The following is a 70,842-nucleotide window of genomic DNA, read 5'->3' as shown; positions in this document are numbered from 1 at the left end:
CTATTGATTTGGCTATATGGCTCGGTAAATGCCATCCTCTTGGAGCCCTTGTTCAACAATTAAAGAAAAGGGGGAGAATAGGGGAGAGGAGAAAGACATTCGGGTATTAGAATGGTTACAGCCACCCCTACGACAATGTAAAACTGTTTTTCAAAAATCAGAAATGTTGGCAGTCCTTATCCATAAAGGTAGACAGCGTGCACAACAGATCACGGGGAATGAACCAGGCACTATTCTGTTGCCAATAGCTCGAGAGATACTGCAATGGTACATTGAAAATCATGAGGAGGTGGGCCTTGCTCTGCTGGGAGGAGGGGCCACAGTTGTGAGAGAAACTGAGATCATGTTGCCAAATTCAGGGTCAAGTCAGCCACATATTCACCCGTAATTTATGAGATCATGAGAAGAGGGGAACTAAATATCACAAGGCGATACAACTGTTGCAATATGCTGATATAACATGAAGTAAGCTATTGTATGGTCACTACCAATCAGGAGCTTGGCTTTTGCAATATGTATGAACTAATTACTTAGAATATAAATGTAAGCGAGAAAACAAATAAATCGAGCCTGATTGATCAACATCGGTTGAGTCAGTCTCCCTCTTTCCAACAGGACAGGACACTCTTCTCCTCGCGGAGCAAAGGCAGTGCCCGCCTGGGCACGGCCGCCGGGCCCGCCCTGGTTATCCCGCCTCAGCTCGGGCGTTGGCAGCGACGTGCCCAGGGCGGGCGTGCGGTCACCGTCCCTGCAGGCCTTCAAGGAAAGGCCCCGCGCGGCACTCGGCGTCATGGCCGGGCCGGCACGGTGGTGTCGGGTCGCAGGGTGGACTGGATGATCTCAGAGGAGTTTTCCAAGCCAAGGGATTCAGTAAATCCGAGATGAGGGCGGCACCACCCCGGCCCGCGCGCTCCCTCAGCGCGGCCGGCTCGGGGGGCGGGTCGAGAAGCTCGCGCGGGCGCGTCCCGCAACGATTGGCTGAAGCGAGCTGCCGCGATTGTCACTCTCCGAGCGGGCTCCGCCGACCGCGTATGCGTGGCGAGTTTGGTGGGGGGTGGCGGCCGTGGGCACGGGCCGGGATGGCGCAGGAGGCGAAGCGGGAGGCCGTGTGCCCCGATCTGGACTGGGAGCGCATCGTGCCCAGGCTGCCCGAGAAGCCCGACACCACCGCGCGCTTCTTCGAGCGCGGCGGCTGCTACACGGTGCTCGGCGAGGATGCGCGGCTGGCCGCCTGAGAGCTCTGCCACAACCCCGACCTCATCCCGGGTGTGTGCGGGGGAGCGAGGGGACACCGGGGGCGGGCGGGGGAGCGAGGGGACACCGGGGGCGGGCGGGGGAGCGAGGGGACACCGGGGACGGGCGGGGGAGCGAGGGGACAGCGGGGACGGGCGGGGGAGCGAGGGGACAGCGGGGACGGGCGGGGGAGCGAGGGGACACCGGGGACGGGCCTGAGGGACGGCGGCGGGCGGGGGGCAGCTGCGTGAGGCGAGTGCGGCCGGGCTCGGGCGCCCAGGGAGGAGCGGAGGAAGGAGGGGGCGGTGGTGACACCGCAGGGAGGTCCCCGGAAAACGCCTGGAGGCCCCGGGAGGCCTCCGGACAACCTCGAGAGGCCGCCGGAAAACCATGGCAGCCCCCGGAGGCCCCGGTACCCCCGGGAGGCCCCGGCAGGCGCGGCCCCGGTGCCCAGGCCGAGGCCTGCGGGTGTCACAGGGAGCGGCCCCGGCGGCATCTCGGGGATGCCTCGGGCTCCGGGCGGGGCCGGTCCGGGCGGCGCTGCGGGAGCCGCTGCCGGGGCCGGTGGATGCGCCCAGGGGGATGCGGGGCCGTGGCCGTGTTGTTCAGTGTTCGCTCTGGGGCACTGGGGCCGGCAGTCACTGACGGAAGTTCTTTACTTCCGCACGTTTCCGTGTGTTTCCTGAGGTTTTCTTTGCCATCCACCCCGCGCCGCTCTTGGTTTCTCACTTGGTATAAGGCGGTGGAGCTCGCAGATGTCGGGTGTAAGAGCAGCGGGATAAATTATCTTGTCGGAATACAAACCTTAGGATTAGCCTTAATCGCTGAGTTATTGGCTCAGACTTTGCAAAATAAATGTTCTCTAATGAATCAGATGTTTTGTGTGTGCGAACATCAGCATAAAAAAGAGTACGAGCTCCTCATGCGGTTTTTCCTTTCTATTGTGAGTGATGAGCTCATAGATAAAACAAAAATTAAAAAACACTAAGCTCGGTGTGTCTTCCAGGCTAGAAACATTAATCAGGATTGTTGTTGTATTCAATTTAGAAGTTGTTTTGCCGGTGTAATCACGGGTCTACCAGCTCCAATTTTACACCCTCTAAAAGCTTATCCAGCTAAAAGCACAAAACTGCACTTGTTGCTCTGAGGATGATTTCAGAGTACACGTGAACTTCAGGTGCTCCCCAGCCCCTGCCATTGTATTGTGTTGTCTCCACTGAAAGAATAAGAACAATTGTGTTGGACAGTCCTGCCCTGGGGAAGAGAACATAATTAGGTAGAATTAGATTTTTTACCTGTTTCAGAAAGTCCTGTTCTAAATAAACCCATAAGTTCCTGTGGGTGTGGGAGTTTGCTGTTTAACATCTTTCATGTGGAAGGAGGGAAGAGCCTCAGGTGTGGTTAAAGCATGCTGCTGGAAGAGGGATGTGATAGTCCCTGGTGCTTGTTGTGTCATCCAACTGCAATGTGTCCGACACCAGTCTGAGTTAGTTCCACTTGCCAGGCTGGCAGAAAGCTCAGTGTGCTCAGCTGAACCCCCAGTTTGCTCAGCAGTGGAATTTCCTGGTTCTGTGAGCAGGCTGCTGCTGGAGATGGGGAGGTAGAGGTGCTGTTGCTCCCCTGGGCAGCTGCGTGGAATTGAATTTGTTCAGCTGCACCATCTGCTTGGATGTACAGGAGCAGAAGTCCAGAAATCTGTCAATTAGGCACTTTCTAAGTTAGGTTTTAATGTAAACTGTTAATTTTTTTGATGATCTGTTGTTTTTACTGGATAAATGATGATAAAAGGGAAAAGTCTTGGCACAAGTGCTGTGTGAGTGTGAATAGAGGGGCAGTCTTGTCTGTCAACAGAAGCTGCTTGTGCAGGGAAGAAAAGATGTTGTCCAGAAGGGAACCTGTAGCAGACTTCTGATGGTCATTAGAGCAAAATGTGTGAAATATTAATTAGTAACCGAAATCAAGGAGATTGTGAGAGGAACACATCCCTTTGTGTATATTAACATACCCATAAAGTGAAATCAGGAATTGAATGTTGTTTTTATTTGGAGAGGTTGTGTGCTTTCTTCATTAGTATTAACCAGTTGAATGTTGTGGGTTTGTGTTGTGTCATGGATTCTACGTTTGCTTTTGTGATATTAAGACAGTGTTTTCTGATGGTTGTTCTTGGGGATTTTGATTACAGAAAATAAGGAAATAAGCTTTTTGAACCAATGCGGGTATCTCATAATTTCCTTTTTTTTTCCTTAGGATTTCAGAAGCTTGAGATTGTTGTGCTTAATAAAGTGGACTTTGAATCTTTTGTGAGGGACCTGCTTATGGTTCATCATTACAGAGTTGAAGTTCGCAAGAATAAAGCAGGAAGTGAATCTGTGAATGAAGATTCCTGGTCTTTAGCTCACCAGGTACAATTTTCAGCCTTTCTTTATAGTTGTGGGACGACAGGAAATAAAACCCCATAGATTTTTCCTTTTTGGAGTTTTAGTATTTTAAGGGACTGATGATGAAGAATCACATTTGATTGTTATATATTGGTTCTATAGCTGTTATACATATCACTGTAATTTCTAGTGCTCTAAGCTGAAAGGGCTTGCTGTGTGTCCTTGCCATAGGTTAGAAATAAAAGAAACCTGAAGTGCTTTCCTCTGTGTAGATGATATGTAAAATTCAAGTGGTTAAAAAAATAGAATTGCTGTGCATTTTATATGAATGGACTGTTCAGCACTGAGTTTTGTCAGTTGTTATTTTGAAAGAAAGAAAGAAAGAAAGAATGTGTGTAACACACCTTTAAAGAAGTATTTTTCTTTTTCTAAATAGTGTTTTCCAGGAAATCCTGCGCAGTGTGACGAATTTCTCTTTGCCATTGCCACCGCCCAGAACGGTGAGTGCCCGCGCCCCTCTCCTGGCCGAGCCGCCCAGCCCCGGGACCCCCTCCCGGCCCCCGCTCTCTGTGGGGCCGCCCCGCCCCGCTGGGTGCCCCGTGCCCCAAATGGCGACACCGTTCCCCCGTCCCGTTCTCCGGGGGCAGGAGAGCCCGGCCCCGACGGCGCCCCTTTGTCCTCGCCCCCAGGGGAGAGCCGGGGCTGCGCGGAGAGCCCTGGCCGGGGAAGGGAGGGAGGGAGAGCAGGGGCTGCGGGCACGCCCCGCCCGGCCCGAGAGGGGCGGCTTTGTCCGGGGGCAGAGCGCGGGTGGCGGTGCCCCGCGGTGCCCGGCTCACGGCCCCGCTTCCCTTGCAGCCTGTGTCGGCAAGGAGAATAACTACTGTATCACCAAATGGAACTTCAACAACGAGTTCTGCACCTGCTCCAACATGATTTTCAACTACACCTTTTGTGAGTAAAAGGGCACGGCCAGGAGGGTGGCGCGGAAACACACTGGGGGATATGTGAGAATCACCGCTGAGTTCCCAGCAAACAATGGAGGCACGGAAGGAGTCCTTCTTCCTGGTCTTCCAGGTCAACTGGTGTTGGAAGATAAGAGTTCACTGCTCGTGCTGATGTAGGCTCACGCCTCCTCCTCAATTTTTGTCCTTTAGTGGCCAGAATTTCTTGGAAGACGAGTGTTTAGCTTCCTTGCAAGCACATATCCTCACTTTTCCTACAAATCTAGAGGGAAAGAGCCTTGTGACAAGGCCTCACTCTGGGTTCAAGCTCAGCTAAGTTGTGAGCAGCCCTCTGGCTGTGAGAAATGGGAGCTGAGAGTCCTTAGGCTGGATTTGTTAGGCTTTTGCCTTGAGAGGCTGACATACCCCAGTTGTATTGATTTTATGCACCACCTACACATTAGACATCTGCTCTTCCATGAATCTGGTTGCTGCTGATGTCACCTCGTGTTTGTACAGACTCAGAGCTCTCTTTTGGACGTGTGTGGTCTGATGCTGCGTAACGCGATTTTCTGGTTATTTCTAGTGACTTCAAAATGCCTGCTGGTGGAAGCAGAAGCAATGGGCTCAAAACCGGGCAATCGCAAGAAACCAAAAGGTGCATTTGGTTGCTTCTATGATCCTGAGTGTGATTATGCTGATGCTTTCAAGACAAAGGGGTACAGTGAAACCACCTGTTGTTATGTGAAGGCAGCTGGAGTTAGAAGAACTGATGAACATGATGCAGACTCAGAGGGCCGTCAAGTAGTCAGAAGGATGTAAGTCTTTCAGCAGGGTGTGCTGTGACATGAAAACATTCCTGTATGAGGCTCTGCCTCGTGTGAATGATGCATTGGGGATGAATGAAGATGGAGCAATCAACACTTGGTTACTGCTGGGTTTTTTCTTCAGAAGCAAGGGGACATTGAATGCTTGCCTTGGTTTGTCTCATTGTTCTGTTGTTTTAGCCTGGGGTTAGATTTTTTGGGTATGTTTTATATGCATGCACTTCAAGAATATTCATTGTACTTCAGGTCCATCGAAATGAAGCTGAAACATGCTGAGAGAAATGCTCCTTTGAATGCTGAATCTATAGAGAAGTAAGTGATGATAGTGATACGTCATGCTGGTGTCTGCATGTCCTACTGCATATTTATTGTATTTCTAAACAGTTGCTAAAAGCATTGTCAGACTTGTGAACTCGTTTGTAAGACATTTTGCAGCAAGTTGCAGGTTCCTCATAGAGTTGTTTTAATTTGTATTGGAAACAAATTAACTGCTAAAGAGATTCCCATTGCATTTAAAATGGATTGCTAGTTTTTTTCCCCCCTCAAATCAATGTACCAAAATAATGTCAAGGCCTTCTCAAACTCTGACTCTGCTGCCCCAGGGAGTAGGTTGGGGATGGGCAGGAGGTTGGGAAGGGGGGAGAGGGCTGACCTGAATTGACTGAACAGGTAGCCTGTATTGTATAATGCCACGTTCAACCATAAATCTGGGGGAAAGTCTTTTCCCAAGTAGCCATTGCTCAGAGGTTGGCTAGACATTGATCTGTCAGTGATGACTGATTGCTTTGACACCACTTGAGGTTTTATATTTCCCCCACCCAGCCCTTTCACTTACCAGACTGTCTTTATTTGAAATGATGAGGGTTTTTTTTTTTTTTTTTTTTTTTGTTTTGTTTTGTTTTGTTTTGTTTTGTTTTGTTTTTTTTCCCCTTGCTTTTGCCCTTCTGATTCTTTTCCCAGTCCTGCTAGGGGGAAGTGAGTGAGAGACTAGGTGAGGGTTTAGCTGCTGGCTGAGGTCCACCCAGCACAGAGACTGCAGAAGGAAACAATTACACTGGTCTTCTCTACTCCTCAAATGATATGTGTGAAATAATACTGGTTTTAACAGCCATGGCTTTCTGTCTTTGCAGGATTTTCACAAACAGCATTACCAGTCGTTATAAGCTGCCTCGCCGCAACATAAATATTAAGGTAAGAGGCACATAATGTTTAGTAAAGTATTAGAACTTCGTTTTGTTATAACTTTAAAAACTCGTATTTGACTAATGCAACACTGCATGGGTTCCAGTAGAAGCTCTTAAAATAGTGAGCAGTTAGCACATAGCATATCTGAACAGAAATGCTGAGAAACTACACTGCTCTCCTCAGTCTGTAGATAACTTCTTTGCTTTGCTGAAAAAGTGGAATTTAAATCCTACTGTAAACAGTTGGCTTGAGTTCAAAAACCATAAACTTGTTCCAGGATGCAAGTTCATGAACTGGATCATAATGTTTGGTGAATATTTGATAGCTGGATTTAAAGGACCTCCTTCTTAATACCGCACTATGTTTTTATTGCAGTATGAAAACCCTTACATTACTATTGATTTGAAGCAAAATTCCTTAGACAAATCAGTTGGAGATGTGGATATAGCTGATGTGGCCTACTACTTTGAGAAAGATGTAAGTGTGTCATCGGTAAAGTCTGCCAGAGGCCGGGCGTGTGTCTTGCACTGCTCTTGGGAGTGTGGCCGTGTACTGGCTAAGGCAAGGTGAATTATTCCTGTGATGAGATAAATGCCTTCCTACAATGTCAACTAGCAAGTCTCTCTTTTCCTGTCTGTTTTAGGTGAAAAGTCAGTCCATCTTTCATAATAATGCTGGGATAAACTTCAGCATTGACAATGAACCAGTGAAGATAGCTAAAATTTCACGGGCGTACTGTGTTGATGAAATAGCACCGGAGTCTTCCACAAGTTCTCTCACTCTCGGCCTTATTGCTGTCCCTGTACTGGCACTAATAGCAGTTGTAATTGTTGTTCTGGTAAGTTCTAATAAAGCTGCCAAGCAGAGCGGTACTGGCACAATTTGGGAAGCCACAACATTCGTGTTTGGACTCTGATGGAAAGTCTCCCTTTGTGAATTGGTTGCTTCTTCAGACTTGGGAGATGGGAAATTGGTGATGGGCACACTGCTGCTGTTCCAGGTTACAGCTGAAGGGTGTCACCCGGAGAACAAGTGCTGGGGGCAATTCACAGAGGTGAACAAAGTGCCTCCTGGTTTAAGTCAGTTCAGAGTGACAGACAAGCTCGTTTGTACCCACCTCACTTCTGAAGGACGGGGAACAGACAGCTTCAAGTCTTGTGTTTTTAAAGTCAAAACCAGATGAAGTTACTTGTATATCGAGACTTAGAATAGATTGCATCCTTCTCTTACAGCTTTGGAGATGGAGGAAGAAAGGGAAAAACGTGGAAGCTGAGGTAATTAATTTCTGTTTGTGGTGCTTGTGTGGGGGAGGAGGTTGACCAGAATCCAGAAACTCCCAAGCTTGCTGTAGGTTAAAAACTCCCTTTGGGTGCTTCAGATGTGTTCAAGGAGACTGAAAGTATTCAAATTCCGTAGCTAGATTCACCTCGGTGTAGTTCTGCACTAGTTTCAAAGGCAGCTGGTGATCTGTTGCTTTTCCCAGGGCTGTGGGGGTGGGGTTCGGTTTTCCTGCCAGTTCTATTTTACATATGTATAGCAGAGGGCCTGCAATCCACAGGAAGTGCTGATAGTCTTGTTCTGTGACTAAGACCTTTACTGAGGTGTTTGCCTGGGTCTTCCAGTTTCCCTTCAAGAGCTGCTTTCCAATGGAATAGCAAATGGTGCTTCAGGGCCAAGTGTGGAGCCTTTTGTGAAGGAATCCAAACAAGGTTGTAGCTAAATAGTGTTGTCTGCTTCCTGCATGTACCCTAAGTCGTGCTTTTTTTTTCTTTTTTAATCTGGTGGCTTTGTCGTGGTTGTTTCTGTTAGTGCTGCATCAAATCCATTTGCTAATGAAAATCTGGGCTGTTAAGTCCCAATGACTTACTGACTCTTGAAGGTTAGAAGTAGCACAGATGTTGATCTCCCTCTACCTTCTCTCCTCCAGATGAAGGAAATGAATGAAATGCATAGAGGACTGAATGCTTAACTATATCAACTGAAGACAAGCCAGAGTCAAGCAAGATGACAACAAAAGCATTGGAGGCATGGATCTTAACTCTTAAAAGTTTCCTCCTGAAAGGGAGGCAATTGTGCTCACTTAACAATTGTTAAAACGCTTAGCAACCAAGAGGGGTAACCATTCAACTACTTTTACTGTTTGTTGAGTTAAATGCCCCATCTTACTGAGGCCTTATTTAACTATTGCTCCCTGGTTTTTTTGTTATCGATGATGAAATGAGTTGATAACTGCTTTTACTGGGGTTTTGTAGCATACATGCATAAATGGTTATTTTAGCCTTAGCAAAGTATCCATAGCAAGGAAGACAAGGCTGTCAGCGTGGAAACCTATTTAAAAAGATACAAAAAGATTATTTGTAGTTAAACACGTGCCTTATTAACTTTTAGCCATACTTGCCTATTATATTGACGCTAATTGCTTTCCACCAAAGAATATTATAAGTTAGTGTGATGTAGTAGTCAAGGACTTAAGGTCATGCTTTGTTAAGAGTATATTAGCTGGAGAACTTCAGTTTTGGATCCTGATCGCGTGTTTGTATGTCACGTCCCGCCCAAAAGGGACAGTGGCAGTTTTACTGAAAGTAATGATTTTGTAACCATGATGTTGCAATGAGACTGTCTCCTGTCTAAGTGAACACAGTGTTTTTATGGCACTTGGTACATATTTAAAGTTGCTGCAACTATCCTGCTCAGGTTGTATTCTGACTCTGTCAGTGATCCTTTGTGTTATTGCATTTATTTTTTTTTTTACCTTTTTACCATTCTTCTTATTAAAATATATCTCTGACTTGGAGCCTCTCATTCGTTTTGCTTTCAATCCACAACACTGTTGCACAGCAAAAAGCCGTTTCTGCTGTTATTCCTGTTGTGTGCCATAGATGCTGAGCAGAGTTCACAGGCTCTCAGCCTCCCACAGCCTTCCCTGGACACGAGAGCTTGCCTTGGCAGTCAGTTACCTGTGCCATGGATGTTGGCTGGCAATCCCTGCAGCGTGTCTGATTTATAAAGGAAATGCTGTAACTCCTGTTGCCAAAGAAATAATGAGATGCAAGATAAGGAACTGAATGACAAACCTTGTTACTAATGTGGTGCATGTTTTGGCCCACCCTGGCTAGAACAGGAAAAGTAGGATAAACTACTAGAGGATATTCAAGGTCCTGTTCGTGAAATTAAATGTGAAGTGTGTCCCATCAGTGTGCCTGCTAGATATCACAGGGGAGTTGCTGAGCTGTGGTGCTGTCAGCTCCACTGTCACAGCTCACCAGTATCCCTTCGGCCCTTCACCAGGGTGGTACCTCGTGCATGCATTGCCGTGTGGGATGTTGCACAAAACTCCTGAAGCAGGGCATTTACTGGAATGTTTTGCAGCCTTTTCAGGCAGCTTTGTCAGTGCTGACTTCTGCAGGGCAGGCTCTCCCTCTGCTGATCTGTGCCATTCCCTCTCTTATCTTCTCCCTGCTTTTCCCACACTACAGGGCGTTGTTAAAAATGGGCGGAGATATTTTTCTCCTTAAAATGCCTTTATTAATCAGCTCTTACAATGGTGGCTCGAGGGATTTTTAAGCCCGGTTCCCCCTTGAGGAGGAGGATCTTGATCAGCTTTGCAGCCGGATGTTCCTGCAAAGCTATAGAACTCTTCCCTCGTCGGGAGTCTCCAAGAAGTTCTGATTTCTATTTGTTTTCCTCAGGGTCTCACCTTTTGTTTGGTATTTTTAGGTTACAGCGAGTTCCAAAGTCGGATTAATTAGCTCTATTGATGCTGTAGGGTATATACAGCTTAGTACTGTTTTTTGTGGGTTTAAATCTTACTTAGATTTATCTTTATAGGGGGTTTTTGGTGTTAAAAAGGGTTCCAGAATGCATTTGGGATTTCTAATCTGCATGTTCTCCGGGATCGCCCCGGGACTGCAGGGGCTGCAGCAGCCTCATGGTCATTTCGCAACTGGTCTCAGCGAGATGGCCGCGCTCGGGGAGCAGCGTCTCACAGGTCCCGCAGGCTCGATGGTGGCGGGGGAAGGAAAGGCGCCTGTGGTCGCGCCTCGGCAGTGATCCGCCGCGGCTCAGGGGAGCGGGTTCTTTTTGGAGCGGGGCGGGGTGGGGGCCGCCCCGTCAGCAAAGCTGTGCTGGCAGCGGCGGCGGCAGCGGGCCGGGAGCCGCGGGTTCTCCGTCCCAGGCTCGGGCCGGCTCGGCAGCCCGCACCACGCGGCGGCTCTATGGGCTCTGGGGAGCCAGGCCAGGGTGAGACGGGCCGCCCTGGCGGTAGAGCTGCGCTGGCGGGGTGGGAGAAGGCGCGGGCGGCAGGCATTCCACGGGGGTTGGGGCTGGGATAGCCCGCTCCGGGGTTTCTGTAGGTTTTCTAAAGGTGGTCTGGGCTCTGGGGGGGCTGCAGGCTCTCTCAAGGCAGGGGGCAGTCCACTCCGGCGTCCGAGGGGGGGGGGCCTGCGGGCGGCTTCCAGCGCCCCGGCAGCCCCCCCTCACTGCCCCCCCCAGGGGGATTACGGAGGTGGCTTTTTACTATCACATTACAATTTAAGATTATTACATTTAAAATATTAATACACTTATTGTATGACAATCAAGGGTTTCAATTCTTCAAATCTTTAACATTTTTAATTTTCATTTTTATCACTAGGATACATATTTGTCTAAAGTTAAGTAAAATAATTTCGACAATAATTGCATATTACCCAGATTTTCCCACTTCCGGGTTGGGAAGTCACGTGTTTTCCCACTTCCGGGTATGGAAGTCACGTGTTTTCCCACTTCCGGGTCGAGGGTGTCACGTGTTTTCCCACTTCCGGGTATGGAAGTCACGTGTTTTCCCACTTCCGGGTATGGAAGTCACGTGTTTTCCCACTTCCGGGTATGGAAGTCACGTGTTTTCCCACTTCCGGGTATGGGGTGTCACGTGTTTTCCCACTTCCGGGTATGGAAGTCACTTGTTTTCCCACTTCCGGGTCAGGAAGTCATGTGTTTTCCCACTTCCGGGTTGAGGTGTCACGTGTTTTCCTACTTCTGAGTATGGAAGTCACGTGTTTTCCCACTTCCGGGTGGGGAAGTCACGTGTTTTCCCACTTCCGGGTTGGGGGTCACGTGTTTTCCCCCTTCCAGGTATGGGGGAAGTCACGTGTTTTCCCACTTCCGGGTATGGAAGTCACGTGTTTTCCCACTTCCGAATATGGGAAGTCACGTGTTTTCCCACTTCCGGGTATGGGAGTCACGTGTTTTCCCACTTCCGGGTATGGAAAGTCACGTGTTTTCCCACTTCCGGGTCGGGAAAGTCACGTGTTTCCCCACTTCCGGGTCGGGAAAGTCACGTGTTTCCCCACTTCCGGGTCGGGAAGTCACGTGTTTTCTCACTTCCGGGTATGGGAGTGTCATGTGTTTTCCTACTTTTGGGTTGGGGGTGTCACGTGTTTTCCCACTTCCGGGTATGGGAAGTCACGTGTTTTCCCACTTCCGGGTCTGGGAGTCACGTGTTTTCCCACTTCCGGGTATGGAAGTCACGTGTTTTCCCACTTCCGGGTATGGAAGTCACGTGTTTTCCCACTTCCGGGTGGGGGTGTCACGTGTTTTCCCACTTCTGGTTCGGGAAGTCACGTGTTTCCCACTTCTGGGTATGGAAGTGTCACGTGTTTTCCCACTTCCGGGTATGGAAGTCACGTGTTTTCCCACTTCCGGGTTGGGGGTGTCACGTGTTTTCCCACTTCCGAGTAGGGAAAGTCACGTGTTTTCCCACTTCCGGGTCGGGAAGTCACGTGTTTTCCCACTTCTGGGTCTGGAAGTCACGTGTTTTCCCACTTCCGGGTATGGGTGTCACGTGTTTTCCCACTTCCGGGTCGGGAAGTCACGTGTTTTCCCACTTCCGGGTGGGGAAGTCACGTGTTTTCCCACTTCCGGGTCGGGGAAGTCACGTGTTTTCCCACTTCCGGGTATGGGAGTCACGTGTTTTCCCACTTCCGGGTTGGGCGTGTCACGTGTTTTCCCACTTCCGGGTATGGGGTGTCACGTGTTTTCCCACTTCCGGGTATGGAAGTCACGTGTTTTCCCACTTCCGGGTCGGGAAGTCACGTGTTTTCCCACTTCCGGGTTGGGGGTGTCACGTGTTTTCCCACTTCCGGGTCAGAAAGTCACGTGTTTTCCCACTTCCGGGTATGGGAGTCACGTGTTTTCCCACTTCCTAATATGGAAGTCACGTGTTTTCCCACTTCCGGGTCGGGAAGTCACGTGTTTTCCCACTTCCGGGTGGGGAAGTCACGTGTTTTCCCACTTCCGGGTCGGGGAAGTCACGTGTTTTCCCACTTCCGGGTATGGGGAGTCACGTGTTTTCCCACTTCCGGGTATGGAAGTCACGTGTTTTCCCACTTCCGGGTCGGGGAAGTCACGTGTTTTCCCACTTCCGGGTCGGGGAAGTCACGTGTTTTCCCACTTCCGGGTCGGGGAAGTCACGTGTTTTCCCACTTCCGGGTTGGGCGTGTCACGTGTTTTCCCACTTCCGGGCCGGGAAGTCACGTGTTTTCCCACTTCCGGGTATGGGAGTCACGTGTTTTCCCACTTCCGGGTCGGGGAAGTCACGTGTTTTCCTACTTCCGGGTATGGGTGTCACGTGTTTTCCTACTTCCGGGTATGGAAGTCACGTGTTTTCCCACTTCCGGGTCGGAAAGTCACGTGTTTTCCCACTTCCTAATATGGAAGTCACGTGTTTTCCCACTTCCTAATATGGGAGTCACGTGTTTTCCCACTTCCGGGTCGGGGAAGTCACGTGTTTTCCCACTTCCGGGTATGGGAGTCACGTGTTTTCCCACTTCCTAATATGGAAGTCACGTGTTTTCCCACTTCCGGGTCGAGGAAGTCACGTGTTTTCCCACTTCCGGGTTGCGGAAGTCACGTGTTTTCCCACTTCCGGGTATGGGAGTCACGTGTTTTCCCACTTCCTAATATGGAAGTCACGTGTTTTCCCACTTCCGGGTATGGGGTGTTACGTGTTTTCCCACTTCCGGGGATGGGATGTCACGTGTTTTCCCCACTTCCGGGTCGGGGGAGTCACGTGTTTTCCCACTTCCGGGTATGGAAGTCACGTGTTTTCCCACTTCCGGGTATGGGAGTCACGTGTTTTCCCACTTCCGGGTCGGGAAGTCACGTGTTTTCCCACTTCCGGGTCCTAAAGTCACGTGTTTTCCCACTTCCTAATATGGGAGTCACGTGTTTTCCCACTTCCGGGTATGGGAGTCACGTGTTTTCCCACTTCCGGGTCGGGGAAGTCACGTGTTTTCCCACTTCCGGGTATGGAAGTCACGTGTTTTCCCACTTCCGGGTCGGGGAAGTCACGTGTTTTCCCACTTCCGGGTATGGGAGTCACGTGTTTTCCACGTGTTTTCCCACTTCCGGGTCGGGGAAGTCACGTGTTTTCCCACTTCCGGGTCGGGGAAGTCACGTGTTTTCCCACTTCCGGGTATGGGAGTCACGTGTTTTCCCACTTCCTAATATGGAAGTCACGTGTTTTCCCACTTCCGGGTATGGGGTGTCACGTGTTTTCCCACTTCCGGGTATGGGAAGTCACGTGTTTTCCTACTTCCGGGTATGGGAGTCACGTGTTTTCCCACTTCCGGGTATGGAAGTCACGTGTTTTCCCACTTCCGGGTATGGGGTGTCACGTGTTTTCCCACTTCCGGGTATGGAAGTCACGTGTTTTCCCACTTCCGGGTATGGGATGTCACGTGTTTTCCCACTTCCGGGTATGGGAAGTCACGTGTTTTCCCACTTCCGGGTTGGGCGTGTCACGTGTTTTCCCACTTCCGGGTATGGAAGTCACGTGTTTCCCACTTCCGGGTTGGGCGTGTCACGTGTTTTCCCACTTCCGGGTATGGAAGTCACGTGTTTTCCCACTTCCGGGTATGGAAGTCTCGTGTTTTCCCACTTCCGGGTCGGGGCTGTCACGTGTTTTCCCACTTCCGGGTTGGGGGTGTCACGTGTTTTCCCACTTCCGGGTATGGGAGTCACGTGTTTTCCCACTTCCTAATATGGGAGCCACGTGTTTTCCCACTTCCGGGTATGGGGTGTCACGTGTTTTCCCACTTCCGGGTATGGGAGTCACGTGTTTTCCCACTTCCTAATATGGAAGTCACGTGTTTTCCCACTTCCGGGTATGGGGTGTTAGGTGTTTTCCCACTTCCGGGGATGGGATGTCACGTGTTTTCCCCACTTCCGGGTCGGGGGAGTCACGTGTTTTCCCACTTCCGGGTATGGGGTGTCACGTGTTTTCCCACTTCCGGGTATGGAAGTCACGTGTTTTCCCACTTCCGGGTCGGGAAGTCACGTGTTTTCCCACTTCCGGGTCCTAAAGTCACGTGTTTTCCCACTTCCTAATATGGGAGTCACGTGTTTTCCCACTTCCGGGTATGGGAGTCACGTGTTTTCCCACTTCCTAATATGGAAGTCACGTGTTTTCCCACTTCCGGGTCGGGGAAGTCACGTGTTTTCCCACTTCCGGGTATGGAAGTCACGTGTTTTCCCACTTCCGGGTCGGGGAAGTCACGTGTTTTCCCACTTCCGGGTATGGGAGTCACGTGTTTTCCACGTGTTTTCCCACTTCCGGGTCGGGGAAGTCACGTGTTTTCCCACTTCCGGGTCGGGGAAGTCACGTGTTTTCCCACTTCCGGGTATGGGAGTCACGTGTTTTCCCACTTTCTAATATGGAAGTCACGTGTTTTCCCACTTCCGGGTATGGGGTGTCACGTGTTTTCCCACTTCCGGGTATGGAAGTCACGTGTTTTCCCACTTCCGGGTCGGGGAAGTCACGTGTTTTCCCACTTCCGGGTATGGGAGTCACGTGTTTTCCACGTGTTTTCCCACTTCCGGGTCGGGGAAGTCACGTGTTTTCCCACTTCCGGGTCGGGGAAGTCACGTGTTTTCCAACTTCCGGGTATGGGAGTCACGTGTTTTCCCACTTTCTAATATGGAAGTCACGTGTTTTCCCACTTCCGGGTATGGGGTGTCACGTGTTTTCCCACTTCCGGGTATGGAAGTCACGTGTTTTCCCACTTCCGGGTATGGAAGTCTCGTGTTTTCCCACTTCCGGGTCGGGGCTGTCACGTGTTTTCCCACTTCCGGGTCGGGGAAGTCACGTGTTTTCCCACTTCCGGGTTGGGGGTGTCACGTGTTTTCCCACTTCCGGGTATGGGAGTCACGTGTTTTCCCACTTCCTAATATGGGAGCCACGTGTTTTCCCACTTCCGGGTATGGGGTGTCACGTGTTTTCCCACTTCCGGGTATGGGATGTCACGTGTTTTCCCACTTCCGGGTTGGGGGAGTCACGTGTTTTCCCACTTCCGGGTATGGGATGTCACGTGTTTTCCCACTTCCGGGTTGGGGGTGTCACGTGTTTTCCCACTTCCGGGTTGGGGAAGTCACGTGTTTTCCCACTTCCGGGTCGGGAAGTCACGTGTTTTCCCACTTCCGGGTATGGGAAGTCACGTGTTTTCCCACTTCCGGGTATGGGATGTCACGTGTTTTCCCACTTCCGGGTATGGGAGTCACGTGTTTTCCCACTTCCGGGTTGGGGAAGTCACGTGTTTTCCCACTTCCGGGTCGGGAAGTCACGTGTTTTCCCACTTCCGGGTATGGGATGTCACGTGTTTTCCCACTTCCGGGTATGGGAGTCACGTGTTTTCCCACTTCCGGGTCGGGCGTGTCACGTGTTTTCCCACTTCCGGGTATGGAAGTCACGTGTTTCCCACTTCCGGGTTGGGCGTGTCACGTGTTTTCCCACTTCCGGGTATGGAAGTCACGTGTTTTCCCACTTCCGGGTATGGAAGTCTCGTGTTTTCCCACTTCCGGGTATGGGGTGTTAGGTGTTTTCCCACTTCCGGGGATGGGATGTCACGTGTTTTCCCCACTTCCGGGTCGGGGGAGTCACGTGTTTTCCCACTTCCGGGTATGGGGTGTCACGTGTTTTCCCACTTCCGGGTATGGAAGTCACGTGTTTTCCCACTTCCGGGTCGGGAAGTCACGTGTTTTCCCACTTCCGGGTCCTAAAGTCACGTGTTTTCCCACTTCCTAATATGGGAGTCACGTGTTTTCCCACTTCCGGGTATGGGAGTCACGTGTTTTCCCACTTCCTAATATGGAAGTCACGTGTTTTCCCACTTCCGGGTCGGGGAAGTCACGTGTTTTCCCACTTCCGGGTATGGAAGTCACGTGTTTTCCCACTTCCGGGTCGGGGAAGTCACGTGTTTTCCCACTTCCGGGTATGGGAGTCACGTGTTTTCCACGTGTTTTCCCACTTCCGGGTCGGGGAAGTCACGTGTTTTCCCACTTCCGGGTCGGGGAAGTCACGTGTTTTCCCACTTCCGGGTATGGGAGTCACGTGTTTTCCCACTTTCTAATATGGAAGTCACGTGTTTTCCCACTTCCGGGTATGGGGTGTCACGTGTTTTCCCACTTCCGGGTATGGAAGTCACGTGTTTTCCCACTTCCGGGTCGGGGAAGTCACGTGTTTTCCCACTTCCGGGTATGGAAGTCACGTGTTTTCCCACTTCCGGGTCGGGGAAGTCACGTGTTTTCCCACTTCCGGGTATGGGAGTCACGTGTTTTCCACGTGTTTTCCCACTTCCGGGTCGGGGAAGTCACGTGTTTTCCCACTTCCGGGTCGGGGAAGTCACGTGTTTTCCCACTTCCGGGTATGGGAGTCACGTGTTTTCCCACTTTCTAATATGGAAGTCACGTGTTTTCCCACTTCCGGGTATGGGGTGTCACGTGTTTTCCCACTTCCGGGTATGGAAGTCACGTGTTTTCCCACTTCCGGGTATGGAAGTCACGTGTTTTCCCACTTCCGGGTATGGGGTGTCACGTGTTTTCCCACTTCCGGGTATGGAAGTCACGTGTTTTCCCACTTCCGGGTATGGGAAGTCACGTGTTTTCCCACTTCCGGGTTGGGCGTGTCACGTGTTTTCCCACTTCCGGGTATGGAAGTCACGTGTTTCCCACTTCCGGGTTGGGCGTGTCACGTGTTTTCCCACTTCCGGGTATGGAAGTCACGTGTTTTCCCACTTCCGGGTATGGAAGTCTCGTGTTTTCCCACTTCCGGGTCGGGGCTGTCACGTGTTTTCCCACTTCCGGGTCGGGGAAGTCACGTGTTTTCCCACTTCCGGGTTGGGGGTGTCACGTGTTTTCCCACTTCCGGGTATGGGAGTCACGTGTTTTCCCACTTCCTAATATGGGAGCCACGTGTTTTCCCACTTCCGGGTATGGGGTGTCACGTGTTTTCCCACTTCCGGGTATGGGATGTCACGTGTTTTCCCCACTTCCGGGTTGGGGGAGTCACGTGTTTTCCCACTTCCGGGTATGGGATGTCACGTGTTTTCCCACTTCCGGGTTGGGGGTGTCACGTGTTTTCCCACTTCCGGGTTGGGGAAGTCACGTGTTTTCCCACTTCCGGGTCGGGAAGTCACGTGTTTTCCCACTTCCGGGTATGGGAAGTCACGTGTTTTCCCACTTCCGGGTCGGGGAAGTCACGTGTTTTCTTACTTCCGGGTTTGGAAGTCACGTGTTTTCCCACTTCCGGGTATGGGAGTCACGTGTTTTCCCACTTCCGGGTATGGGAGTCACGTGTTTTCCCACTTCCGGGTTGGGGAAGTCACGTGTTTTCCCACTTCCGGGTCGGGAAGTCACGTGTTTTCCCACTTCCGGGTTGGGCGTGTCACGTGTTTTCCCACTTCCGGGTATGGAAGTCACGTGTTTTCCCACTTCCGGGTATGGGAGTCACGTGTTTTCCCACTTCCGGGTATGGAAGTCACGTGTTTTCCCACTTCCTAATATGGGAGTCACGTGTTTTCCCACTTCCGGGTCGGGGAAGTCACGTGTTTTCCCACTTCCGGGTATGGGAGTCACGTGTTTTCCCACTTCCGGGTATGGGGTGTCACGTGTTTTCCCACTTCCGGGTATGGAAGTCACGTGTTTTCCCACTTCCTAATATGGGAGTCACGTGTTTTCCCACTTCCGGGTTGGGGGTGTCACGTGTTTTCCCACTTCCGGGTCGGAAAGTCACGTGTTTTCCCACTTCCGGGTATGGGAGTCACGTGTTTTCCCACTTCCGGGTATGGGGTGTCACGTGTTTTCCCACTTCCTAATATGAAAGTCACGTGTTTTCCCACTTCCGGGTCCTAAAGTCACGTGTTTTCCCACTTCCGGGTTGGGGGTGTCACGTGTTTTCCCACTTCCTAATATGGAAGTCACGTGTTTTCCCACTTCCGGGTATGGAAGTCACGTGTTTTCCCACTTCCGAATATGGGAAGTCACGTGTTTTCCCACTTCCGGGTGGGGGTGTCACGTGTTTTCCCACTTCCGGGTGGGGGTGTCACGTGTTTTCCCACTTCCGGGTCCGAAAGTCACGTGTTTTCCCACTTCCGGGTCCGAAAGTCACGTGTTTTCCCACTTCCGGGTATGGAAGTCACGTGTATTCCCACTTCCGGGTTGGGGGTGTCACGTGTTTTCCCACTTCCTAATATGGAAGTCACGTGTTTTCCCACTTCACCTCAGCTCTGTCTTTCTCCCCCTCCTCAGGGTTCCCTTGATTGTTTAGGAACTCCATTTTAATGCTGGGTATTCCTACGAATCTTTTGGTAGGTGAAATCTCTCTTGTACAATCTAAGAGCCAGTTTTGTGCTGTGAGCTTGAAATCAAGAAAAACTCAATCTGGAGAAGGTGGGAACAGTGGATATCAGGTTGCTTCCACACAGCTCTGTGCTTCTGAAGGACTTGAAGAGCTCAGCCTGAAGCAGTGAGCCATTTTCACAGCCACAGCACACACAGGGATGCGCCACAAGTGTCTTCCTGCTTCCTAAACCTCTGCAGGGAATGGCTTTAGCCAGAGTTACTGGACTGAACCCACGGCTCCTAAGCACAGCTTGACTCTGCTGTGGACAGAGCAACTGCTTCTCTCCCTCTCAGCCCAGGAAAATTCAGCCCCACTCTCCCTGTGGGGAACAGGTGGAGCTCTCGGCTCCCTGCCAGCCTGTTCCAGCTGAGGAATTCCTGCTCAGCTGTCCCCTGAGGGCTGACCACGGGCACTGGGAGCACATCTCACCTGCCAAGAGGTTTCCTTTGGTGCTGAGCTGCAGCCCTGCCCTGCTCCCAGCTGGCATTCACCTCGCTGTCACCTCAGGGAGCCACCAAATGCACACTCAACCACACTCACTTAACCATGCTTGCTGCCCGATCCCCAGAGAAAACACAAACCAACAGAGTGTCAGTTTATGCGGTGCTTTATTTAGGGGCCCCGAGGACCTGAGGACTCGCGTCTCAAAGTCAGGGTCCCAAGTTGGTTACAAAAGATACTCATCTTTTATACCTTTGTTACAAGTCTTACTTCATCAGCCTACGTGCAGTCTCCTACGTATTTTACTTTAAACATTCACATTCATCTTACAGGTAACCTTTCTAAAGGCTATAAATTTTGCACGCTTGCTCTAGCTAAAATAAAGGTTAATTCTCTAAGCTTAACTCCCATCATAGAAACATTTTATTGGTAACCATGTAATCATATTTCACAAGTAATTTGTATACCTATGTACTACATGCTCTACTAAGTCCTTTAAACGTTGTTCCTTGCATCAGCAGATTCTCAGGCCTCATTTCTCAGTTTTCATTCTCATGGGCCTACACAGGGACAAACTCCTTAGCCTAACTACTGCTAACAGAGGCCTTATGGCAACATGCTGACCACAGAGAATTTCTAACTTTTGCTTTTCCTCACAGTGGAAAGAGCTTTAGACACCACAGCTTTAAACCACAGAGCTCTGAAAAACAAAAACAGCACGTCTGCCTCTAAAGCTGCTGCTGCTGTGTGTGTTTTTTTCTGAGGCGGGGCTATCTGGGACCAGGTTGGTGTCATCTTTCAGTGCAGTCTCTTGGCCAAATTCTCTCTTTCCTGATGGAAGGTTAACTCTGGGTTGTGTGACAGAAAATGTTCTCATGGCCAAGGGTTCATGTCATCACAATGAAAACAGAACAGGCTGGAGATTCAAAAAAAAATTAAAAGACTGAGTCCTAAAGTTATTGGGTTCTCCTTTACTCTTACAAAACTTCAGTGATGCACTGCTGGAGTCTTTTTCTGACTGTTCATCAGAGAATTTGAAAGACTCGCTGAGTAATTCCATCAGGCAGTGAGGCAGTTCAAACATTGCTAAAAGTAGAACTCCTCATCAACTGATTGAGATTCATATTTAACAGGCAAAAATTGATTAATCTTTAACAACATCATTTTAATTCAACTTTAGACACCTCAGAAGTAGACATTAGAAACCAACAGAGCTCTATTCAGGTCAGCAGCATATGAGATTTTTGGCCCCTGAGGAAATGGACCGGAGACACTCAGCAAGAGCTTCAGGCAGCCACAGAGTTCTAAAGGGAACGTGACGCTTTTTGTCCCCTGGCTCAGGAGTTGTTCACCTTGGTGCAGAGCTCACCAGAAACAAACATCATCCCAGCTGTCTCAGGCATCCAAAGCAGCTGTTCCTACAGAAAGGTCTTTGAGGCTCCATTTCCCAGCTTGATTTTACTGACAGCTTCTCCCAGGGCAGCTAAGCATCTCCAGCCTTGCATGGACCACTCACAGTAGAATTCCACTGGTGGATCCATCCATCCATCCCTCCATCCATCCCTCCATCCATCCATCCATCCATCCATCCATCCATCATCCAGCCATCCATCCATCCATCCATCCATCCATCCATCCATCCATCCCTCCATCCATCATCCATCCATCCCTCCATCCATCCATCCATCCATCATCCATCCATCATCCATCCATCCATCCATCCATCATCCATCCATCTATCCATCCATCCATCATCCATCCATCCATCCATCCATCCATCATCCATCCATCCATCATCCAGCCATCCATCATCCATCCATCCATCCATCCATCCATCATCCATCCATCCATCCTCCATCCATCCATCCATCATCCATCCATCCATCCTCCATCCATCATCCATCCATCCATCCATCCATCCATCCATCATCCATCCATCCATCCATCCATCCATCATCCATCCATCTATCCATCCATCCATCATCCATCTATCCATCCATCATCCATCTATCCATCCATCATCCATCCATCCATCCATCCATCCATCATCCATCCATCCATCCATCCATCATCCATCCATCTATCCATCCATCCATCATCCATCCGTCCATCCATCCATCCATCCATCCATCCATCCATCCATCCATCCATCCATCCATCCATCCATCCACCACTGAGACCTGGGCAGTGCTGCAACCTGTTGAAGTGCTTTGCTTTCAGTCAAGTATCACCTTAAACAAGATCAGCAGTTTTCAAGCAGCCTGGTGCTTGCTTGGCAAAACCCACCAGAGTTCCTGTGAGACACTACACCCCTGTGCACACTGATGCCAGAGGGCTTTGCCTAGTGAGGGCAGCGCGGGGCACCGGGCCCGCGGCACCGGCGTTGCCATGGCGATGAGCGGCGGCGGCGCGCGGGCGGGCGGGGCATGCGCACTCCCTCAGCGCGGGCGGGGCGGGCGGCACGCGCGGAGCGTACCGCGCTGCCATTGGCCGCCGCTGCTGGCGCGCCGGCGCGCGCGCGGGTGGCGCTTGGCGGGAGGCGGCGGCGGCCGCAGGCGCAGCGCAAGATGGCGGTGGAGCCGCCGCGGGAGGCCGTGTGGCCCGAGGGCGCGGGGGCCGAGGCCGGCTTCGTGCGCGCCGTGCTCTCGCTGCCCGAGAAGCCCGACACCACCGTGCGCTTCTTCGAGCGCGGAGACTACTACACGGTGCACGGCGCGGACGCGAGGCTGGCCGCCCGAGAGCTCTTCCGCACCCGCGCCGTCATCCGGCAGCTGGCGGGAGCCTCGGGTACGTGAGGGGGAGCGAGGGGACACCGGGGACTGGCGGGGGGGCCCGCCTGCCCCAGGCCCGGCTGCGGCCGCCTCGCGTGGCCGGGGGGGAGCGCAGGAAGGCGGGGGCGGTGGTGGCACCGGTAGATGCCCCAGGGAGGCCCCGGGGAGGCCCCGGCAGCCCCAGGTCGCTCTCGGAAGCCCCGGGAGGCCCCGGCAGGCGCAGCCCCGGTGCCCAGGCCGAGGCCTGCGGGTGTCACAGGGACGGGCCCCGGCGGCATCTCGGGGGTGCCTCGGGCTCCGGGCGGGGCCGGTCCGGGCGGCGCTGCGGGAGCCGCTGCCGGGGCCGGTGGATGCGCCCAGGGGGATGCGGGGCCGTGGCCGTGTTGTTCAGTGTTCGCTCTGGGGCACCGAGGCCGGCAGTCACTGACGGAAGTTCTTTACTTCCAAACGTTTCCGTGTGTTTCCTGAGGTTTTCTTTGCCATCCACCCCGCGCCGCTCTTAGTTTCTCACTTGGTATAAGGCGGTGGAGCTCGCGAATGTCGGGTGTAAGAGCAGCGGGATAAATTATCTTGTCGGAATACAAACCTTAGTATTTGCCTTAATCGCTGAGTTATTGGCTCAGACTTTGCAAAATAAATGTCCTCTAATGAATCAGATATTTTGTGTGTGTGAGTATCAGCATTAAAAAGAGTACGAGTTCCTCATACGGTTTTTCCTTTCTATTGTGAGTGATGAGCTCACAGGTAAAACAAAAATTAAAAACCCTAAGCTCGATGTGTCTTCCAGACTGGAAACATTGATCAGGATTGTTGTTGTATTCAATTTAGAAGTTGTTTTGCAGATGCAACCACGTGACCACCAGCTCCAATTTTAAACCCTCTAAAAGCTTATCCAGCTAAAAGCACAAAACTGCACTTGTTGCTCTGAGGATGATTTCAGAGTACACATGAACTTCAGGTGCTCCCCAGCCCCTGCAGTTGTATTGTGTTGTCTCAACTGAAAGAATAAGAACAATTGTGTTGGACAGTCCTACCGTGGGGAAGAGAACATAATTAGGTAGAATTAGATTTTTTACCTGTTTCAGAAAGTCCTGTTTTACACAAACCCATAAGTTCCTGTGGGTGTGGGAGTTTGCTGTTTAACATCTTTCATGTGGAAGGAGGGAAGAGCCTCAGGTGTGATTAAAGCATGCTGCTGGAAGAGGGATGTGATAGTCCCTGGTGCTTGTTGTGTCATCCAACTGCAATGTGTCCGACACCAGTCTGAGTTAGTTCCACTTGCCAGGCTGGCAGAAAGCTCAGTGTGCTCAGCTGAACCCCCAGTTTGCTCAGCAGTGGAATTTCCTGGTTCTGTGAGCAGGCTGCTGCTGGAGATGGGGAGGTAGAGGTGCTGTTGCTCCCCTGGGCAGCTGCGTGGAATTGAATTTGTTCAGCTGCACCATCTGCTTGGATGTACAGGAGCAGAAGCAAGGAATTGGTCAATTAGGCACTTTCTAAGTTAGGTTTTAATGTAAACGGTTAATTTTTTTGATGATCTGTTGTTTTTACTGGATAAATGATGATAAAAGGGAAAAGCCTTGGCACAAGTGCTGTGTGAGTGTGAATAGAGGGGCAGTCTTGTCTGTCAACAGAAGCTGCTTGTGCAGGGAAGAAAAGATGTTGTCCAGAAGAGAACCTGTAGCAGACTTCTGATGGTCATTAGAGCAAAATGTGTGAAATATTAATTAGTAACCCAAGTCAAGGATATTGTGAGAGGAACACATCCCTTTGTATATAGTAACATACCAATAAAGTGAAATTAGGAATTGAATGTTGTTTTTATTTGGAGAGGGAGTGTGCTTTCTTCATTAGTATTAACCAGTTGAATGTTGTGGGTTTGTGTTGTGTCATGGATTCTACATTTGTTTCTCTGATATTAAGACAGTGTCTTCTGATGGCTGTTCTTGGGGATTTTGATTAAGAAAATAATCTTTATGAACAAATTCAGGTATCTCATATTTTTTATTTTTTTATTTTAGGAACTCAGAAGCTTGAGAGTGTTGTGCTTAGTAAAATGAACTTTGAATCCTTTGTGAGGGACCTGCTTCTGGTTCGTCGTTACGGAGTTGAAGTTTACAAGAACATAGCAGGGAGCGAATATGTGAATGAAGATTCCTGGTATTTAGCTCACAAGGTACAATTTTCAGCCTTTCTTTATAGTTGTGAGATGAAAGGAAAAAAAAACATAGCTTTTTCCTGCTTGGAGTTTTAGTATTTTAAGGGTCTGATGATGAAGAATCACACCGGATTGTTATATATTGGTTCTATAGCTGTTATACACATCACTGTATTTTCTAGTGCTCTAAGGTTGAAAGCTTGCTGTGTGTCGTTGCCATAGGTTAGAAATAAAGGAAACCTGAAGTGCTTTCCTCTGTGTAGGTGATACATAAAATTCAAATGGTTGAAAAAATAGAATAGCTGTGTATTTTGTATGAATGGACTGTTCAGCACTGAGTTTTATCAGTTGTTATTTTGAAAGAAAGAAAGAAAGAATGTATGTAAAAAATTAAAAAATTATTTCAATCCAGGATGCAAGTTCATGAACTGGATCATAATGTTTTGGTGAATATTTGATAGCTGGATTTAAAGGACCTCCTTCTTAATACCACACTATGTTTTTATTGCAGTATGACAACCCTTACTTTACTATTGATTCAAAGCAAAATTCCTCAGACAAATCACTTGGAGATGTGGATATAGGTGATGCGGTCCGCAACCTTGAGAAAGATGTGAGTGTGTCACGGGTAAAGTCTGCCAGAGGCCGGGCGTGTGTCTTGCACTGCTCTTGGGAGTCTGGCTGTGTACTGGCTAAGGCAAGGTGAATTATTCCTGTGATGAGATAAATGCCTTCCTACAATGTCAACTAGCAAGTCTCTCTTTTCCTGTCTCTTTTAGGCAAAAAGTCAGTCCATCTTTAATAATGTTGCTGGGCTAAACCTCAGCATGGGCAACAACCTGAAGATGCTTGAGAAGACAGTGTTCAACTGTATTGGTGAAATAGCACCGGAGTCTTCCACAAGTTCTCTCACTCCCGGCCTTATTGCTGTCATTGTAGTGGCAGTAATAGCAATAGTGGCTGCAATTGTTGTTCTGGTAAGTTCTAATAAAGCCGCCAAGCAGAGCGGTACTGGCACAATTTGGGAAGCCACAAGGTACATGTTTGGACTCTGATGGAAAGTCTCCCTTTGTGAATTGGTTGCTTCTTCAGACTTGGGAGATGGGAAATTGGTGATGGGCACACTGACACTGTTCCAGGTTACAGCTGAAGGGTGTCACCCGGAGAACAAGTGCTGGGGGCAATTCACAGAGGTGAACAAAGTGCCTCCTGGTTTAAAGCAGTTCAGAGTGACAGACAAGCTCCTTTGTACCCACCTCACTTCTGAAGAACGGGGAACAGACAGCTTCAAGTCTTGTGTTTTTAAAGTCAAAACCAGATGAAGTTACTTGTATATCGAGACTTAAAATAGATTGCATCCTTCTCTTACAGGTTTGGAGATGGAGGAAGAAAAGGAAAAACAAGAAATCTGAGGTAATTAATTTCTGTTTGTGGTGCACGTGTGGGGAGTGGGTTGACCCGAATCCAGAAACTCCCAAGCTTCCTGTAGGTTAAAAACTCCCTTTGGGTGCTTCAGATGTGTTCAAGGAGACTGAAAGTATTCAAATTCCGTAGCTAGATTCACCTCGGTGTAGTTCTGCACTAGTTTCAAAGGCAGCTGATGATCTGCTGCTTTTCCCAGGGCTCAGGGGGTGGGGTTCGCTTTTCCTGCCAGTTCTATTTTACATATGTATAGCAGAGGGCCTGCAATCCACAGGAAGTGCTGATAGTCTTGTTCTGTGACTAAGACCTTTACTGAGGTGTTTGCCTGGGTCTTCCAGTTTCCCTTCAAGAGCTGCTTTCCAGTGGAATAGCAAATGGTGCTTCAGGGCCAAGTGTGGAGCCTTTTGTGAAGGAATCCAAACAATGTTGTAGCTCAATAGTGTTGTCTGCTTCCTGCATGTACCCTAAGTCGTGCTTTTTTTTCTTTTCCTTTTTTAATCTGGTGGCTTTGTCGTGGTTGTTTCTGTTAGTGCTGCATCAAATCCATTTGCTAATGAAAATCTGGGCTGTTAAGTCCCAATGACTTACTGACTCTTGAAGTTTAGAAGTAGCACAGATGTTGATCTCCCTCTACCTTCTCTCCTCCAGATGAAGGAAATGAATGAAATGCATAGAGGACAATGCTTAACTATATCAACTGAAGACAAGCCAGAGTCAAGCAAGATGACAACAGAAGCATTGGATGCATGAATCTTAAGTCTTAAAAGTTTCCTCCTGAAAGGGAGGCAATTGTGCTCACTTAACGATTGTTAAAACGCTTAGCAACCAAGAGGGGTAACCATTCAACTACTTTTACTGTTTGTTGAGTTAAATGCCCCATCTTACTGAGGCCTTTTTTAACTATTGCTCCCTGACTTTTTTGTTATCGATGATGAAATGAGTTGATAACTGCTTTTACTGGGGTTTTGTAGCATACATACATAAATGGTTATTTTAGCCTTAGCAAAATATCCATAAAGTATCCATAGCAAGGAAGATAAGGCTGTCCGCGTGGAAACTGATTTAAAAAAGATACAAAAAGAATTTTTGTAGTTAGACCACGTGCCTTATTAACTTTTTGCAATACTTGCCTATTATATTGACGCTAATTGCTTTCCACCAAAGAATATTATAAGTTAGTGTGATGTAGTAGTCAAGGACTTAAGGTCACGCTTTGTTAAGAGTATATTAGCTGGAGAACTTTAGTTTTGGATCCTGATCGTGTGTGTCTGTGTATGTCACGTCCCGCCCAAAAGTGACAGTGGCAGTTTTACTGAAAGTAATGATTTTGTAGCCATGATGTTGTAATGAGACTTTCTCCTGTCTAAGGGAACACAGCGTTTTTATGGCACTTGGTACATATTTAAAGTTGCTGCAACTATCCTGCTCAGGTTGTATTCTGACTCTGTCAGTGATCCTTTGTGTTATTGCATTTATTTTATTTTATTTTATTTTTACCTTTTTACCATTCTTCTTATTAAAATATATCTCTGACTTGGAGCCTCTCATTCGTTTTGCTTTCAAACCACAACACTGTTGCACAGCAAAAAGCCGTTTCTGCTGTCATTCCTGTTGTGTGCCATAGATGCTGAGCAGAGTTCACAGGCTCTCAGCCTCCCACAGCCTTCCCTGGACACGAGAGCTTGCCTTGGCAGTCAGTTACCTGTGCCATGGATGTTGGCTGGCAATCCCTGCAGCGTGTCTGATTTATAAAGGAAATGCTGTAACTCCTGTTGCCAAAGAAATAATGAGATGCAAGATAAGGAACTGAATGACAAACCTTGTTACTAACGTGGTGCATGTTTTGACCCACCCTGGCTAGAACAGGAAAAGTAGGATAAACTACTAGAGGATATTCAAGGTCCTGTTCATGAAATTAAATGTGAAGTGTGTCCCATCAGTGTGCCTGCTAGATAGCACAGGGGAGTTGCTGAGCTGTGGTGCTGTCAGCTCCACTGTCACAGCTCACCAGTATCCCTTCTGCCCTTCACCAGGGTGGTACCTCTCGTGCATGCATTGCCGTGTGGGATGTTGCACAAAACTCCTGAAGCAGGGCATTTACTGGAATGTTTTGCAGCCTTTTCAGGCAGGTTTGTCAGTGCTGACTTCTGCAGGGCAGGCTCTCCCTCTGCTGATCTGTGCCATTCCCTCTCTCCCCAGGTATGTGGGCGATCTACTGAGGTGTGTGTGAATTTTGTACAATTCTGTTAAGCTGTTAACCAAATAAAGCCAAGTTTTCAGTAAGGTGGTCTTGTGGTGACTTGTGTGCGTTATTGTCTTCCCCAGTACTTCAGTCTCCTCCTCCTCCACTTCCTTAAACGTGTGCACTTTGGTTATCCCTGCCATTTCTTTCTTCTCCCCAATATTCTAATGGCATTGTTTTCTGTCCTCCTTCCCTCCCCCTTTCACACCGGGTTTCTGGCCTGTGGGCTGATGGAAAGAGCTGTTGTGTGCTGTGGCTGGGCTGGGGCTGCACCTGTGCAGGCTTGACTGGACGGGCTGGTGGCTGCTGTGTGGCCTGGACCTTGTCCCAGTCGGTTTGTTTGAACATCATCTTCTCCCTGCTTTTCCCACACTACAGGGCAGCATTCAGACACTCTTCCATTTTTCTTACTGAGTGGACTTTTTGTCTTGGCTATGAAGCTCAGTGCTGTGTTACAGTCTTCTTCCTTGTCAAATTTGCCTGAAACGAGCCAAGGAGTTAGAAAACCAGAAAGTTTACAGACATTAAAAAAACCCAGAGTTTAACTAAATCCACAACTGAAGGGAATGCACTGTTTCTAGATTCAGTTACTGTGGTACTAACATGGTGCTGCTCGGCTCTCAAAATGGTGGTCAGTAATAGTTTTTTCATTAGTTTCCTGTTCTAAATAATTTTATTGGCATATTGGCCTTTGTGGTGTTCTATTTACTAAACACTGCAGTTGTCCAGCTGCATAAAGGTCTGTATTTATAGGGAAATGGAAAAGGATGAGAGAGGAAATACCTGAGAAAGTGGTGTATTGGTATCCTGCAGCTTATTGTGTTTTATAGATTTTTCTACTGAGAGGAGACTAATGTGATGACATTTAAATTAAAACAGGCAATTCTCAGATTGTCAACTATCCACATATGCATGGATAGTTCTTCTCATATATAGAGCAATATGGCAAAAAATGATTGCTACTGAAAAAAAAAGGTATTAAAAAGCAAAATATTAGATGGTTGCTATTTTGATACTTGGATACTACTTTTAATACTATTGGAAAGCATTCAGCAAAGTTAAAAAGAGAGTTTCCTGTAAAACTAACAGAGTAATAGAACGTCATAAAGGACCAGTAGTCTCCACATCAACTTTTAACCAGGTAAATATTTTGATACTTCCATTTGCCTTGTTCATTAACTTCCTTACGTCAAAGAGCATATTTTTAAAATCTAAAGTTGCACACAAATTTGAGATACAATGTTTCTTTTCATGTAATGTCAATTTTGAGAAAGCATATGAAGGGCAGATGGAAAATGTATTAAGACTGGGTAAATGAGATGTTTGTGTTGCAGAGGGATAGACACAAACTGCAAGAAACCCTAGTAATAACACGTATCTTAGTGCCTATGTACAGCATGGGAAAACGGTGTTTGTATAGGCAAGTGCAAATCTATTACTTCCTCATGGATTATTACACTATCAAATATGTGTTATTATCACTGCAGAGTAAAATTAAATATATGTTTATGTAAAGGCAATGACAGACTTTTTAGAAGAGGGTGTGCTAATAATGTATTTGAGAAAGGATGACCAATAAAGTCTATACAACTTTCTTCTAAGAGCTGAGAAATGCCAGAGCACAGTTTCCAGAGCTAGAAAATGAAAGGTCAGTGTCACATCTGTGGGGTCTGTTGACAGTACTGTAGCCATTACCCTCCTGAACTGTCAGGGCAGTTTGGTAAGAGAAAAGCCACTGTTTGTGAACCGTGTTTATTTATATCCTCACCTGCTGGACTTTGACCACCAGAATACAGTGACTCCGGATGACATGAAATTGCCAGAAAAATATTCTAGTAAACTAAAAACGCTAGCAGCTCTGCTGCTCCAACTTGACAAGTGCTACTTAGGGAATTCTAGCAGCTGCCAGGAAAGGCTGCAGTCTGGTAAAGGTCCATCCCAGGGCGTGCAGGCAGCCAGGGATGCTGCAGGGGTGCCTTGTATGTTCAGAATAGTTGATCCCAAACCCAGAGAGTGTTACGAGCTTTGTTCAAACCCTTGTCTTAGCAGGGACATGCAAGGGCAGACACGCACAAAAAGGAGGTGGTGTGTGATGGTAGAGGAAACACTGACCAGTTTATAGGGTGTGAAAACCTCACACATGTAAGAAGTGATTTTTTTTTCCTCTACTATCCTATAAATTATCCTCTAATATCCACTGCAGAATTCTTACACTTGCCTGCCAAGTAGGGCATGGCTGTGCCAAATCTGAGTGAAAAAAGTAAACAGAAGAAAGTTAAAAGGTTCTCTAGAAGGCAACAGCGCTATTTTCTGTTTTCCAACTCGTGTTATCTAAATATTCTTATCCTGATAATGTTAAGTCTCTGCTGCACGACCTGTGTGTGTACACACAGATGCACATCAGTCTGATACCAGATTTTCTGCTGACATCCCCACCAGCTCAAAAGCCTCAGAGCTGCCACTGATCACAGCTGTAAACTAACTAACCACTGCTGAAAAAGTTTATTTTTTCTCTTTTTATTTTTCCCCCTGTAAAGTGGTTAAAGGACATCCCTTTTCCTAACTGAAAACCCATTGTAACTTTGCTCTGTACGCTACTTATGCCTAAGAAAGCAAAGAAATTAATTAAGGTCTCGGTTAGCAGCAGTTTTCCACCCGCCCTGGGCGTGACAATCACAGGCATCTCATTCCTGTCGCTGCTGGGCAAGGGAAAAAGCAGGGAGTGCTCTGATACAGTGAATCGAGCCAGCCCGGCTCCAGGGAAATGGTCCCCGCTCAGGGCCGACCTGTGCGGATCAGCCGGTCCCTGCTGGAGCTGCCCGGGAAGAACAGCAGCACACGGAAAGGGCAGAGGCTCCAAGGGAAGGTGCCCGTGCTGAGCTGTCCTGTGCAGGGGATGCCACAAGACCAATGTTGCTGGCGGGCTCCGGTCACCGCGCCCAGGGCACCAGCGGCCGCTTTGGGTGGAGGCTCGCTGGGAGCCGGAGCCCGCGGAGCTGCCCAGAGCAAAGCGCTGGAGGAGGAGGAGGTGCGACCAGCCCGGGGCAGAGAGAGGGAAACGCTGAAACACGCCGCAATTACGGCCTAGCGGGCATTGTTTTACCGCTTTTGGAGATGACAGTGAGGTCCCTGGAGTCCCCGCTGTCTCCAGATGTTGGTATGGGACACTCCTCCTTTTCTCCCTGTCCTGTCTCCTGCCTTCTCTGTAAACACCAGTGTACAAAGACGAGCTGTCCCAGCTATTCAATGTGTGTCTTCTGGGCTGACCTGGTATTATCGATGCTTGGCAAGGTTGCCCGACACTGTGAGTGCATTCCCATCGCTGAATGATTCAGCCAGTGTTTCAGGCTGAGTTTACTATGTGAGTATTGCTGCCAACAAGCACTTTTGGTGAGGCATCAGACCCGACAGTTCAGCTGCTTCTGAAAAGAAGGTCAGGAAAGGTACATTTATTCACACCAAAATAAATATATTTGGCTCGCCAAAACACTGTCCTTCTTACAACTGTTTTGGAGACCAAAGGAAGATTTTGGGCTACTCCAAAGCTGCCAAAGCTCTAGAGAGAGACCTGCCTCCTTTGCTCCTTCCTTCCTACGTCAAATGAAGGCAGATTGGACTTCTCCTTCAGCAGAACCACCACCTGTGGTCCTTCAGCAAATACATTTACAGAAGGGGTTTGAAGGCCTTTGCTGGAAAAGCTGTGTTACCTCAGGGCTACAGCACAAGGGTTTGGGAGGGGAAGGCTGAAGGGTGGATGGGAAGTCAAGAGTGACACCGGGCAGGAAAGGGGCAGAGGGGAGGACACCAAAGCATTCCCTGGGGTGGAACGGGCACCACACGGCACCACCTTCAGACCAGGGGGCCTGTAAAGAGTTCATTTAGTGTGAAAACTTCAAGCAGTTCTTACGTGGGCACCTGAGGGCCCTTTGGAAAAGCACCTGGTGACACCAAGAAATACCAAAGATGAGCACATCGATTGGAAAGAAGAGAGAAGCCCGGTGAGAAAATCCGGAAAGAGAGGTCCCAAAAGCTTTCCTTAGCTGGAAACCGATGGGAGGGAGGAAGAAAGGAAGGATGGGAGAGGAGTTTCGAGAAGCTGACTAATATAGGGAAGAAAGGAAAGCAATGGTGGGCAAACAAGGGGATATTCTGTACAAGGTACACAAACCACAATATAACATTTATTCAAGGAATACTGAGGCACGTAAAATAAAAGAGGTATTTTGTCTATAGGTGATAGTGTGCAGGCAGCTGGATCGGGATACAAGAATTTGGGAATTGGGATACAGTGGTTTCTGATTGGAAAGATGAAAAGCAATGCAAAGGTAAGAGAGGTTTCCGAGAAGACTTGGCTTAGCTGATGAAACATGGCATTTCTCAATATTCTTAGACAATAACCACCAAAAGAAAGATTGTCACCTATGCTGTTTCTATTCCTTTGTGCCTTTACGGTACAAGATAAAACAGGCACACAAAACAAACAAACAAAAAGAAACATGCTTAGGACAGTGCAAGGAAAAGAGCATGACAAAACCCTAAAGCACTCTGGGCATGAGGAGCACCTCGCTCAGGGCTCAGGACAGCTCTGAGTGCTGCAGGCCAGTCCCTGCCCTTCTGTCCCTGGCCTGGGCCCTCCCTGTGGGCAAATGGGGGTCCAGCCTTGGATGTTCGGGCCCTTTGCCTCGTTCCTTGCGCTGCCCGGGAGGGGCGGCCCCGCTGGAGGGAGGCCCGGAGCTGTTCTCTGTGCCGGAGGGAGCACACGGGGTGTCCGGACACGGTTCCCGCCGCGGGCAGAGGAGGGCCCGTCCCCCACCGCCCCGGCCGTGCGGCTGGCCCGGCCACAGCCCTGCCTGGGGCCGTGCTCCATCCAGCGCCCGCCTTCTGGAGCGCGGACAGGACACTCTTCTCCTCGCGGAGCAAAGGCAGTGCCCGCCTGGGCACGGCCGCCGGGCCCGCCCTGGTTATCCCGCCTCAGCTCGGGCGTTGGCAGCGACGTGCCCAGGGCGGGCGTGCGGTCACCGTCCCTGCAGGCCTTCAAGGAAAGGCCCCGCGCGGCACTCGGCGTCATGGCCGGGCCGGCACGGTGGTGTCGGGTCGCAGGGTGGACTGGATGATCTCAGAGGAGTTTTCCAAGCCAAGGGATTCAGTAAATCCGAGATGAGGGCGGCACCACCCCGGCCCGCGCGCTCCCTCAGCGCGGCCGGCTCGGGGGGCGGGTCGAGAAGCTCGCGCGGGCGCGTCCCGCAACGATTGGCTGAAGCGAGCTGCCGCGATTGTCACTCTCCGAGCGGGCTCCGCCGACCGCGTATGCGTGGCGAGTTTGGTGGGGGGTGGCGGCCGTGGGCACGGGCCGGGATGGCGCAGGAGGCGAAGCGGGAGGCCGTGTGCCCCGATCTGGACTGGGAGCGCATCGTGCCCAGGCTGCCCGAGAAGCCCGACACCACCGCGCGCTTCTTCGAGCGCGGCGGCTGCTACACGGTGCTCGGCGAGGATGCGCGGCTGGCCGCCTGAGAGCTCCGCCACAACCCCGACCTCATCCCGGGTGTGTGCGGGGGAGCGAGGGGACACCGGGGGCGGGCGGGGGAGCGAGGGGACACCGGGGACGGGCCTGAGGGACGGCGGCGGGCGGGGGGCAGCTGCGTGAGGCGAGTGCGGCCGGGCTCGGGCGCCCAGGGAGGAGCGGAGGAAGGAGGGGGCGGTGGTGACACCGCTGGATGTTCCAGGGAGGTCCCCGGAAAACGCCTGGAGGCCCCGGGAGGCCTCCGGACAACCTCGAGAGGCCGCCGGAAAACCCCGGCAGCCCCCGGAGGCCCCGGTACCCCCGGGAGGCCCCGGCAGGCGCGGCCCCGGTGCCCAGGCCGAGGCCTGCGGGTGTCACAGGGAGCGGCCCCGGCGGCATCTCGGGGATGCCTCGGGCTCCGGGCGGGGCCGGTCCGGGCGGCGCTGCGGGAGCCGCTGCCGGGGCCGGTGGATGCGCCCAGGGGGAGGCGGGGCCGTGGCCGTGTTGTTCAGTGTTCGCTCTGGGGCACTGGGGCCGGAGTCACTGACGGAAGTTCTTTACTTCCAAACGTTTCCGTGTGTTTCCTGAGGTTTTCTTTGCCATCCACCCCGCGCCGCTCTTGGTTTCTCAGTTGGTATAAGGCGGTGGAGCTCGCAGATGTCGGGTGTAAGAGCAGCGGGATAAATTATCTTGTCGGAATACAAACCTTAGGATTAGCCTTAATCGCTGAGTTATTGGCTCAGACTTTGCAAAATAAATGTCCTCTAATGAATCAGATATTTTGTGTGTGTGAGTATCAGCATTAAAAAGGGTACGAGCTCCTCGTACGGTTTTTCCTTTCTATTGTGAGTGATGAGCTCACAGGTAAAAAAAAATAAATTAAAAAAACACTAAGCTCGATGTGTCTTCCAGACTGGAAACATTAATCAGGGTTGTTGTTGTATTCAATTTAGAAGTTGTTTTGCAGATGCAACCACCTGGCTACCAGCTCCAATTTTAAACCCTTTAAAAGCTTATCCAGCTAAAAGCACAAAACTGCACTTGTTGCTCTGAGGATGATTTCAGAGTACACATGAACTTCAGGTGCTCCCCAGCCCCTGCCATTGTATTGTGTTGTTTCCACTGAAAGAATAAGAACAATTGTGTTGGACAGTCCTGCCCTGGGGAAGAGAACATAATTAGGAAGAATTAGATTTTTTACCTGTTTCAGAAAGTCCTGTTTTACACAAACCCATAAGTTCCTGTGGGTGTGGGAGTTTGCTGTTTAACATCTTTCATGTGGAAGGAGGGAAGAGCCTCAGGTGTGATTAAAGCCTGCTGCTGGAAGAGGGATGTGATAGTCCCTGGTGCTTGTTGTGTCATCCAACTGCAATGTGTCCGACACCAGTCTGAGTTAGTTCCACTTGCCAGGCTGGCAGAAAGCTCAGTGTGCTCAGCTGAACCCCCAGTTTGCTGAGCAGTGGAATTTCCTGGTTCTGTGAGCAGGCTGCTGCTGGAGATGGGGAGGTAGAGGTGGTGTTGCTCCCCTGGGCAGCTGCGTGGAATTGAATTTGTTCAGCTGCACCATCTGCTTGGATGTGCAGGAGCAAAAGTCCAGAAATCTGTCAATTAGGCACTTTCTAAGTTAGGTTTTAATGTAAACTGTTAATTTTTTTGATGATCTGTTGTTTTTACTGGATAAATGATGATAAAAGGGAAAAGTCTTGGCACAGGTGTTGTGTGAGTGTGAATAGAGGGGCAGTCTTGTCTGTCAACAGAAGCTGCTTGTGCAGAGAAGAAAAGATGTTGTCCAGAAGGGAACCTGTAGCAGACTTCTGATGGTCATTAGAGCAAAATGTGTGAAATATTAATTAGTAACCGAAATCAAGGAGATTGTGAGAGGAACAATATATTGTATATATTGTCATACTGATAAAGTGAAATCAGGAATTGGATGTTGTTTTTATTTGGAGAGGTTGTGTGCTTTCTTCATTAATATTAACCAGTTGAATGTTGTGGGTTTGTGTTGTGTCATGGATTCTACGTTTGCTTTTTGGATATTAAGACAGTGTCTTCTGATGGCTGTTCCCGGGGATTGTATTACATAAAATAAGCTTTGTTGGAAAGAGGGAGACTGACTCAACCGATGTTGATCAATCAGGCTCAATTTTATTTGTTTCTTCGCTTACATTTATATTCTAAATAATTAGCTCATACATATTGCAAAAGCCAAGCTCCTGATTGGTAGTGACTACACAATAGCTTACTTCATGCTATATCAGCATATTGCAACAGTTGTATCGCCTTGTGATATTTAGTTCCTCTTTTCTCATGATCTCAGCTTCTCTCCCTCATCCTGTTCTTTTCTAACAGTTCTGCCGGGAGCATGCTGGCCTTGTCCTAGCTTCTAGCTACAAGATTAATCTGAGAGCTGTTGTGTCCCTTATCTTCTAACCATTCCTCAGCTATCTTCTCCACAGTTCCCCCTTTTTCTTTAATGGTTGCAAGTGCTTGGGACTGACGACGAAAAAACAACTAAGCAAACAGCAGTCTCACACATAGAATGACAATTAAAATCATAAGCAAAAATCGTAGCCCTTCTTTCAAAAGCTGAGTTAGCCAGGGTGTTAGACCAAAAGTCTGGGTTAGCCAGTCATCTAGGGGATTTTGTGAAAGTTTAATCTCTGTCGTGTGCCTTATTAACTAGTTCAGTTGCGCATGTATTGATTGGCTATGATCGGATAAATTAAAGCAACACATCTCTTTGAACTCTGAACACCCGAAAGCAGAAAATTGAGCAGAAAATTTATAGCGGCTCTGTTCTGAAGGACCGCGTGTCTCAGGCTGTTTACGTCCCGAGTGAGTGCTGATATGACAGTAACATTGGCTTGCTTTATAGCTTAACATGCAAGTTTATTAAGTGACACCAATGCATGAGCTGTGTCAGCTCCAGGGGTTATAGATGCAAAAATACAAGCTGCAGGACCCCATAACTCTTCTTTGTCATTACAATTCTTATCAAGGGCCCGTAAAGATCGTCGTCGCCGTACCAGAATGCTATTGATCAAAGAGGGCCGTGCGTGGCGGTCAGGGGCAACTAATGTAAGCTGACCTAGATAACAGGGACCTCCTCTAACTGCTTTAGGTATTCCTTGCCATGCTCTATCCCCACAGATCAGGAAAATTCCTGCTGGCAATGCTTTCGCCGTATTATTGTTCCAAATCCTGTTTCTGTTACTGCTGGCTATTACACCATGTGCCCCAAGCCCTTGGTGATCACTCTTGTTACCACAGTACCCATTTCCTTGGTAGCTGTATCCCTGAACATGAGAGGACACATTGGTCCAGGTTGCCCCATTGATGTTTTTGAAAGGGTTCTGCTTTTGTTGAATATTACCAAATACAAAGCATGTTTGGGTCCAGCCTTCAGTATCATTTCCAATTGCTATCGTCGATCCTAACAAGTCTATTTCCTGTGGGTCCCAAGGCAAACTGGTATTTAAATTGCTAATAATGCAGGCAGCAATTTGACTGCTGTGACCTTGAGTACAACGGGCAAGTTTAGTGTAATTGCTAAACAATCCTCTGTCCTTTGGATTAGTAAGATTAAGGGGTAACCCTGTCAGGCAGGTTTTGAAAGGCTGTGAGACACTGGCTAATGGCAGACAAAAAGCATTAGTCCTGGTTGCATTTGCCCAGGTAACCCACACATTAGCATTTTCCCATATCGGAGGCATTGCGTCTGCTCCGCTTTCTCTTTTTAGATTTATGCCCCATCCTAGCAAAATGAGCACAAAGATCATCCCAGTCGTTTTCTGGAATTGCCCACCTTCTGGGGACACCTACTGTTTTACCACAGCAAGTAGCACAAATCTTTGAGCGTGCAGCAGCCAGCAAGCGTGCAGCGTGATGCTTTATCTCCCAGCGGACTCCGGCTATTATTCTTTGTTCCGGAGACTCAAGCGACTGGCTTGCCAAGTGGGCGGGAAGCCCTGCATCTTTTTCTAGTGCAGTAACCGGTGTCTCCCTGCAGTACCGGTCAAAGCACAAGTAACAAATTCAATCAAACAATACCACTTGGTTACCCCACACCCTTACGACCGCATCCAGCACAGTCCAACAACAACCAAGAGGTACACTTCTAATCTTTACAAATTAAGCAATGTTCTGTAGTAGTTGTTCTATCAAAGGTAGATGAGAGGACCCACTGCAGTTCTCCGATCCCTCCAGGGGATGTAATTTGATCTATAGCTTGGTCTACCCGCTCATTTATTTGCCCTTTGAGGCTATCCAATATCGGTCTCAGTGTGATCAATATCTTCGTTTTAATTCTCTCGTAGTCCTCCGACTGCTCATTCAGAAACTCTGCCATGATATGGCCTGGCATTTCTTGCTGGGATCCACTGTGAGCCTGTGGGGTAGAAACACACAGATAACCACGCCCCAGAACAGCACTTTTGCTGGTTCCAGCCAAATGCCTGTTTTGGGATCTTTGTATTTAACCCATACATTGGTTTGATGTTCCTTATCAGGGCCTTTAGCATGCCTCACGGCTGCTGGCTCCTTTACATCTCCAAACACACACAAATGATTTATTACAAATAACACAGTGGTCAATCTCTGCTGTAAATCTGTCACTGTCTCCTGTTTCTTTAAATATGCTTTAAGCATTCCATGTGTGCGCTCTACCACAGCCTGCCCAGTGGGTGAGTGAGGAATGCCTGTTTTATGTTCCACCCCCCAAGTCTGCAGGAAGGCTGTGACACGGGAGCTAGTATATGAAGGGGCGTTATCAGTTTTTATTGTCTTCGGCAGTCCCATGACTGCAAAGCAGGCAGTAAGATGTCACAGTACGTGACTGGCCCGTTCTCCTGCCTGAGCTGTAGCCCATACATACTTGCTATATGTGTCCACTGTAACATGCACATATTTTAGTCTACCAAATGATGGAATATGAGTAACATCCATCTGCCATATGTCATTTGGTCCCTGTCCCCGGGGGTTGACTCCCACTCCTATACCGACCCCTCCATTGTGGTAACTACAAATAGGACAGGCTCTTACAATATCAGTAGCCTCTGTTGAGGTTATCTTAAATGCTCGCATCAACCCCTTGGCATTCTGATGGAATATAGCGTGTGACTCCCTAGCTTGGTTCTGGGGGGGGCAGGGGTGGTGTTCCTGCTACTGCAACCAGCTTAGCAGCTCTATTATTTCCTTCGCCTAACCCAATGTCCCACTTATGACTGCGAATGTGAATAACTGCATAGGGATGTGTTCTTGTCTGAATTGCCAACCTTAATTGAATGAGAAGGTTCCCTAGTCTCTTGTTATCTATTTGTCTTATTTCTGAACCCTCAATTCTCTGCACTATCCCAGCAACATATAACGAATCTGTAACAATGTTCACCGGTTCTGACAAATTTGTCATGACCCATACAACAGCTGACAATTCCAAAGTTTGTAAAGAATCCCCCTCTCCAGCAGGCAATATTACTTCTTGCCATTCATTTCCCTGCTGCCATGTAATAGCAGCTTTTTGTGACCTTTTCCCAGCATCTGTGAAAACTGTGATTGCTTCTGGGATGGGCTGTTCACTCCGCAGAGGTTTGCTCAGCCACTGTTGTTCCCCCACCCATCGCAAGGGTGGGGCCACTTTACCGTTGTCACAACTGTGGCCCCTCCTCCCAGCAGAGCAAGGCCCACCTCCTCATGATTTTCAATGTACCATTGCAGTATCTCTCGAGCTATTGGCAACAGAATAGTGCCTGGTTCATTCCCCGTGATCTGTTGTGCACGCTGTCTACCTTTATGGATAAGGACTGCCAACATTTCTGATTTTTGAAAAACAGTTTTACATTGTTGTAGGGGTGGCTGTAACCATTCTAATACCCGAATGTCTTTCTCCTCTCCCCTATTCTCCCCCTTTTCTTTAATTGCTGAACAAGGGCTCCAAGAAGATGGCGTTTCCTGAGCCATATAGCCAAATCAATAGGCAGGAGAGGGTCACAGTGAGAAGTACTGCCTTGCTGAATGATTTCAGCAAACCAAGAGCAATATTCTCGTTGTGCTGTTGTCTCATTTTGCCAATGAGAAATGTAACTTTTCCACGCCACCCTAGCACATTCTTGTTTTCAATTAAACAAGTGCGAAATGGATTGGAAGGCGTGGCAGGTGATAAACACAAACTATCCTGACCAGATTGATTAGCCCAAGTGACCCACATGTTTTGCCTTTTGTCTGTTTTTGGTAGCTCTGTGAGCCCAGCGGTGACAACACACATCCCAATCAGCAGGATCCACCTGATGCATATGAGGTATCCCCACCCCATATTTGCAGGTTGTCTGCAATATGCGAGTAGCCTTTTGTGCCAACAGGCGACACACCTCTCTTTCTATTAAAAATACCAATTCCAGCCTATCTCTTTGACTTAAATCTTGAACAAGGTTTACTGCTTCTGGCACAGTACTGCACCCTGTATAATTTTTTATGGCTGTTTGCCAATTATAACGATGCCAATAAAAGGAGCAGCGTGGGCACCATGGCTGTGCAAGCTGCTGTTGAAAAACCCACCACTGTCTGCAACAAGCCCCACAATGTATTTTTACCCAAGCACCACAGTTAGGCTTGTCGCAGTGCAGACAGTTAGAACTCTTAATTAATCGTAGTCGGGTGCTTTGTAGTTCATGCAACAATGTTAGTACATCAGTTCTATTTTCTACTACTAGAGGATTAGGCCACACTGGCTGGAGCCGAGCTATCACAGGTTGAAGGATCAGGAGCAGGCGATGCCGCTCTCGTTCTGCTGGACTGCTGGGTGCTGTCACTCCCCGCTTGCGTCCAGCGGCTGGGAATCCACACAGGACCTGTGGGTGTAAGCACACACACGTGACCTCAACCAATATATTGTACTTCAGCAGGCCCAGTGTTAAGAATGCTGATCCTCCTGCAGAGCCAAAACCATAGTATCCTCTTTGTGTTTCCGAGCAATGTTCCGGAGCCAAGGTCGAAAATAGTAACAATTGAGCTATCCGGGTGCCAGCTGGAGTGAGCACTGGAGGATACAATGTTCGTGTCAAAATACAACTCTCGCCTGTAAAATCAGCATCAATAAGTCTCACAGTAATATGTCCCTTTTAAAAAGCAGAAGATCGTCCCAAAAGTAAAGCAGGAACCGACTGTCCCTGATAGGTTACTGGTCCCTTTACTCCAGTGGGAATTGGCACAGGGCGACTGTCCTTAATAGATATGTCCACTGTGGCTGCCAAGTCCAGGCCGAGGCTTCTGGAGGTGGCCGGGGTGCAGGTCGCTGGCTGCTGTACAGCTGCTATTTGTGTCCCTGTGCGGCGGCTGGCTGGCGCGCTGGTCTTGCCGTTTCCCGATTTCCTCCGACAGGCTCCTGTGTTATGGGTATCAGAGCGACACTTCTGACACCATACTCCACTGGCAGGACACTCTCGGGGAAAGTGACTTATTGCTCCACAGCGGTAGCACCTTGCTCGGTCTCTTCTGCCTCGCTTCGGCTGACTTGCGGTGACAGCAGCTTGGAGTGGGGCAAGAGCAGCAAAAACTTGAGCCTGACTACTCTCTGTGTGTTTCTGAAGTGTTTCACCTAGCCCTTTAATAGCTTCGACAATAAATGCCTGAGGCCCAGAGGGTGCAGATGCTGCTTTCTCTAGAGCCTCTTCTACAGACCAATTAGCTCCCAGGGTGTTAACTAGGTTTTTTGTAGCCTGATTACCATTTTGGAGTATACACTGTTTTAACATAGCTCCTTGCCTATAGAATGGTACTTTAGCTTTTTTTATTCCTTCTACTAGTCGATCTACAAATTCGCCTAATGGTTCTTCTCTACTCTGTTTTATTCCCATATAAATAGGGGTCCCATGTGGATCTTTTACTTTATCCATAGCAGCTCTAGCGAGCCTCATGACCTCTCGACACTTTTCCGGTCCTAACAGAGCCTGTGCCTCTGTCCTTATCCAATTGCCTGTCCCCAGCAATTCATCTAAGGTAACCCCATGTAGAGGATCCCCAGGTTGTCTCTGTGTGGCAACTGACTCCTGCGCTAGGGCTTCCCAGTGGGCTTGAAATAACAAAAGTTGGTGGGGTGTAAACACAAGCTTAGAAATACCCCGACAATCTGCTGGCAACAGCAAATACGTACCCCAGATATAATCCAGCATTTGCCAAGCAGGCTCACTGTTTACCCCATATTGGCTAACAGTGGAGCGCAATTGGGAAAGTAATTTCCAATCAAGGGAAGTCAATTGAGCAGTGACACCTCCTCCCGGTGCAGGATTATATATTACTGGGCATGCCATCGAGCTCCCTGCTTCTATCATCTGTGCATCCCCTCGTTCTACTCCTTCTCTAGCTAGGGCACTCCATGCCTCCCTCCGATTCCTGGCTACTACCTCTGTCAAATCTGATTCAACTTTTGGAATAGTTTCATCGCTCTCCCCAGTCCATGGTAATGGACATGAATCTGTCAGCTGACCCGCAGCGACTGGAGGCATTGGGGGAGCTGATGGTACAGAGTCTGCAGCCACCATGTCCCCTCTGGTGGCACCCGTTTGCCCTGGAGGTAGATGTACTGCTGTACATGCAGGAGGCAAGGGAAAGCCTGACTCTGATGAATACATCAGATTCTTTCCCTGGGCTGCTACTGCCTGCTGAGCTGCTCATTTTTCTATTTGGTGTTGCCGCAGAGCATTGTGTACTGCTCGCCACTGTTTCCCTAACTTCTTAGCTGTTTTATCATCATCTAAACTCGCCTCCCATATTTTATCCCCAAATTTTCGCCATTCAGAAAGCTCATGTACTGTATCGGGGTTCATAAAGCACCCCTTAGCATACCCATATGCTAGCAAGCCTGGCAACTCCTTTTTAATATCCATACCCTGGACTTGCCATTTTTCTAGCATACAGGTAAATAAGTCATATGCTGCTTGCCTCTCCATGTCAGTCAGCGCTGTGCAGCTGCCCAAGGTCTCGGCAGCACGTATCAGCCGGCCCCACCGATGTGAGCACCGGGGCGCGGAAGAGCTTCTTTTGCCGTCTCTCTGCTTGCAGGACCTGAACCCCTACTCCTGCAACCGTGGTGCGGTATCATGTCCTGGGGTCACCATTTGTTGGATGGAGGGAGACTGACTCAACCGATGTTGATCAATCAGGCTCAATTTTATTTGTTTCTTCGCTTACATTTATATTCTAAATAATCAGCTCATACATATTGCAAAAGCCAAGCTCCAGATTGGTGGTGACTAAACAATACCTTACTTCATGCTATATCAGCATATTGCAAAAGTCATATCCCCTTGTAGTGTTCAGTTCTTCTTTTCTCATGATCTCAGTTTGTCTCCTTCATTCTGTTGTTTTCTAAGAGTTCTGCCAGGAACATGCTGGCCTTGTCCTAGCTTCTAGTTACAAGATTAATCTGAGAGCTATTGTGTTCCTTATCCTCTAACCATTCCTCAGCTATCTTCTCCACACGCTACTTATGCCTAAGAAGGCAAAGAAATTAATTAAGGTCTCGGTTAGCAGCAGTTTTCCACCCGCCCTGGGCGTGACAATCACAGACATCTCATTCCTGTCGCTGCTGGGCAAGGGAAAAAGCAGGGAGTGCTCTGATACAGTGAATCGAGCCAGCCCGGCTCCAGGGAAATGGTCCCCGCTCAGGGCCGACCTGTGCGGATCAGCCGCTCCCTGCTGGAGCTGCCCGGGAAGAACAACGGCACACGGAAAGGGCAGAGGCTCCAAGGGAAGGTGCCCGTGCTGAGCTGTCCTGTGCAGGGGGTGCCACAAGACCAATGTTGCTGGCGGGCTCCGGTCACCGCGCCCAGGGCACCAGCGGCCGCTTTGGGTGGAGGCTCGCTGGGAGCCGGAGCCCGCGGAGCTGCCCAGAGCAAAGCGCTGGAGGAGGAGGAGGTGCGACCAGCCCGGGGCAGAGAGAGGGAAACGCTGAAACACGCCGCAACTACGGCCTAGCGGGCATTGTTTTACCGCTTTTGGAGATGACAGTGAGGTCCCTGGAGTCCCCGCTGTCTCCAGATGTTGGTATGGGACACTCCTCCTTTTCTCCCTGTCCTGTCTCCTGCCTTCTCTGTAAACACCAGTGTACAAAGACGAGCTGTCCCAGCTATTCAATGTGTGTCTTCTGGGCTGACCTGGTATTATCGATGCTTGGCAAGGTTGCCCGACACTGTGAGTGCATTCCCATCGCTGAATGATTCAGCCAGTGTTTCAGGCTGAGTTTACTATGTGAGTATTGCTGCCAACAAGCGCTTTTGGTGAGGCATCAGACCCGACAGTTCAGCTGCTTCTGAAAAGAAGGTTAGGAAAGGTACATTTATTCACACCAAAAATAAATATATTTGGCTCGCCAAAACACTGTCCTTCTTACAACTGTTTTGGAGACCAAAGGAAGATTTTGGGCTACTCCAAAGCTGCCAAAGCTCTAGAGAGGGACCTGCTTGCTTTGCTCCTTCCTTCCTACGTCAAATGAAGGCAGATTGGACTTCTCCTTCAGCAGAACCACCACCTGTGGTCCTTCAGCAAATACATTTACAGAAGGGGTTTGAAGGCCTTTGCTGGAAAAGCTGTGTTACCTCAGGGCTACAGCACAAGGGTTTGGGAGGGGAAGGCTGAAGGGTGGATGGGAAGTCCAGAGTGACACCGGGCAGGAAAGGGGCAGAGGGGAGGACACCAAAGCATTCCCTGGGGTGGAACGGGCACCGCACGGCACCACCTTCAGACCAGGGGGCCTGTAAAGAGTTCATTTAGTGTGAAAACTTCAAGCAGTTCTTACGTGGGCACCTGAGGGCCCTTTGGAAAAGCACCTGGTGACACCAAGAAATACCAAAGATAAGCACATTGATTGGAAAGAAGAGAGAAGCCCGGTGAGAAAATCTAGAAAGAGAGGTCCCAAAAGCTTTCCTTAGCTGGAAACCGATGGGAGGGAGGAAGAAAGAAAGGATGGGAGAGGAATTTCGAGAAGCTGACTAATATAGGGAAGAAAAGAGAGAAAGCAATGGTGGGCAAACAAGGGGATATTCTGTACAAGGTACACAAACCACAATATAACATTTATTCAGGGAATACCGAGGAATGTAAAATAGGAGAGGTGTTTTGTCTATAGGTGATAGTGTGCAGGCAGCTGGATCGGGATACAAGAATTTGGGAAGTGGGATACAGTGGTTTCTGATTGGAAAGATGAAAAGCAATGCAAAGGTAAGAGAGGTTTCCGAGAAGACTTGGCTTAGCTGATGAAACATGGCATTTCTCAATATTCTGAGACAATAATCACCAAAAGAAAGATTGTCACCTATGCTGTTTCTATTCCTTTGTGCCTTTACAGTACAAGATAAATCAGGCACGCAAAACAAACAAAAAAAAAGAAACATGCTTAGGACAGTGCAAGGAAAAGAGCATGACAAAACCCTAAAGCACTCTGGGCATGAGGAGCACCTCGCTCAGGGCTCAGGACAGCTCTGAGTGCTGCAGGCCAGTCCCTGCCCTTCTGTCCCTGGCCTGGGCAATCCCTGTGGGCAAATGGGGGTCCAGCCTTGGATGTTCGGGCCCTTTGCCTCGTTCCTTGCGCTGCCCGGGAGGGGCGGCCCCGCTGGAGGGAGGCCCGGAGCTGCTCTCTGTGCCGGAGGGAGCACACGGGGTGTCCGGACACGGTTCCCGCCGCGGGCAGAGGAGGGCCCGTCCCCCACCGCCCCGGCCGTGCGGCTGGCCCGGCCACAGCCCTGCCTGGGGCCGTGCTCCATCCAGCGCCCGCCTTCTGGAGCGCGGACTGGACACTCTTCTCCTCGCGGAGCAAAGGCAGTGCCCGCCTGGGCACGGCCGCCGGGCCCGCCCTGGTTATCCCGCCTCAGCTCGGGCGTTGGCAGCGACGTGCCCAGGGCGGGCGTGCGGTCACCGTCCCTGCAGGCCTTCAAGGAAAGGCCCCGCGCGGCACTCGGCGTCGTGGCCGGGCCGGCACGGTGGTGTCGGGTCGCAGGGTGGACTCGACGATCTCAGAGGAGTTTTCCAAGCCAAGGGATTCAGTAAATCCGAGATGAGGGCGGCACCGCCCCGGTCCGCGCGCTCCCTCAGCGCGGCCGGCTCGGGGGCGCGGGTCGGGAAGCTCGCGCGGGCGGGTCCCGTAGACTGCGCACGCGTGGCGTTGTTGGCGATAATCGGCGGCCGCAGGCACGAGCCGGGATGGCGCAGGACGCGAAGTGGGAGGCGGTGTGCCCCGAGGGCGCGGGGGCCGAGGCCGGCTTCGTGCGCGCCGTGCTCTCGCTGCCCGAGAAGCCCGACACCACCGTGCGCTTCTTCGAGCGCGGAGACTACTACACGGTGCACGGCGCGGACGCGAGGCTGGCCGCCAGAGAGCTGTTCCGCACCCGCGCCGTCATCCGGCAGCTGGCGGGAGCCCCGGGTGCGTGAGGGGGAGCGAGGGGAACACCGGGGACGGGCGCCGAGGGACGGCGGCGGGCGGGCGGGGCTCTCTGCCCCAGGCCCGGCTGCGGCCGCCTCGGGTGGCTGGCGGGGAGCGCAGGAAGGCGAGGGCGGTGGTGGCACCGGTGGCAGCCCCAGGTCGCTCCCGGTACCCCCGGGAGGCCCCGGCAGGCGCGGCCCCGGTGCCCAGGCCGAGGCCTGCGGGTGTCACAGGGAGGGGCCCCGGCGGCATCTCGGGGGTGTGAGTATCAGCATTAAAAAGAGTACGAGCTCCTCATACGGTTTTTCCTTTCTATTGTCAGTGATGAGCTCATAGGGGGAAAAAAATTAAAAACCCCTAAGCTCGATGTGTCTTCCAGACTAGAAACATTAATCAGGATTGTTGTTGTATTCAATTTAGAAGTTGTTTTGCAGATGCAACTGCCTGACTACCAGCTCCAATTTTAAACCCTCTAAAAGCTTATCCAGCTAAAAGCACAAAACTGCACTTGTTGCTCTGAGGATGATTTCAGAGTACACATGAACTTCAGCTGCTCCCCAGCCCCTGCAGTTGTATTGTGTTGTCTCCACTGAAAGAATAGGAACAATTGTGTTGGACAGTCCTGCCCTGGGGAAGAGAACATAATTAGGTAGAATTAGATTTTTTACCTGTTTCAGAAAGTCCTGTTCTAACTAAACCCATAAGTTCCTGTGGGTGTGGGAGTTTGCTGTTTAACATCTTTCATGTGGAAGGAGGGAAGAGCCTCAGGTGTGATTAAAGCCTGCTGCTGGAAGAGGGATGTGATAGTCCCTGGTGCTTGTTGTGTCATCCAACTGCAATGTGTCCGACACCAGTCTGAGTTAGTTCCACTTGCCAGGCTGGCAGAAAGCTCAGTGTGCTCAGCTGAACCCCCAGTTTGCTGAGCAGTGGAATTTCCTGGTTCTGTGAGCAGGCTGCTGCTGGAGATGGGGAGGTAGAGGTGGTGTTGCTCCCCTGGGCAGCTGCGTGGAATTGAATTTGTTCAGCTGCACTATCTGCTTGGATGTGCAGGAGCAAAAGTCCAGAAATCTGTCAATTAGGCACTTTCTAAGTTAGGTTTTAATGTAAACTGTTAATTTTTTTGATGATCTGTTGTTTTTACTGGATAAATGATGATAAAAGGGAAAAGTCTTGGCACAAGTGCTGTGTGAGTGTGGATAGAGGGGCAGTCTTGTCTGTCAACAGAAACTGCTTGTGCAGGGAAGAAAAGATGTCGTCCAGAAGGGAACCTGTAGCAGACTTCTAATGGTCATTAGAGCAAAATGTGTGAAATATTAATTAGTAACCCAAGTCAAGGACATTGTGAGAGGAACAATATATTGTATATATTGACATACTGATAAAGTGAAATCAGGAATTGAGTATTGTTTTTATTTGGAGAGGTTGTGTGCTTTCTTCATTAGTATTAACCAGTTGAATGTTGTGGGTTTGTGTTGTGTCCTGGATTCTACGTTTGCTTTTTGGATATTAAGACAGTGTCTTCTGATGGTTGTTCTTGGGGATTTTGATTACAGAAAATAAGGAAATGAGCTTTATGAACAAATTTAGGTATCTCATAATTATTGTGTGTTTTTTTTTTTTTTTTTTTTTTTTTTTTTTTTTTTTTTTTTTTTTTTTTTTTTTTTTTTGTTTTTTTTTTGTTTTTTTTTTTAGGAACTCGGAAGCTTGCGAGTGTTGTGCTTAACAAAATGGACTTTGAATCTTTTGTGCGGGACCTGCTTCTGGTTCATCATTACAGAGTTGAAGTTTACAAGAACAAAGCAGGGAGCAAATCTGTGAAGGAAAATGACTGGTATTTAGCTCACCAGGTACAATTTTCAGCCTTTCTTTATAATTGTGAGATGAAAGGAAAAAACCCCATAGATTTTTCCTTTTTGGAGTTTTAGTATTTTAAGGGATTGATGATGAAGAATCACACCTGATTGTTATATATTGGTTCTATAGCTGTTATACACATCACTGTAATTTCTAGTGCTCTAAGCTGAAAGGGCTTGCTGTGTGTCTTTGCCGTAGGTTAGAAATAAAGGAAACCTGAAGTGCTTTCCTCTGTGTAGGAGATACGTAAAATTCAAGTGGTTGAAAAAATAGAATAGCTGTGTATTTTATATGAATGGACTGTTCAGCACTGAGTTTTATCAGTTGTTACTTTGAAAGAAAGAAAGAAAGAATGTGTGTAACACACCTTTAAAGAAGTATTTTTCTTTTTCTGAATAGTGTTCTCCAGGAAAGCTTGAGCAGTGTGAAGACTTCCTCTTTGCCAATGCCAGCGCCCAGAACGGTGAGTGCCCGCGCCCCTCTCCTGGCCGAGCCGCCCCGCCCCGCTGGGTGCCCCATGCCCCAGATGGCGACACCGTTCCCCCGTCCCGTTCTCCGGGGGCAGGAGAGCCCGGCCCCGACGGCGCCCCTTTGTCCTCGCCCCCAGGGGAGAGCCGGGGCTGCTCGGAGAGCCCTGGCCGGGGAAGGGAGGGAGGGAGAGCAGGGGCTGCGGGCACGCCCCGCCCGGCCCGAGAGGGGCGGCTTTGTCCGGGGGCAGAGCGCGGGTGGCGGTGCCCCGCGGTGCCCGGCTCACGGCCCCGCTTCCCTTGCAGCCTGTGTCTGTCAGGAGAAGAACAACTGTATCACAAACTGGGAGTTGGACAACAAGTGCTGCAACTACAAAGGCGTCTGCTCCAGCATCTCTTCGGACAACCCCTTCGGTGAGCAATGGGCACGGCCAGTGGGTGGCACGGAAACACACTGGGGGATTTGTGAGAATCACCGTTGAGTTCCCAGCAGACAATGGAGGCAAGGAAGGAGTCCTTCTTCCTGGTCTTCCAGGTCAAGCGGTGTTGGAAGATAAGCATTCTCTGCCTGTACTGATGTAGGCTCACGCCTCCTCCTCAATATTTATCCTTTAGTGGCCAGAATTTCTTGGAAGATGAGTGTTTAGCTTCCTTGCAGGCACATATCCTCACTTTTCCTACAAATCTAGAGGGAAAGAGCCTTGTGACAAGGCCTCACTCTGGGTTCAAGCTCAGCTAAGTTGTGAGCAGCCCTCTGGCTGTGAGAAATGGGAGCTGAGAGTCATAAGGCTGGATTTGTTAGGCCCTTGCCTTGAGAGGCCGACATACCCCAGTTGTATTGATTTTATGCACCACCTACACATTAGACATGTGCTCTTCCATGAATCTGGTTGCTGCTGATGTCACCTCGTGTTTGTACAGACTCAGAGCTCTGTTTTGGACGTGCGTGGTCTGATGCTGCGTAACGCGATTTTCTGGTTATTTCTAGTGACTTCAAAATGCCTGCTGGTGGAAGCAGAAGTGACGGGCTCAAAATCGGGCTGTCGTGAGAAACCCAAAGATGCATTTGAAGATACCGATGGCCTCTATGATCCTGAGTGTGAAAACAGTGGTGCTTTCAAGACCAAGGAGTACAATGAAACCACCTGTTGGTGTGTGAACGCAGCTGGAGTTAGAAGAACTGACAAACAGGATGCAGAGTCGGAGGGCAGTCAATTAGTCAGAACGATGTAAGTCTTTCAGCTGGGTGTGCTGTGACATGAAAACATTCCTTTATGAGGCTCTGCCTCGTGTGAACGATGCATTGGGGATGAATGAAGATGGAGCAATCAACACTTGGTTACTGCTGGGTTTTTTCTTCAGAAGCAAGGGGACATTGAATGGGTTTAGAAGAGACTTTGCTTCCCTTGGTTTGTCTCATTGTTCTGTTGTTTTAGCCTGGGGTTAGATTTTTTGGGTATGTTTTATATGCATGTACTTCAAGAATATTCATTGTACTTCAGGTCCATCGAAATGAAGCTGAAACATGCTGAGAGAAATGCTCCTCTGAAGGCTGAATCTATAGAGAAGTAAGTGATGATAGTAACATGTCATGCTGGTGTCTGCATGTCCTACTGCATATTTATTGTATTTCTAAACAGTTGCTAAAGCCTTGTCAGACTTGTGAACTCGTTTGTAAGACAGTTTGAAGCAAGTTGCAGATTCTTCATAGAGTTGGTTTAATTTGTATTGGAAACAAATCAACTGCTAAAGAGATTCCCTTCCATTTAAAATGGATTGCTAGTTTTTCCCGCCCCCGCTCAAATCAATGTACCAAAAGAAATGGAAGATTACGGATGAAACTGTTCAGAAACTAAGCTGAAAAAAATGCCAGAAGGACTACATAGGAGCAGCAGCAGGGGAAAACTGAGTTTAGCCTTTTTTTTTGTTTTTAAAATTTTGTTAAAACCTTATTTGTAGCTATTAAATCACCTCCTTTCCAGAACAAAAGCTGCTGTCCTCTAGCTCTTCTTCTGAACTCTTCACACTGCTAAAACTCTTGTCTAACACAGGTGTTTATTTTACAGTTAGTGCATTTTCACTGTTAGGGGCAAATTGAACTCTAGTATGAAGAGAGTGCACAGGGTTTGGTTGGGATGGAGTTAATTTTCTCGGTAGCAGTTGGTGTGGTGCTGCATTTTAGACCAGTGATCAAAATGGTGTTGATTAATTCACCGGTGTTTTACCTACGGCTGAACAGCACTGAGATAATGTCAAGGCCTTCTCAAACTCGGACTCTGCTGCCCCAGGGAGTAGGTTGGGGATGGGCAAGAGGCTGGGAAGGGGAGAGGGCTGGCCTGAATTGACTGAACAGGTAGTCTGTATTGTATAATGCCATGTTCAACCATAAATCTGGGGGAAAGTCTTTTCCCAAGTAGCCATTGCTCAGCGGTTGGCTGGACATTGATCTGTCAGTGATGACTGATTGCTTTGACATCACTTGAGGTTTTATATTTCCCCCACCCAGCCCTTTCACTTACCAGACTGTCTTTATTTGAACTGATGAGGGTTGTTTTGGTTTGGTTTGGGTTTTTTTCCCCTTGCTTTTGCCCTTCTGATTCTCTTTCCGATCCTGCTGGGGGAAGTGAGTGAGAGACTATTTGAGGGTTTAGCTTCTGGCTGAGGTCCACCCACCACAGAGACCACAGAAGGAAACAATTACACTGGTTTTCCCTACTCCTCAAATGATATGTGTGAAATAATACTGTTTTTAACAGCCATGGCTTTCTATCTTTGCAGAAATTTAATGGATACCATTACCAGTCGTTATAAGCTGCCTCGCCGCAACATAAATATTAAGGTAAGAGGCACATAATGTTTAGTAGAGAATGAGAACTTCGTTTTGTTATAGCTTTGAAAACTCGTATTGGACTAATGCAATACGGCATGGGTTCCAGTAGAAGCTCTCAAAATAGCGACCAGTTAGCAAATAGCATATCTGAACAGTAATGCTGAGAAACTACACTGCTCTCCTCAGTCTGTAGATAACTTCCTTGCTTCGCTGAAAAAGTGGAATTTAAATCCTACTGTAAACAGTTGGCTTGAGTTCAAAAACCATAAACTTGATCCAGGATGCAAGTTCATGAACTGGATCATAATGTTTGGTGAATATTTGATAGCTGGATTTAAAGGACCTCCTTCTTAATACCACACTATGTTTTTATTGCAGTATGAAAACCCTTACATTACTATTGATTTGAAGCAAAATTCCTCAGACAAATCAGTTGGAGATGTGGATATAGCAGATGTGGCCTACTACTTTGAGAAAGATGTAAGTGTGTCACGGGTAAAGTCTGCCAGAGGCCGGGCGTGTGTCTTGCACTGCTCTTGGGAGTCTGGCTGTGTACTGGCTAAGGCAAGGTGAATTATTCCTGTGATGAGATAAATGCCTTCCTACAATGTCAACTAGCAAGTCTCTCTTTTCCTGTCTGTTTTAGGTGAAAGGTCAGTCTATCTTTGATAATAATGCCGGGATAAATATCAGCATTGACAATGAACCGGTGAAGATAGCTAAAATTACACGGGCGTACTGTGTTGGTGAAATAGCACCGGAGTCTTCCATGAAGTCTCTCACTCTCGGCCTTATTGCTGTCCCTGTACTGGCACTAATAGCAGTTGTAATTGTTGTTCTGGTAAGTTCTAATAAAGCTGCCAAGCAGAGTGGTACTGGCACAATTTGGGAAGCAACAACATTCATGTTTGGACTCTGATGGAAAGTCTCCCTTTGTGAATTGGTTGCTTCTTCAGACTTGGGAGATGGGAAATTGGTGATGGGCACACTGACACTGTTCCAGGTTACAGCTGAAGGGTGTCACCCGGAGAACAAGTGCTGGGGGCAATTCACAGAGGTGAACAAAGTATCTCCTGGTTTAAAGCAGTTCAGAGTGACAGACAAGCTCCTTTGTACCCACCTCACTTCTGAAGGATGGGGAACGGACAGCTTCAAGTCTTGTGTTTTTAAAGTCAAAACCAGATGAAGTTACTTGTATATCGAGACTTAAAATAGATTGCATCCTTCTCTTACAGATTTGGAGATGGATGAAGAAAAGGAAAAACAAGAAATCTGAGGTAATTAATTTCTGTTTGTGGTGCTTGTGTGGGGAGGAGGTTGACCCGAATCCAGAAACTCCCAAGCTTGCTGTAGGTTAAAAACTCCCTTTGCTGCTTCAGATGTGTTCAAGGAGACTGAAAGTATTCAAATTCCGTAGCTAGATTCACCTCGGTGTAGTTCTGCACTAGTTTCAAAGGCAGCTGATGATCTGCTGCTTTTCCCAGGGCTCAGGGGGTGGGGTTCGCTTTTCCTGCCAGTTCTATTTTACATATGTATAGCAGAGGGCCTGCAATCCACAGGAAGTGCTGATAGTCTTGTTCTGTGACTAAGACCTTTACTGAGGTGTTTGCCTGGGTCTTCCAGTTTCCCTTCAAGAGCTGCTTTCCAATGGAATAGCAAATGGTGCTTCAGGGCCAAGTGTGGAGCCTTTTGTGAAAGAATCCAAACAAGGTTGTAGCTAAATAGTGTTGTCTGCTTCCTGCATGTACCCTAAGTCGTGCTTTTTTTTTCTTTTTTAATCTGGTGGCTTTGTCGTGGTTGTTTCTGTTAGTGCTGCATCAAATCCATTTGCTAATGAAAATCTGGGCTGTTAAGTCCCAATGACTTACTGAGTCTTGAAGTTTAGAAGTAGCACAGATGTTGATCTCCCTCTACCTTCTCTCCTCCAGATGAAGGAAATGAATGAAATGCATAGAGGACAATGCTTAACTATATCAACTGAAGACAAGCCAGAGTCAAGCAAGAAGAAAACAGAAGCATTGGATGCATGAATCTTAATTCTTAAAAGTTTCCTCCTGAAAGGGAGGCAATTGTGCTCACTTAATGATTGTTAAAACTCTTAGCAACCAAGAGTGGTAACCATTCAACTACTTTTACTGTTTGTTGAGAGTTAAATGCCCCATCTTACTCAGGTCTTACTTAACTATTGCTCTCTGATTTTTTTGTTATCGATGATGAAATGAGTTGACAACTGCTGTTACTGGGGTTTTGGAGCATACATGCATAAATTTTTATTTCAGCCTTGTGGGACATGGAGGGGCTTGACAGCTGGTCTGCAAGCAAAACAGTGTTAGTAGAAGAAACAACAGTTGATAATTTCTGAGTGTATCCATAGCAAGGAAGACAAGGCTGTCAGCATGGAAACTGATTAAAAATACAAAAAGATTATTTGTAGTTGGACCATGTGCCTTATTAACTTTTAGCAATACTTGCCTATTATATTGACGCTAATTGGTTTCCACGAATGAATATTATAAGTTAGTGTGATGTAGTAATCAAGGACATAAGGTCACGCTTTGTTAAGAGTATATTAGCTGGAGAACTTTAGTTTTGGATCCTGATCGTGTGTGTGTGTGTATGTCACGTCCAGCCCGAAAGTGGCAGTTTTACTGAAAGTAATGATTTTGTAGCCATGATGTAGTGAGACTTTCTCCTGTCTAAGTGAACACAGTATTTTTATGGCAGTTGGTACATATTTAAAGTTGCTGCAACTATCCTGCTCAGGTTGTATTCTGACTGTCAGTGATCCTTTGTGTTATTGCATTTATTTTATTTTATTTTTACCTTTTTACCTTTCTTCTTATTAAATTATATCTCTGACTTGGAGCCTCTCATTCGTTTTGCTTTCAAACCACAACACTGTTGCACAGCAAAAAGCCGTTTCTGCTGTTATTCCTGTTGTGTGCCATAGATGCTGAGCAGAGTTCACAGGCTCTCAGCCTCCCACAGCCTTCCCTGGACACGAGAGCTTGCCTTGGCAGTCAGTTACCTGTGCCATGGATGTTGGCTGGCAATCCCTGCAGCGTGTCTGATTTATAAAGGAAATGCTGTAACTCGTGTTGCCAAAGAAATAATGAGATGCAAGATAAGGAACTGAATGACAAACCTTGTTACTAACGTGGTGCATGTTTTGACCCACCCTGGCTAGAACAGGAAAAGTAGGATAAACTACTAGAGGATATTCAAGGTCCTGTTCATGAAATTAAATGTGAAGTGTGTCCCATCAGTGTGCCTGCTAGATAGCACAGGGGAGTTGCTGAGCTGTGGTGCTGTCAGCTCCACTGTCACAGCTCACCAGTATCCCTTCTGCCCTTCACCAGGGTGGTACCTCTCGTGCATGCATTGCCGTGTGGGATGTTGCACAAAACTCCTGAAGCAGGGCATTTACTGGAATGTTTTGCAGCCTTTTCAGGCAGCTTTGTCAGTGCTGACTTCTGCAGGGCAGGCTCTCCCTCTGCTGATCTGTGCCATTCCCTCTCTCCCCAGGTATGTGGGCGCTCTATTGAGGTGTGTGATGAATTTTGTACAATTCTATTAAGCTGTTAACCAAATAAAGCCAAGTTTTCAGTAAGGTGGTCTTGTGGTGACTTGTGTGTGTTCTTGTCTTCCCCGGTGCTTCAGTCTCCTCCTCCTCCACTTCCTTAAACGTGTGCACTTTGGTTATCCCTGCCATTTCTTTCTTCTCCCCAATATTCTAATGGCATTGTTTTCTGTCCTCCTTCCCTCCCCCTTTCACACCGGGTTTCTGGCCTGTGGGCTGATGGAAAGAGCTGTTGTGTGCTGTGGCTGGGCTGGGGCTGCACCTGTGCAGGCTTGACTGGACGGGCTGGTGGCTGCTGTGTGGCCTGGACCTTGTCCCAGTCGGTTTGTTTGAACATCATCTTCTCCCTGCTTTTCCCACACTACAGGGCAGCATTCAGACACTCTTCCATTTTTCTTACTGAGTGGACTTTTTGTCTTGGCTATGAAGCTCAGTGCTGTGTTACAGTCTTCTTCCTTGTCAAATTTGCCTGAAACGAGCCAAGGAGTTAGAAAACCAGAAAGTTTACAGACATTAAAAAACCCCAGAGTTTAACTAAATCCACAGCTGAAGGGAATGCACTGTTTCTAAATTCAGTTACTGTGGTACTAACATGGTGCTGCTCAGCTCTCAAAATGGTGATCAGTAATAGTTTTTTCATTAGTTTCCTGTTCTAAATAATTTTATTGGCGTGTTGGCCTTTGTGTTGTTCTATTTACTAAACACTGCAGTTGTCCAGCTGCATGAAAGTGTGTATTTATAGGGAAAGGATGAGAGGGGAAATACCTGAGAAAGTGGTGTATTGGTATCCTGCAGCTTATTGTGTTTTATAGATTTTTCTACTGAGAGGAGACTAATGTGATGAAATTTAAATAAAAAAAGGCAATTATCAGATTGTCAACTATCCACATATGCATGGATAGTTCTTCTCATATATAGAGCAATATGGAAAAAAAAGGATTGCTACTGGGAAAAAAAAAGGTATTAAATAGCAAAATATTAGTTGGTTGCTATTTTGATACTTGGATACTACTTTTAATACTATTGGAAAGCATTCAGCAAAGTTAAAAAGAGAGTTTCCTGTAAAACTAACAGACTGATAGAACGTCATAAAGGACCAGTAGTCTCCACATCAACTTTTAACCAGGTAAATATTTTGATACTTCCATTTGCCTTGTTCATTAACTTCCTTACGTCAAAGAGCATATTTTTAAAATCTAAAGTTGCACACAAATTTGAGATACAATGTTTCTTTTCATGTAATGTCAATTTTGAGAAAGCATATGAAGGGCAGATGGAAAATGTATTAAGACTGGGTAAATGAGATGTTTGTGTTGCAGAGGGATAGACACAAACTGCAAGAAACCCTAGTAATAACACGTATCTTAGTGCCTATGTACAGCATGGGAAAATGGTGTTTGTATAGGCAAGTGCAAATCTATTACTTCCTCATGGATTATTACACTATCAAATATGTGTTATTATTACTGCAGAGTAAAGTTAAATATATGTTCATGTAAAGACAATGACAGACTTTTAAGAAGAGGGTGTGCTAATAATGTATTTGAGAAAGGATGACCAATAAAGTCTATACAACTTTCTTGTAAGAGCTGAGAAATGCCAAAGCACAGTTTCCAGAGCTAGAAAATGAAAGGTCAGTGTCACATCTGTGGGGTCTGTTGACAGTACTGTAGCCATTACCCTCCTGAACTGTCAGGGCAGTTTGGTAAGAGAAAAGCCACTGTTTGTGAACCGTGTTTATTTATATCCTCAACTGCTGGACTTTGACCACCAGAATACAGTGACTCCAGATGACATGAAATTGCCAGAAAAATATTCTAGTAAACTAAAAATGCTAGCAGCTCTGCTGCTCCAACTTGACAAGTGCTACTTAGGGAATTCTAGCAGCTGCCAGGAAAGGCTGCAGTCTGGTAAAGGTCCATCCCAGGGCGTGCAGGCAGCCAGGGATGCTGCAGGGGGGGCTTGTATGTTCAGAATAGTTGATCCCAAACCCAGAGAGTGTTGTGAGCTTTGTTCAAACCCTTGTCTTAGCAGGGACATGCAAGGGCAGACACGCACAAAAAGGAGGTGGTGTGTGATGGTAGAGGAAGCACTGACCACTTTATAGGGTGTGAAAACCTCACACATGTAAGAAGTGATTTTTTTTTCCTCTACTATCCTCTAAATTATCCTCTAATATCCACTGCAGAATTCTTACACTTGCCTGCCAAGTAGGGCATGGCTGTGCCAAATCTGAGTGAAAAAAGTAAACAGAAGAAAGTTAAAAGGTTCTCTAGAAGGCAACAGCGCTATTTTCTGTTTTCCAACTCGTGTTATCTAAATATTCTTATCCTGATAATGTTAAGTCTCTGCTGCACGACCTGTGTGTGTACACACAGACGCACATCAGTCTGATACCAGATTTTCTGCTGACATCCCCACCAGCTCAAAAGCCTCAGAGCTGCCACTGATCACAGCTGTAAACTAACTAACCACTGCTGAAAGAGTTTATTTTTTCTCTATTTATTTTTCCCCCTGTAAAGTGGTTAAAGGACATCCACTTTCCTAACTGAAAACCCATTGTAACTTTTCTCTGTACGCTACTTATGCCTAAGAAGGCAAAGAAATTAATTAAGGTCTCGGTTAGCAGCAGTTTTCCACCCGCCCTGGGCGTGACAATCACAGGCATCTCATTCCTGTCGCTGCTGGGCAAGGGAAAAAGCAGGGAGTGCTCTGATACAGTGAATCGAGCCAGCCCGGCTCCAGGGAAATGGTCCCCGCTCAGGGCTGACCTGTGCGGATCAGCCGGTCCCTGCTGGAGCTGCCCGGGAAGAACAGCAGCACACGGAAAGGGCAGAGGCTCCAAGGGAAGGTGCCCGTGCTGAGCTGTCCTGTGCAGGGGATGCCACAAGACCAATGTTGCTGGCGGGCTCCGGTCACCGCGCCCAGGGCACCAGCGGCCGCTTTGGGTGGAGGCTCGCTGGGAGCCGGAGCCCGCGGAGCTGCCCAGAGCAAAGCGCTGGAGGAGGAGGAGGTGCGACCAGCCCGGGGCAGAGAGAGGGAAACGCTGAAACACGCCGCAATTACGGCCTAGCGGGCATTGTTTTACCGCTTTTGGAGATGACAGTGAGGTCCCTGGAGTCCCCGCTGTCTCCAGATGTTGGTATGGGACACTCCTCCTTTTCTCCCTGTCCTGTCTCCTGCCTTCTCTGTAAACACCAGTGTACAAAGACGAGCTGTCCCAGCTATTCAATGTGTGTCTTCTGGGCTGACCTGGTATTATCGATGCTTGGCAAGGTTGCCCGACACTGTGAGTGCATTCCCATCGCTGAATGATTCAGCCAGTGTTTCAGGCTGAGTTTACTATGTGAGTATTGCTGCCAACAAGCGCTTTTGGTGAGGCATCAGACCCGACAGTTCAGCTGCTTCTGAAAAGAAGGTTAGGAAAGGTACATTTATTCACACCAAAAAGAAATATATTTGGCTCGCCAAAACACTGTCCTTCTTACAACTGTTTTGGAGACCAAAGGAAGATTTTGGGCTACTCCAAAGCTGCCAAAGCTCTAGAGAGAGACCTGCCTCCTTTGCTCCTTCCTTCCTACGTCAAATGAAGGCAGATTGGACTTCTCCTTCAGCAGAACCACCACCTGTGGTCCTTCAGCAAATACATTTACAGAAGGGGTTTGAAGGCCTTTGCTGGAAAAGCTGTGTTACCTCAGGGCTACAGCACAAGGGTTTGGGAGGGGAAGGCTGAAGGGTGGATGGGAAGTCCAGAGTGACACCGGGCAGGAAAGGGGCAGAGGGGAGGACACCAAAGCATTCCCTGGGGTGGAACGGGCACCGCACGGCACCACCTTCAGACCAGGGGGCCTGTAAAGAGTTCATTTAGTGTGAAAACTTCAAGCAGTTCTTACGTGGGCACCTGAGGGCCCTTTGGAAAAGCACCTGGTGACACCAAGAAATACCAAAGATGAGCACATTGATTGGAAAGAAGAGAGAAGCCCGGTGAGAAAATCTGGAAAGAGAGGTCCCAAAAGCTTTCCTTAGCTGGAAACCGATGGGAGGGAGGAAGAAAGGAAGGATGGGAGATGAGTTTCGAGAAGCTGACTAATATAGGGAAGAAAAGAGAGAAAGCAATGGTGGGCAAACAAGGGGATATTCTGTACAAGGTACACAAACCACAATATAACATTTATTCAGGGAATACCGAGGAATGTAAAATAGGAGAGGTATTTTGTCTATAGGTGATAGTGTGCAGGCAGCTGGATCGGGATACAAGAATTTGGGAAGTGGGATACAGTGGTTTCTGATTGGAAAGATGAAAAGCAATGCAAAGGTAAGAGAGGTTTCCGAGAAGACTTGGCTTAGCTGATGAAACCTGGCATTTCTCAATATTCTTAGACAATAACCACCAAAAGAAAGATTGTCACCTATGCTGTTTCTATTCCTTTGTGCCTTTACAGTACAAGATAAATCAGGCACACAAAACAAACAAACAAAAAGAAACATGCTTAGGACAGAGCAAGGAAAAGAGCATGACAAAACCCTAAAGCACTCTGGGCATGAGGAGCACCTCGCTCAGGGCTCAGGACAGCTCTGAGTGCTGCAGGCCAGTCCCTGCCCTTCTGTCCCTGGCCTGGGCAATCCCTGTGGGCAAATGGGGGTCCAGCCTTGGATGTTCGGGCCCTTTGCCTCGTTCCTTGCGCTGCCCGGGAGGGGCGGCCCCGCTGGAGGGAGGCCCGGAGCTGCTCTCTGTGCCGGAGGGAGCACACGGGGTGTCCGGACACGGTTCCCGCCGCGGGCAGAGGAGGGCCCGTCCCCCACCGCCCCGGCCGTGCGGCTGGCCCGGCCACAGCCCTGCCTGGGGCCGTGCTCCATCCAGCGCCCGCCTTCTGGAGCGCGGACTGGACACTCTTCTCCTCGCGGAGCAAAGGCAGTGCCCGCCTGGGCACGGCCGCCGGGCCCGCCCTGGTTATCCCGCCTCAGCTCGGGCGTTGGCAGCGACGTGCCCAGGGCGGGCGTGCGGTCACCGTCCCTGCAGGCCTTCAAGGAAAGGCCCCGCGCGGCACTCGGCGTCATGGCCGGGCCGGCACGGTGGTGTCGGGTCGCAGGGTGGACTCGACGATCTCAGAGGAGTTTTCCGAGCCAAGGGATTCAGTAAATCCGAGATGAAGGCAGCGCGGGGTACCGCCCCGGCCCGCGCGCACCCTTAGGGCGGTGGCTCGGGGGGCGGGGCGCCCGCGCGGGCGGGTCCCGCAACGATTGGCTGAAGCGGGCTGGGGGATTGTCACGCTCCGAGCGGGCTCCGCAGAACGCGCATGCGTGGCGAGTTTGGCGGAGGGTGGCGGCGGCCGCAGGCACGAGCCGGGATGGCGCAGGAGGCGAAGCCGGAGGCCGTGTGCCCCGAGGGCGTGGGCGCCGATCTGGACTGGGAGCGCATCATGCTCTCGCTGCCACGGAAGCCCGACACCACCGTACGCTTCTTTGAGCGCGGCGGCTGCTACACGGTGCTCCGCGAGGATGCGCAGCTGGCCGCCTGCGAGCTCCGCCACAACCCCGACGTCATCCGGCAGCTCGGGAGAACCCCGGGTACGTGAGGGGGAGCGAGTGGGACACCGGGGGCGGGCGGGGGAGCGAGGGGACACCGGGGGAGGGCGGGGGAGCGAGGGGACACCGGGGACGGGCGGGGGAGCGAGGGGACAGCGGGGGCGGGCCTGAGGGACGGCGGCGGGCGGGGGGCAGCTGTGTGAGGCGAGTGCGGCCGGGCTCGGGCGCCCAGGGAGGAGCGGAGGAAGGAGGGGGCGGTAGTGGCACCGCTAGATGCCCCAGGGAGGTCCCCGGAAAACGCCGGGAGGCCCCGGGAGGCCTCCGGACAACCTCGAGAGGCCGCCGGAAAACCCCGGCAGCCCCCGGAGGCCCCGGTACCCCCGGGAGGCCCCGGCAGGCGCGGCCCCGGTGCCCAGGCCGAGGCCTGCGGGTGTCACAGGGAGCGGCCCCGGCGGCATCTCGGGGATGCCTCGGGCTCCGGGCGGGGCCGGTCCGGGCGGCGCTGCGGGAGCCGCTGCCGGGGCCGGTGGATGCGCCGAGGGGGAGGCGGGGCCGTGGCCGTGTTGTTCAGTGTTCGCTCTGGGGCACTGGGGCCGGCAGTCACTGACGGAAGTTCTTTACTTCCGAACGTTTCCGTGTGTTTCCTGAGGTTTTCTTTGCCATCCACCCCGCGCCGCTCTTGGTTTCTCAGTTGGTATAAGGCGGTGGAGCTCGCAGATGTCGGGTGTAAGAGCAGCGGGATAAATTATCTTGTCGGAATACAAACCTTAGTATTTGCCTTCATCGCTGAGTTATTGGCTCAGACTTTGCGAAATAAATGTCCTCTAATGAATCAGTTATTTTGTGTGTGCGAACATCAGCATAAAAAAGAGTACGAGTTCCTCATACGGTTTTTCCTTTCTATTGTGAGTGATGAGCTCATAGATAAAACAAAAATTAAAAAAACACTAAGCTCGGTGTGTCTTCCAGGCTAGAAACATTAATCAGGATTGTTGTTGTATTCAATTTAGAAGTTGTTTTGCCGGTGTAATCACGGGTCTACCAGCTCCAATTTTAAACCCTTTAAAAGCTTATCCAGCTAAAAGCACAAAACTGCACTTGTTGCTCTGAGGATGATTTCAGAGTACACATGAACTTCAGGTGCTCCCCAGCCCCTGCCATTGTATTGTGTTGTCTCCACTGAAAGAATAAGAACAATTGTGTTGGACAGTCCTGCCCTGGGGAAGAGAACATAATTAGGTAGAATTAGATTTTTTACCTGTTTCAGAAAGTCCTGTTTTACACAAACCCATAAGTTCCTGTGGGTGTGGGAGTTTGCTGTTTAACATCTTTCATGTGGAAGGAGGGAAGAGCCTCAGGTGTGATTAAAGCATGCTGCTGGAAGAGGGATGTGATAGTCCCTGGTGCTTGTTGTGTCATCCAACTGCAATGTGTCCGACACCAGTCTGAGTTAGTTCCACTTGCCAGGCTGGCAGAAAGCTCAGTGTGCTCAGCTGAACCCCCAGTTTGCTGAGCAGTGGAATTTCCTGGTTCTGTGAGCAGGCTGCTGCTGGAGATGGGGAGGTAGAGGTGGTGTTGCTTCCCTGGGCAGCTGCGTGGAATTGAATTTGTTCAGCTGCACTATCTGCTTGGATGTGCAGGAGCAAAAGTCCAGAAATCTGTCAATTAGGCACTTTCTAAGTTAGGTTTTAATGTAAACTGTTAATTTTTTTGATGATCTGTTGTTTTTACTGGATAAATGATGATAAAAGGGAAAAGTCTTGGCACAAGTGCTGTGTGAGTGTGAATAGAGGGGCAGTCTTGTCTGTCAACAGAAGCTGCTTGTGCAGAGAAGAAAAGATGTTGTCCAGAAGGGAACCTGTAGCAGACTTCTGATGGTCATTAGAGCAAAATGTGTGAAATATTAATTAGTAACTGAAATCAAGGACATTGTGAGAGGGGAAGGGTGAGAGGAACACATCCCTTTGTGTATATTAACATACTGATAACGTGAAATCAGGAATTGAGTATTGTTTTTATTTGGAGAGGTTGTGTGCTTTCTTCATTAGTATTAACCAGTTGAATGTTGTGGGTTTGTGTTGTGTCATGGATTCTACGTTTGCTCTTTTGATATTATTTTGATACTAAGACAGTGTCTTCTGATGGCTGTTCTTGGGGATTTTGATTACAGAAAATAAGGAAATAAGCTTTATGAACAAATTCAGGTATCTCATAATTTTTTTTTTTTTTTTTTTTTCTTAGGATCTCAGAAGCTTGAGAGTGTTGTGCTTAATAAAGTGGACTTTGAATCCTTTGTGAGGGACCTGCTTCTGTTTCGTCATTACAGAGTTGAAGTTTACAAGAACAAAGCAGGGAGCAAATCTGTGAAGGAAAATGACTGGTATTTAGCTCACCAGGTACAATTTTCAGCCTTTCTTTATAGTTGTGGGATGAAAGGAAAAAACCCATAGATTTTTCTTTCTTGGAGTTTTAGTATTTTAAGGGATTGATGCTGAAGAATCACACCTGATTGTTATATATTGGTTCTATAGCTGTTATACACATCACTGTAATTTCTAGTGCTCTAAGCTGAAAGGGCTTGCTGTGTGTCTTTGCCGTAGGTTAGAAATAAAGGAAACCTGAAGTGCTTTCCTCTGTCTAGGTGATATGTAAAATTCAAATAGTTAAAACAATAGAATAGTTGTGTATTTTATATGAATGGACTGTTCAGCACTGAGTTTTGTCAGTTGTTACTTTGAAAGAAAGAAAGAAAGGATGTGTGTAACACACCTTTAAAGAAGTATTTTTCTTTCTCTAAATAGTGTTCTCCAGGAAATCTTGAGCAGTGTGAAGACTTTCTCTTTGCCAATGCCAGCGCCCAGAACAGTGAGTGCCCGCGCCCCTCTCCTGGCCGAGCCGCCCCGCCCCGCTGGGTGCCCCGTGCCCCAGATGGCGACACCGTTCCCCCGTCCCGTTCTCCGGGGGCAGGAGAGCCCGGCCCCGACGGCGCCCCTTTGTCCTCGCCCCCAGGGGAGAGCCGGGGCTGCTCGGAGAGCCCTGGCCGGGGAAGGGAGGGAGGGAGAGCAGGGGCTGCGGGCACGCCCTGCCCGGCCCGAGAGGGGCGGCTTTGTCCGGGGGCAGAGCGCGGGTGGCGGTGCCCCGCGGTGCCCGGCTCACGGCCCCGCTTCCCTTGCAGCCTGTGTCTGTCAGGAGAAGAACAACTGTATCACCAACTGCGAGTTGGACGGTAACTACAGAGACATCTTGTCCAGCATCTCTTCGCACAACACCTTCGGTGAGTAAAAGGGCACGGCCGGTGGGTGGCACGGAAACGCGCTGGAGAATATGTGAGAATCACCGTTGAGTTCCCAGCAAACAATGGAGGCAAGGAAGGAGTCCTTCCTGGTCTTCCAGGTCAAGTGGTGTTGGAAGATATGTGTTCTCTGCTCGTGCTGATGTAGGCTCACGCCTCCTCCTCAATATTTGTTCTTTAGTGGCCGGAATTTCTTGGAAGACGAGTGTTTAGCTTCCTTGCAGGCACATATCCTCACTTTTCCTACAAATCTAGAGGGGAAGAGCCTTGTGACAAGGCCTCACTCTGGGTTCCAGCTCAGCTAAGTTGTGAGCAGCCCTCTGGCTGTGAGAAATGGGAGCTGAGAGTGCTAAGGCTGGATTTGTTAGGCCTTTGCCTTGAGAGGCCGACATACCCCAGTTGTATTGATTTTATGCACCACCTACACATTAGACATTTGCTCTTCCGTGTAATGGCTTTGAATCTGGTTGCTGCTGATGTCACCTCGTGTTTGTACAGACTCAGAGCTCTGTTTTGGACGTGCGTGGTCTGATGCTGCGTAACGTGATTTTCTGGTTATTTCTAGTGACTTCAAAATGCCTGCTGGTGGAAGCAGAAGTGACGGGCTCAAAATCGGGCCGTCGTGAGAAACCCAAAGATGCATTTGGTTCCATCTATGATCCTCTGTGTGATTATGCTGGTGCTTTCAAGACAAAGGAAAACTATGGAACCACCTGTTATTGTATGGAGACAGCTGGAGTTAGAAGAACTGACAAACAGGATGCAGAGTCGGAGGGCAGTCAATTAGTCAGAACGATGTAAGTCTTTCAGCAGGGTGTGCTGTGATATGAAAACATTCCTTTATGAGGCTCTGCCTCGTGTGAACGATGCAGTGGGGATGAATGAAGATGGAGCGATCAACACTTGGTTACTGCTGGGTTTTTTCTTCAGAAGCAAGGGGACATTGAATGGGTTTAGAAGAGACTTTGCTTGCCTTGGTTTTGTCTCATTGTTCTGTTGTTTTAGCCTGGGATTGGATTTTTTGTGTATGTTTATATGCATGTACTTAAATAATATTTATTGTACTTCAGGTGGATCAATATGAAGTTGGCATATGATGAGATCTATCCTTCTCCTGAATTTATAGAGAAGTAAGTAATGATAGTAATATGTCATGCTGGTGTCTGCATGTCCTACTGCATATTTATTGTATTTCTAAACAGTTGCTAAACGCATTGTCAGACCTGTGAACTCGTTTGTAAGACATTTTGAAGCAAGTTGCAGATTCTTCATAGAGTTGCTTTCATTTGTATTGGAAACAAATTAACTGCTAAAGAGATTCCATTCCATTTAAAATGGATTGCTGGTTTTTTTCCCCCCTCAAATCAATGTACCAAAAGAATGTCAAGGCCTTCTCAAACTCTGTCTCTGCTGCCCTAGGGTGTAGGTTGGGGATGGGCAGGAGGCTGGGAAGGGGAGAGGGCTGGCCTGAATTGACTGAACAGGTAGCCTATATTGTATATTGTATAATGCCACGTTCAACCATAAATCTGGGGGAAAGTCTTTTCCCAAGTAGCCATTGCTCAGAGGTTGGCTGGACATTGATCTGTCAGTGATGACTGATTGCTTTGACATCACTTGAGGTTTTATATTTCCCCCACCCAGCCCTTTCACTTACCAGACTGTCTTTATTTGAAATGATGAGGGTTGTTTTGGTTTGTTTTTTTCCCCCCTTCCTTTTGCCCTTCTGATTTTTTTCCCAGTCCTGCTGGGGGAAGTGAGTGAGAGACTAGGTGAGGGTTTAGCTGCTGGCTGAGGTCCACCCAGCACAGAGACTGCAGAAGGAAACAATTACACTGGTCTTCTCTACTCCTCAAATGATATGTGTGAAATAATACTGTTTTTAACAGCCATGGCTTTCTATCTTTGCAGGATTTTCACAGACACCGTTACCCGTCGTTATAAGCTGCCTCGCCGCAACATAAATATTAAGGTAAGAGGCACATAATGTTTAGTAGAGAATGAGAACTTCGTTTTGTTATAGCTTTAAAAACTCGTATTGGACTAATGCAATACTGCATTGGTTCCAGTAGAAGCTCTCAAAATAGCGACCAGTTAGCAAATAGCATATCTGAACAGTAATGCTGAGAAACTACACTGCTCTCCTCAGTCTGTAGATAACTTCCTTGCTTCGCTGAAAAAGTGGGATTTAAATCCTACTGTAAACAGTTGTCTTGAGTTCAAAAACCATAAACTTGGTCCAGGATGCAAGTTCATGAACTGGATCATAATGTTTTGGTGAATGTTTGATAGCTGGATTTAAAGGTCCTCCTTCTTAATACCACACTATGTTTTTATTGCAGTATGAAAACCCTTACATTACTATTGATTTGAAGCAAAATTCCTTAGACAAATCAGTTGGAGATGTGGATATAGCAGATGTGGCCTACTACTTTGAGAAAGATGTAAGTGTGTCACGGGTAAAGTCTGCCAGAGGCCGGGCGTGTGTCTTGCACTGCTCTTGGGAGTCTGGCTGTGTACTGGCTAAGGCAAGGTGAATTATTCCTGTGATGAGATAAATGCCTTCCTACAATGTCAACTAGCAAGTCTCTCTTTTCCTGTCTGTTTTAGGTGAAAAGTCAGTCCATCTTTCGTAATAATGCTGGGATAAACGTCAGCATTGACAATAAACCGGTGAAGATAGTTAAAATTACGCGGGCGTACTGTGTTGGTGAAATAGCACCGAAGTCTTCCATGAAGTCTCTCACTCTCGGCCTTATTGCTGGCCCTGTACTGGCACTAATAGCAGTTGTAACTGTTGTTCTGGTAAGTTCTAATAAAGCTGCCAAGCAGAGTGGTACTGGCACAATTTGGGAAGCAACAGCATTCGTGTTTGGACTCTGATGGAAAGTCTCCCTTTGTGAATTGGTTGCTTCTTCAGACTTGGGAGATGGGAAATTGGTGATGGGCACACTGCCACTGTTCCAGGTTACAGCTGAAGGGTGTCACCCGGAGAACAAGTGCTGGGGGCAATTCACAGAGGTGAACAAAGTGCCTCCTGGTTTAAAGCAGTTCAGAGTGACAGACAAGCTCCTTTGTACCCACCTCACTTCTGAAGGATGGGGAACGGACAGCTTCAAGTCTTGTGTTTTTAAAGTCAAAACCAGATGAAGTTACTTGTATATCGAGACTTAAAAAATATTGCATCCTTCTCTTACAGGCTTGGAGATGGAGGAAGAAAAGGAAAAACAAGAAATCTGAGGTAATTAATTTCTGTTTGTGGTGCTTGTGTGGGGAGGGGGTTGACCAGAATCCAGAAACTCCCAAGCTTGCTGTAGGTTAAAAACTCCCTTTGCTGCTTCAGATGTGTTCAAGGAGACTGAAAGTATTCAAATTCCGTAGCTAGATTCACCTCGGTGTAGTTCTGCACTAGTTCCAAAGGCAGCTGGTGATCTGTTGCTTTTCCCAGGGCTGAGGGGGTGGGGTTCGGTTTTCCTGCGAGTTCTATTTTACATATGTATAGCAGAGGGCCTGCAATCCACAGGAAGTGCTGATAGTCTTGTTCTGTGACTAAGACCTTTACTGAGGTGTTTGCCTGGGTCTTCCAGTTTCCCTTCAAGAGCTGCTTTCCAATGGAATAGCAAATGGTGCTTCAGGGCCAAGTGTGGAGCCTTTTGTGAAGGAATCCAAACAATGTTGTAGCTAAATAGTGTTGTCTGCTTCCTGCATGTACCCTAAGTCGTGCTTTTTTTTCTTTTCCTTTTTTAATCTGGTGGCTTTGTCGTGGTTGTTTCTGTTAGTGCTGCATCAAACCCATTTGCTAATGAAAATCTGGGCTGTTAAGTCCCAATGACTTACTGACTCTTGAAGGTTAGAAGTAGCACAGATGTTGATCTCCCTCTACCTTCCCTCCTCCAGATGAAGGAAATGAATGAAATGCATAGAGGACTGAATGTTTAACTATATCAACTGAAGACAAGCCAGATTCAAGCAAGATGACAACAGAAGCATTGGATGCATGGATCTTAACTCTTAAAAGTTTCCTCCTGAAAGGGAGGCAATTGTGCTCACTTAACGATTGTTAAAACGCTTAGCAACCAAGAGGGGTAACCATTCAACTACTTTTACTGTTTGTTGAGAATTAAATGCCCCATTCTTACTCAAGTAAAACTTAACTATTGCTCCCTGATTTTTTTGTTATCGATGATGAAATGAGTTGATAACTGCTTTTACTGGGGCTTTGTAGCATAGTGCATAAATGGTTATTTTAGCCTTAGCAAAATATCCATAAAGTATCCATAGCAAGGAAGACGAGGCTGTCCGCATGGAAACTGATTAAAAAAGATACAAAAAGAATTTTTGTAGTTAGACCACGTGCCTTATTAACTTTTAGCCATACTTGCCAGTTATATTGACTCTAATTGCTTTCCACCAAAGAATATTATAAGTTAGTGCGATGTAGTAGTCAAGGACTTAAAGTCACGCTTTGTTAAGAGTATATTAGCTGGAAAACTTTAGTTTTGCATCGTGATCGTGTGTGTGTGTTTATGTCACGTCCAGCCCGAAAGTGACAGTGGCAGTTTTACTGAAAGTAATGATTTTGTAGCCATGATGTTGTAATGAGACTTTCTCCTGTCTAAGTGAACACAGTGTTTTTATGGCACTTGGTACATATTTGAAGTTGCTGTAACTTTTTTATGACTTGAATTAATAAAAACTTTGAAACAGGCTTCTAATTCATCCATGGTGAAATAATAATCTGCTGTTATCATGCTTACAAATCTGTAGTTTGATTCCTTAAAGCATTGAACCTCAGCATACTTGAAAATATTCTAGATCTCCCATTAGCACATTTTTAACCATCTAGTATCTCAGTAGTATGATATTTTTTCTTGAAGCTGTGGAAAGTAAGCAACCAGAGTGAAATGCTACTATACAGATTTTTGTATAAAAAATGAACAGGCTGAGACTGCATAGACTGATGTTTCCAATGCTATGTAAGTATTTAAAATAAGCCTCTGGCCCAGGACCTCTCTGGTGCAGGGTTGGGGGTGGGCAGGCCTGGCATCTGATGGTGGAGCTGGCAGAGAACAATTTACCCCATTACTGTGATTTTGTCTGTGGCAGAGCTGTTGCACAGCAAAAAGCCGTTTCTGCTGTTATTCCTGTTGTGTGCCATAGATGCTGAGCAGAGTTCACAGGCTCTCAGCCTCCCACAGCCTTCCCTGGACACGAGAGCTTGCTTTGGCAGTCAGTTACCTGTGCCGTGGATGTTGGCTGGCAATCCCTGCAGCGTGTCTGATTTATAAAGGAAATGCTGTAACTCCTGTTGCCAAAGAAATAATGAGATGCAAGATAAGGAACTGAATGACAAACCTTGTTACTAATGTGGTGCATGTTTTGACCCACCCTAGAACAGGAAAAGTAGGATAAACTACTAGAGGATATTCAAGGTCCTGTTCGTGAAATTAAATGTGAAGTGTGTCCCATCAGTGTGCCTGCTAGATAGCACAGGGGAGTTGCTGAGCTGTGGTGCTGTCAGCTCCACTGTCGCAGCTCACCAGTATCCCTTCTGCCCTTCACCAGGGTGGTACCTCTCGTGCATGCATTGCCGTGTGGGATGTTGCACAAAACTCCTGAAGCAGGGCATTTACTGGAATGTTTTGCAGCCTTTTCAGGCAGCTTTGTCAGTGCTGACTTCTGCAGGGCAGGCTCTCCCTCTGCTGATCTGTGCCATTCCCTCTCTCCCCAGGTATGTGGGCGCTCTACTGAGGTGTGTGATGAATTTTGCACAATTCTGTTAAGCTGTTAACCAAATAAAGCCAAGTTTTCAGTAAGGTGGTCTTGTGGTGACTTGTGTGCGTTATTGTCTTCCCCAGTGCTTCAGTCTCCTCCTCCTCCACTTCCTTAAATGTGTGCACTGTGGGAATCCTTGCCCTTTCTTTCTTCTCCCCAGTCTTCTAATGGCATTGTTTTCTGTCCTCCTTCCCTCCCCCTTTCACACCGGGTTTCTGGCCTGTGGGCTGATGGAAAGAGCTGTTGTGTGCTGTGGCTGGGCTGGGGCTGCACCTGTGCAGGCTTGACTGGACGGGCTGGTGGCTGCTGTGTGGCCTGGACCTTGTCCCGATCGGTTTGTTTGAACATCATCTTCTCCCTGCTTTTCCCACACTACAGGGCAGCATTCAGACACTCTTCCATTTTTCTTACTGAGTGGACTTTTTGTCTTGGCTATGAAGCTCAGTGCTGTGTTACAGTCTTCTTCCTTGTCAAATTTGCCTGAAACGAGCCAAGGAGTTAGAAAACCAGAAAGTTTACAGACATTAAAAAAACCCAGAGTTTAACTAAGTCCACAACTGAAGGAAATGCACTGTTTCTAAATTCAGTTACTGTGGTACTAACATGGTGCTGCTCAGCTCTCAAAATGGTGATCAGTAATAGTTTTTTCATTAGTTTCCTGATTTATTTTATTGGCACATTGGCCTTTGTGTTGTTCTATTTACTAAACACTGCAGTTGTCCAGCTGCATAAAAGTGTGTATTTATAGGGAAAGGATGAGAGGAGAAATACCTGAGAAAGTGGTGTATTGGTATCCTGCAGCTTATTGTGTTTTATAGATTTTTCTACTGAGAGGAGACTAATGTGATGAAATTTAAATAAAAAAAGGCAATTATCAGATTGTCAACTATCCACATATGCATGGGATAGTTCTCATATATAGAGCAATATGGCAAAAAATGATTGCTACTGAAAAAAAAAGGTATTAAATAGCAAAATATTAGATGGTTGCTATTTTGATACTTGGATACTACTTTTAATACTATTGGAAAGCATTCAGCAAAGTTAAAAAGAGAGTTTCCTGTAAAACTAACAGACTGATAGAACTTCATAAAGGACTAGTAGTCTCCACATCAACTTTTAACCAGGTAAATATTTTGATACTTCCATTTGCCTTGTTCATTAACTTCCTTACGTCAAAGAGCATATTTTTAAAATCTAAAGTTGCACACAAATTTGAGATACAATGTTTCTTTTCATGTAATGTCAATTTTGAGAAAGCATATGAAGGGCAGATTGAAAATGTATTAAGACTGGGTAAATGAGATGTTTGTGTTGCAGAGGGATAGACACAAACTGCAAGAAACCCGAGTAATAACA

General features: G+C 48.3%; 1 protein-coding gene and 2 long non-coding RNA genes across 3 annotated transcripts in view; all 3 read left to right on the top strand.

Moving 5' to 3' along the window:
• Window positions 1-8,747, top strand: part of LOC310907733 — a 20,834-nt gene extending 12,087 nt beyond the window's left edge. The window contains exon 3 of the long non-coding RNA XR_014589707.1: window positions 8,492-8,747. This is a non-coding gene — a long non-coding RNA (uncharacterized lncRNA). The remainder of the gene's footprint in view (window positions 1-8,491) is intronic.
• A 13,339-nt stretch (window positions 8,748-22,086) lies between these two features.
• Window positions 22,087-53,340, top strand: LOC310906740 (DNA mismatch repair protein Msh2-like; the record flags this gene model as incomplete). The annotated part of the gene is made up of 4 exons (XM_083856196.1): window positions 22,087-22,447; window positions 24,450-24,604; window positions 51,957-52,151; window positions 53,239-53,340. The coding sequence occupies 4 exons, from the start codon at window positions 22,087-22,089 to the stop codon at window positions 53,338-53,340; spliced, it is 813 nt and encodes a 270-aa protein (XP_083712322.1).
• An 11,057-nt stretch (window positions 53,341-64,397) lies between these two features.
• LOC310907734 lies at window positions 64,398-66,308 on the top strand. Its single transcript, XR_014589708.1, has 4 exons — window positions 64,398-64,505; window positions 64,779-64,838; window positions 65,620-65,680; window positions 66,051-66,308. It is a non-coding gene; the product is annotated as an uncharacterized lncRNA (long non-coding RNA).
• The last annotated feature ends 4,534 nt before the right edge of the window (window positions 66,309-70,842 follow it).

Source organism: Zosterops lateralis, assembly GCF_965231275.1.
Source record: "Zosterops lateralis genome assembly, chromosome: 3".
Taxonomy (NCBI): Eukaryota; Metazoa; Chordata; class Aves; order Passeriformes; family Zosteropidae; genus Zosterops; species Zosterops lateralis.
The sequence above is the reverse complement of the archived record's forward strand: the minus strand, read 5'-3'. Positions and strand labels throughout refer to the sequence as shown.